The 72,089-nt window shown below is 35.5% G+C and overlaps 1 pseudogene; it reads right to left on the bottom strand.

Moving 5' to 3' along the window:
• Positions 1–38,858: 38,858 nt before the first annotated feature.
• Positions 38,859–39,821, bottom strand: LOC100464703 (annotated as a pseudogene).
• Positions 39,822–72,089: the final 32,268 nt, after the last annotated feature.

Genomic DNA, 72,089 nt, shown 5'->3' with positions numbered 1-72,089 from the left:
CGAATAAATAAATAAAGTCTTAAAAAAAAAAAAAAGAGAGAATGACCTGAACATCATAAAGCCTGAATCTCCTTGGACTCTGATTTGTTTATATTGATGTTCTTTCAAATCATGCTTTGTAGTGTGCTCTTAAAAATAAGTTGACTATTGGGGCGCCTGGGTGGCTCAGTTGGTTAAGCATCTGCCTTCAGCTCAGGTCATGATCCCAGGAACCTGGGGTGAAGCCCTACTATCAGGCTCCCTGCTCAGCGGGGAGTCTACTACTCCCTCCCCTCTCCCTGCTCATGCTTGTGTGTGAGCTCTCTTTCTCTTTCTCAAATAAATAAATAAATAAATAATCTTTAAAAAAATAAGTTGCCTTTTTTTAATATCAAATGTCAGAATTTCTGAGCTTCATCTCTTACCTCACACACAGGCAGGGAAAGACATAGATAACACTTGCCTCATAAGTCCTTTTTCTTTTGGACAACTTAAGTTTTCTGAAGGAAGAAGAATAAATAACCTAAGGGGCATCCCTTGTCTCTTTGTAACTAATTAGGGCCTGAAACATGAGAGCAAACATCTCTCTGACTTTCAAGTCTCAATTTTCTAACGTCTCCTTAGAATTGGGGTGCTCTCATAATGAGTAGTGATGCATCAGCAACACACTTAGATTTTTATATTTCTCAAGAACTTTCACTCAAAAATCCATATCAATCTCTTAAAAACACATGAAGGGCTTGACAAAAAAAAAAAAGCCTGCTATTTTGAATAGTAATTTTCAAAGTGCTTTTTTGTACACTGTTCCATTTGTTACTCAAACTTATAGAACTTCTCATGAATATAGATTAGAAAAGCTGTACTTTACAGAGAAAGAAATTGAAAAGTCAGAGAAAAGTGGTTTTCCAAAATAAATGAAGTGCTCTTAGAAATGTGCAGTTTTGACATTTGGATTGAAGACACTGCACCAGATACTTCACTAGGCCATGGTTACCAGAAATCCCAGTGAAACAGATACTGCTGGCCAATAATGGGAATTCCCTTTCCAGAGAATATTTTTGTCACTGGTGGAAACATTACCTTTCTCTTAAAATTCTGTAATTGGAAATAATCTCTCTTTTTCCCATTGCATTCTTTCATCATGGAGATTTTTGTCTTCTCTCCTAGGACATCAGAATTACTCATATACATATTTCCCCTAGACTGTGAAGTCTGGGACCAGGATTGATTTATCTGTCTTGCATAATATCCAACAAAGTGTTTTTCATATGGTAGTGCTTAAAATGTATTTGTTTATTTAATAAAACATGTCACTATACTTTTGAACATCTATAAGAAAGGAAAGTAATGTGAGGCTTTGGATAAAACAAACATAGTGTGATATTAGGGAACTATAGAAATTTATATAATTATTATTAAATAATAGTTTACCAATTTCTCCAACAAGTTAGGGAAATAAGTCGATTATCTAAACTGAAAGATGTTCGTGGGAGTCTAAGTTAAATCATTATAATGAGAAGCAATGAAAGGGTCTTTATTTAAGAACTTGCATACGTTCTTATTAAAGGCCAGATGGAAAATTTATTTTTAACTTGTGCAATGGACAATGTGAGGTGGAATATTTTGTGGAAGCTGGGCAACTTTATTTGGACTGTGTAAACTGCAGAGAAAAGAAATATTCCTGTAATATGTTCATTACATTAAGAATTTAGAGTGAAAAATGGTTCTACATTACATGCTGAAAGATTCTTAGGGCAAAACTACATGCTAGAACTAGTATGAAATCCTCCTAATTTAGGTACTTTTGGTAATGAGAGTTTGGAGTAAAGTAGCATATTGTTGCATTTACTTATGGCTTGTAAGAGGCTTTAAAAAATTCAGTACCTTTAAAGTAGAAATACTTTCTTGATTCATAAAATAATAAACAGGCAATCTTCTATCCTTGAGGATATTCCTGTCTATAGCAAGAAGATAAAAAGGCTGGTACTGCTGCTTCTCCCACAGTCATACATATTCCTAAGATTTCTTAATCATAACCCTATGGTTTATACAAATTACATATGTGAAAATGTTTCTGAACGTTTCACTTTCGCCCTGGATGACTACATAATGATTGAGTTACAGCATTACGTAGTAATCTCGTCTCATTTAAATCAAGTAAATCAGAGAAATTATCCATGTCTTATGCAAAGTCAAACATACCTCTAAAATTCTAAAATGATTTCAAGTTTAGCACTACAGATACACAGTGGTAATTCAAAATTTTTTCTAGTCCTTCAAAATACTTTCCTTTGTTCCAGTGATGCTGAATGGTTAGTATATTTGGGAAATTTTCAATAAAATCTAGGGATTTAAAAATACTTAGTGGAGTTAGAAAAAAACACTATCTTTTTATAGAAACTTTATAATATATTGTAGTTGAGGGATGTTAAACTTTACTGTTTATTTAATGTCAGAAACATGAGTATATCCAAGAGTTCATGTATTTATTATAATCAGAGAGATTAGGATCCCTTAAGTTCCTTTTTGCAGACATGTATCTCTCTCTCCCTCTCTCTCGTTCTCAATTTCAGGAGATTTTAATCTGTTTCATTATTCATATGACATTATTACAATGGTTCTTAAATATTCCAAAAAAGAATATTGATAACATTGAGCGGCATCTGGTCATAAACAGATGTATTTTAAGTAACTTGATTCATGGGCTGAGAATGTTTAGAGAAGGCCAACATGTGATTCATATTTAAAGGCTTTCCTAAATATCTAGTAGACACTGACATGAAGATTATCATTTGTATTAAACAAGTGTTTACTATTTTATTTATTTTTTTTTTTATTTTTTTTATTTTTTTTATTTTTTATTTTTATTTATTTGGCAGAGATAGAGACAGACAGCGAGAGAGGGAACACAAGCAGGGGGAGTGGGAGAGGAAGAAGCAGGCTCACAGCAGAGGAGCCTGATGTGGGGCTCGATCCCATAACGCCGGGATCACGCCCTGAGCCGAAGGCAGACGCTTAACCGCTGTGCCACCCAGGCGCCCCAAGTTTACTATTTTAAACATTATAGTTGATATGCTATTTAAAAAGCATGATAGAACAAAAGCATTTAAAACCTGTTAGTGTTTTATAAATATTTGGCATTAACTCAAGATAGTATTTTTAGTGGTTTGGTATTCATTCATGTCAGTTATTTCAAAATATGTTTAATTCATAGTTTACATAATTTAAACATAATTTAATTCATTTGAATTAATTTCCAATCCCTGGCATTAAGCAAAAATAGTATACATTGACTTAAATATATATTACTAATACAGTTATGTAGATACATATATATAATGATGATTTTAAATGTTTGATATGGGTTCTTCATCTGTTAAATTAATTTATTAATATTCAAAGTTATGAGTATGAAAAACAAAATTTTAAATAAGGCATGGGAAAAACATAGACTTTTGAACTTTCTGTGGGCGGGACTCTTAGTACAAAAAAGTAGTGCAGTTATCTTTTTATCACATCAGACTGCTACACAGATACCAGTCTTTGCCGGAATACCACCAAAGATAGAAAGCTCACTACCTCATAAGGCATTCCACTCCATTATCAAATGGCTCCAATATTAGAAAGATAATTTTTATGTTAAAATGAAATTGCAAAATATTTATATGTACAGTGACTTGGCTATAAAAATTAAAGTTGCATTCCTTCTTCTTGATATTATTACTCTGAAGTGCCAGGCACTACATCAAACAATTACCAAATAGGGCAAAGGGTATGGGCCTTTGACGATTTGCTGATTTCTGTACTGCAGGACCTAAAGTTCTAATGCATGTAAAATCTCCCCACAAGGAAAATGGCATGCAGCCTGTATTAGAATTTGTCTGACCCAAAACCACTGCCAAAAGATCTTCCACCAATTAGCTATTGCGGAAATACCAGGCAAGAAGGCTGCTCAGTTCCTAGAACCCTTGTTAATGTCCACTTGTTCCCCCAAGATTGGAGATGCATCAGTAGTGGTATGTATATGGAGCGTGGCTGTGTAGGCTATCAGCCAGCATCAGTCCCAACTGGCAGATGCCCATTCCGATTAGCTGTAATAAGAGGCCTTGTCATGCTTTACTGGTTTTAATATTTTCAGTACTTTGTGTGAATATCCTTAGTGTCTTAACCCATGTATTCAAGACAGAAGTAAGGAAGGATGTAAAAGGGATAGTTGGAAGATGACGAAAATACTCCTAATGGTTCTCTTCTTCTGTTGCCACATTCAGAAACAAATTAGCCATCTCTTTGTTTTAATAAGGAAAGAGCACATTCTCCTTAGAAAAGGTTTTATTGGTTGAATTAAGAGAAAAATGTAATAATACATAATATTAAAATAATGCTATAATTTTTTTTTTCTTGAATTGTTATGTGTAATTTCTAGGAAGAAAATATGAAGTGTTGGGGCGCCTGGGTGGCACAGCGGTTACGCGTCTGCCTTCGGCTCAGGGCGTGATCCCGGTGTTACGGGATCGAGCCCCACATCAGGCTCCTCCACTATGAGCCTGCTTCTTCCTCTCCCACTCCCCCTGCTTGTGTTCCCTCTCTCGCTGGCTGTCTCTATCTCTGTTGAATAAATAAATAAAATCTTTAAAAAAAAAAAAGAAAGAAAATATGAAGTGAACTAATTAGGTTTTACTCAGTATTCTACAACCCTTATAATTACTGTTTTTATTTACTTGCTAAGAATGATGCTTTACCAGATTTTATGATAAAATGCTTATTTCCTTTTAAAATAGAAGCTGAAGGCTGTCAGGATTATTATTTATCAAAGTAGATAAAAATGAACTGACCCTGAAGAGGTTTATTTTGTGAATTTGCATTTGTAATCATTTGGTTTAAAAAGTTCATCTCAGTAAGCAAAGTAGAGAGTTAATGGCTCCCATTTGTAAATAGGTGACATAACTTATTGTAATGCTCAATTATCTCTGGTCCATGAATTGTTCAATTATGCAAGCACTCATCTGCCCAAATAAATACTCATTAAGGTGAGCATCTATGCCAAAAATACAAATTTTCTGTATTTTTACCATGTGTGTATACAGTAAACTCCAGAGAAACGGATTAACAGCACCAATAAAAACCAGAGTCTAGATATAATTTGAAAAATTAGATGCCCATTAAAGAGCCATGAAACGGGTTTGTTTAAAGAATGCATAAAACTATCTTGTTAGATACATTCCCTGATTGGAGAGTAATGAATGAAACCTCACATTAACACCCCAACCCTATTTTTTTTAAAGGAAAACTGGTCAAGGGTGAAAGAAATAAGAATCTCACTCAAGTCATAAGTTAGAATAATAAATAGCACACACACTCGCCCTGTAAGGTCTTCAAACTGGTGAAAAAAGAAGAGTTCATGCATCTCATTCAAACTTCAAAGCTACTTTCTCCTTTTTATGTTTAAACCAAAGCTTTCAAGAATGGAGGCCAGGTTTCCTTTACAATTTAAAATTCAAAGAGCACCACTTTGAAATTTAATAGAGCAGTGTTTGCTAAAGTAAACATTTTAGTCACAGTGCCGGCAGATGCCTCCCTGCATCCGCAGCCCTTTCTGTAGGTATTAAAGCAGCGCTTCCAACTATTGGAATGTCTCTTCCCCAACAGCCATTGAAGAGATAGAGATTTCACGGAGCCAGCATCCTACTTCTCCAAACAAAATGCACTTTTGGCGTTAAAGCAATTTTGAGATTTAGAAACTTCTGATGGCACTTTAAAAGTTGTGCTTCAGAAAAATCAAACAGGAACATTGAAAATGAGGATTCCTGATTCCTGTTAAAGGTTTTTACCACCGCCACCCCCATCCACAACCACATGGGCCTGGAGAAAAAGGCCCCTGGAAGGAAGGAAGAGGAGTGGGTTAGACAAGCGGCTATGGTGATCAACACGTGGTGTGAGAAGCCTTTTGTATTATTATAAAATGGGTTACTAACACTGCTCAGTGAAGGTGCTGTTTCTTTTACAATGCATACCAAATCCAATTACGGAGAAAGAACAGGCGAAATTCTTTTCTTATTGAGAGCTAAACCAGCTTACTAAACCATGTAATTTTTTCCAGGAAGACTAGAACATAAACATGTATATGTATTAAAAGGACTTTTCTATGCATTGACTACTACATGTTATCAAACATCTTTTTTATTCTTGAATATTTTCCTGTTGTTTTAAAATTTCAATTCTATTTCATTTAGAATCCATTTAGATGGACCGAGAAATTGCAAAATTAATGGTAGAACAACATGTAAATCCAGCAGTCTCACAAATGCATTAGAAAAATGTTATTATTCTAACGTAAATTAGTTTATCTTTGTCTTTATCCATATATACATAAATCTACAAATCAATATGTTAATTTATAGAAGTGTTAATAGTCAGATTTTCCAAACAATAATTAGAATTCATTTCTCTTATTTTTAAGCCAAAATATATTTTGATCATGTTCTATAAAAATACTGTATTTAGAAATACATGTATTGTCATAGTATCAAATCCATATTTTTATTGAGAGTTAATAATAGGTGAACCTCTTTCAAATTTAAATTCAATTTTAATAAGAGAAATAAAAATAAGCTTCATGTTAGCTACATAATCTTAACTTCTCAATTATAAATACACATTGATCTCTAGGAATAACTCCTTACAGTCCATGGCATGTTTGAATACATTGTTTTTAATGACTCATATGAACTTTTTTCCAAATGAAATTCAATTAAAATAGGAAGAAAAAAAAAGAAAGGAGCTATATTTCTAAACATGCAAGAGGCAAATTCAAATGCATTCTTCTGTTTGTTGTGTTACGAGTTGAGTATGTTTCCCCTCTGGCACAATAATGGTAGCATTGCAGTTTTCTGGCAACAAATGGCTGCTGGGGGTCACCAAATGTCTCTGATTTGCTACAGCGTTTAATCTTCCACAAAAGCTGTTTACTGCTTCATATACACTGAATGCCGGGAACGTTTTCCTTTAAATCATGCCTAGCTGCTAATTAATGGATGTATAAATGTCTAACAGCCAAAGTCTTAAAGCGGAGCCACGAGTGACTACAGCAGACATTTTGCACAAAACTAAAATAGAATTCTGATAAACCGCAAACTGATTTCTCCACACGACTATTGTTATGCTGTGTGTCTAACCAGATTTAAGTGCATTTGAGAGATTTGCTTGAAAGCCATCTGAAACTGAAAATATATTAGCAGGGCTATCAGGGTTCAGCAGTGCATTATTAGGCTACAGGGCTACATTTCTTTCTTTCTTGTGTTTCTCTTGGATGTCTGTGTTTTGGAAGCAAAACAAAAAGGCTCAAGATTCTGAATTGAACGCCCAGATTTGACACCACAGTTCTTTAAACTTCCTTTTCTAAAACAAATAGAAATTACTTGCAAAATAGTTCTTTTGTGTCTATTTTCTTTATGTGGTCAGGCATCATTTGATAGAATACAACAATCTAACAGGATCCCCTAGGAAATCTTACTGTATTTTACACATACAGAGCATGTATTGGATGTCTGGTGCCATAGTAAGCTCTTCTTCACTCACAATATCTCACAGTCCTATTAACCATGCTCTCTACTATAAGAGGGGTATTCATATCTTTAGTATCCAGATGAGAATAAGTGGGTTAGAAACTGAGAAACTTGCTCTGGGTTTCACAGCTTGCTAAGAGCTGAGCAATCAGAACTGTAAATCTAACTGAATACTGGCTGACACCAAGTCCTTATGCCATTAACTACTATAATATGCTACTCTCCCGTTCGTTGTGACTTTATGGAGATAGCAAGTTTTTGTATCACAAGAAAATTTCTAGGGAATAAAGAAAAAAATAACTTCAGGATAGCAAAGGAAGGGACAAAATATGATTAAGCAGACAATAAGAGTGACAGAAGAAACCAGCTGAAGGGGATGACTCCTACTTTCCAAAGCAGTGCCAGAAATCTTGATCGCCCCTTTATTTTAGGAATTATCTTCACATTCAGACAATGCCTCAAACAAAATACAGGGTCACTCTCTATCCAAATGTGAGGGGAGAACAGACTCTGATCATGAGCACGGACTGAAATTCCACCTCTAACATTTCTTAATTCTTTATCTCTAGGAATGTTCATTCGTTTCTCAGAGCCTTAGTCTCCCGAATCTTCAAACAAAACTTATAAAATTATTATGGAAATCACCTAGCGTATATCTGCCGAATAAATGAAAATTATTGGTTTAGAATAAAACATTCTGATTTCAAATCTAGCTATACCATGGATTAGTGATATGATTTTAAGCAAGTTACTTAAGTGCCCTTTCTTTCTTCTCAACTATAGAAAGGCTTGATAATTCTCACTTTATGGGTGGCTGTAAGGATTCAGTGACATAAGGTTTACAAAATATTCCATAAAACAGAAAGAAAGGCCTTTAACCATTTTCTGTTACTTGATCTTTGATCTTCTCCCCCTCACCATCCCAAGTGTCTCCTGGTCTTCTAAGTTACCACACATCCCACAGCTGGCTTTCCACAAAACGCCCTGTTTTCCAAAATGATGTATCTTCCAATCTGATAATAATTCTCAGTCCCTTAATATAATGAGTGCAACTTAATCATGCAAGGAACTTTTGATTTTACCTCAAATTTATTTTTATTAAGCAATTCTTCAGGCAGGGGTTCAAATAACATGAGAACAAAATGAAGAAGACTGAGGGAAGACGGCCTCAAGGAAAGCAGGCCTGCAAAATGACTGAACGCACCAGCGTGTTAGGTCAGTGCGAAAGAAAAAGCCTCAGTCCCTCATGCGGTCCTCATCCATTCTCTGCCTCTCACTGTGCACAAACCAAGAAAGGAAATCTGACAAATGACAACGAGAAAGAATCCCACATCTGAAGATGGCAAGCGCAGCAGCACTTCTAGCTGTAACAACGTGTAAATTGGTGTGTGATGGCTGTGAGTCTGTGTGTGTTGTGAGTTTGTGTTATGTTGGAATAGGATTACCTCAATCTGTGTGAGCTCATTTGGCCAGACAGCAGTAGTCTTTTTACGTATACACAGTTGATAATGGGGTATTTTATTTGAAATGAGCACCTCTGAAATTTGAGCAAGAACCTTGAAAGTTTTTGAAAAATATGCAGCAAACAACAGCAAACAAATTTACATTCTTAAAATGTAAAGACAGAAAATCTTCCATGACAGGTGTGCTTAAAATCTCCAGGAATGAGGAATTTGTTATTCCATGACACAGTTTGTTCCAATGTACAAATTCAAGTGAAAATCATTTACTCTGAGCTAAGTTGTGTCTCCCCAGATATGAGTGTGATTCCAGTTATCTCTGAAACAACTCAGGGACGAAGTCCTCTCTTGTCCATGATAATGTTTCACACACTTCAGGACAGAGGCCACTCTCCATTTTTATCTTTCCTTTCTAAGTCGTTCTTTCAACAATTTATCAAGTGGCTGTTCCCAAACGATTTTCATTTTCTTTTACTAACGCTCTAGACAGAGTTCTAGTTTATAAACACCCGGTATGGTGGCACAGAAGCAACCTAACATTTACTATTCGGACTCATCAGTGCAGCGTACAGGTACCATTCTATCCTGTGATGGGGCACTGACTTCTGTGAATGTGGGCTAGAACTGCATTAGTTTCATCACCAGTTACACAACACTCGTGGGTTGTATTGGTTTTGTCCTCAGATAAAAACCTCTCTTGTTTTTCACATGAACTGTGACTTGATAGGACCCCCACATCTAGTTTTTGTGAAACTAGAACAAATAATACTAAAATATATATGGAACCACAAAGCTATCTTGAAAAAGAAGAAACAAAGAAAAAGAACAAGGCTGGAGGTATCACAATTCCCGATTTCAAAATGTTCTACAAAGCTATAATAATTAAAACAGTATGCTACTGGCACAAAAATAGACACATAGATCAACAGCACAGAATAGAGAACCCAGAAATAAAACCACACTCATAAGGTCAATTAATCTATGACAAAGGAGGCAAGAATATACGATGTGGGAAAACAAAGTCTCTTCAGTTAATGGTGCTGGAAAACTGGATGGCTACATGTAAAAGAATGAAATTGGACCACTTTCTTACACCATACACAAAAAGAAACTCAAAATGGATTAAAGATCTGAAAGTGAGACCGGAAGCCATAAAGCTCCTAGAAGAAAACATAGGCAATAATCTCTGAGACATTTGCCTTAGCAACATATTCATGAATATGTCTTCTCAGGCAAGGGAAACAAAAGTCAAAATAAACTACTGAGACTACAGCAAAATAAAAAGGTTTTGCACAGCAAAAGAAACCATCAACAAAATGAAAGGCAATCTACCAAATGGGATAAGATATTTGCAAAAAATATATCCAATGAGTTAATATAGTAGGATAATTTGTACTCTCCACTATAGGTCTTATAGTCTTATGGTCTTTGCTCTTATGGTTATGGTCTGTGATCTTTGATCAATAATGTGGAAGATGGAAAACCACTGCTTCTCTTAATATTTAAGTAATATTTCAGTTGCTTTTTAGTTCCCTAAAATATAAAAGAAAACCAAAGATATGTTACTTACAAATATAGACTGTGATAACTTTACAAAAATTTATAGTTCTCCCCATTCTTTGTCTCCATACATGGTAGGATTGTACCTTCCCCTTCCCTTGAAGTTAGGAAAAGTCATGTAATGGGCTCTGGCTGATAAATGATAATGGAAGTGACATATTTCCTTTCTTGTCAGTAGTTTTTAAGAGCCAATGTGCAATTCACCACATGCATTCCCCCACATTAGCATCCAGCAACGACCTAGATGTTGGATACATCAGCCTGGATAGTTGAGAAAAGTCCCCAGGCAAGCCATGATGGACATGTGTACAAATAAACCTTTATTATTTTTTGCCATATCGGTTTGGAAACTATTCATTACCTTAGCATGACCTAGCCTATTCTAATACAGAAATAATTATATCCTGAGTATTTTGGAGAAAAGACAAGGCTGGAGACATATTGGCCTTGTATTCTACATTGAATATATAACCATAAAAATGCAATAATTAATGTCCTGTTCTGTGAATGGTGACTGATATGTTTCTGGAAGGATGGATAGATGAGAAAGAGGAAAACAGATACACAGATAATTAATCAATTTGTCCAAACTAATTTTTTTTCTACTCATAATCCTTAATTTTTCATTCTCTTCTGTACATTGGTTAGTGCTTAGTGGCAATTATGAAATAAATTGCACTTAGACATTTGCCAGGCTTATAACTCTTTTAAAAATGAATATATATATGTGTGTACATATATATACATACACACATGTACATATATGCAATGCACATGTACAATATATACTATATATGTGTATTTATGGGTATATATATTGTACACATATATGTATACATATACATATATATGGCAAATACACCTTTTTTCCCCTAATCAACACTTTGGGTAACCAGTACAAGTACTTTCTATCCTTCACAACACATCTTCAGTGGCTACCCTGCACCTTTGATGGTTCTGTGCTCTGTCAGAACGGTGGGCATAATTATTTTAATTCCACACATGGTAATTATAAGAAAATCTCAACCTAACTATTTGTTGTATTGTTCATGTCTTACTAAGGTTGTTGTGTCACTCATAGCAGGATGCCAGAGCCTAGCCCAGTGGCTGGCACAAAGTAGGTTGATTACATCTGCTTCTACCGTAATTTTAGTGCACTTTCTTCACCTCTATCTTCTGCATGTTTGTTTACTCCTGAGACTTTGCCCTGTTTGAAATTTTGAGTTACTTCTGGTTCCTATGTGCTCCCTAGATCTGGGCAATTTTTTTGCACTTATCTTTAATTCACACAACAGGACATTAATTATTGCATTTGTGGGGCTTTTTAAAAATGCTTTACAAATAAAATTTTGGGTAAAGAAAATAATATAATTGATAAACATATCAGGCCTTCACATTTTACATTTTTTTTCTGACAATTTTAGGTTACTTAGTAATTTTGTTCTAATGCATATGTGTGTGTGTGTGTGTATATATATACATATATGTCTATATATGTTATTTTCCTAAGAATTTGTATAGATAAGCTTTCTTTAAAAGAGAGAAAATTTAAATGTAGGATATTGGTAGAAATGTCAGAACAATTTCCTGATGAGTAGCTGGGTTCTGACAAAGCAGGGCTTTCCACACATTGCAGAATCCTAGAAGTGTGAATGAGTTTGAGGTTTAAAACAGAGGTCATATATTATGTAACAAATTTATTTCATGAAAATACACATTACAATTATTTAACAAAATAATACTTTTAGTAATAGCATCATTTAATATAAATATAATGCTTTTAGTAATGGCATCATTTGATACAAAATCTCAAGCTATGATCTCAAAACTCTAATATACCAAGAAAAAAAAGGTGCATGCTCTAAAAAAGATAAATCATTTAAATTACTCTGTTAATATTATGGTATGATAATTACTAGAATTTATAGTAAAAGCATACTGTTAAATTAGTATATTCATACTTTGGTAGAATATAGAATATCTGTTAATATCTCTTGCAATAATTTAACTATTTTAACTTAGACTGATCAGTCTTTCCATTCTCTCTCTTCCTTCTCTCAAACACATGTACGTAATATCTGAAAACAGGTGAGAGAATATTCATGGATATTCAGTTTTTTACATACCAGAGAAATGAAATACAACTATTTTTCAGTACACTCAAAGGAGTGCATGCTAATAAACTTGTTAGAGAAATACATCTTCAGATGCAAATGACTTTAATTTGCTGAACATATTGAATCTGCTAATATTTTACAGTACAGAACCTTGATGAAACTCAGCCAAAGTTTTCCATTTTCATTGGTCTTTCTCATAGTGAAAAAAGATCATTAAAGTTAGGTTTCAGATTTTGTAAATCTTAACTGCTCCCTCAAATAGAGCTCCAATAAACTTACTCCGATTAATCTCCTGTTGTTATTTGATGAATAACAATGTGTATTTTTTATTTCTCCATGATTAATAGAATATTAGCAAACATCATCAATCTTACACTTTCTAGCATCTGTAAGATAAAGCTACAACAAAATATTATGGCCTTTAAAAATCAATTTGCCTCTTTGTTCTGGGTGTAGTTACTTTATGCAATTAAATCATAGAAAATTTATTATTAAAGGAAAGTCAATTTGTCAGTTATTTTCAGTCTGGGTTGTACTCTGTTATTTTGTATTTTTTATGTAATGATGGTAACTCATTTATTTTTCTCCTTTCTTATTATAAAAAATCTTATTGTGATTAAGAATCCTATTGAATACAACCTTCATGTATTCGATATGTCTGTATTTCTTCCCAGAAGAACACAATTTCACTAATATTTAAAGGCTGATTTCTTAAAGTTAGGCTCTGTTAAGAAGAAAAATATATTTAGGCATTGGGTACTGCTATTTATTTCTTTCACAATAGAATACACTTTTAAATAAGATCAAACTTCAGAATACTTCACGTTTCCCATAATCGATATGCTATTCTGTTAAGGATGGAAGGTCATTATATAATTATTTGCTGTTATTGTGTACATTTATGTGGATGTTCATATTTGACTTCAATATTGCCCTTCCTAAAGTAGGAGTAAGGGGTCTACTGTGATTGATAGGATTGTGGGTTGGAAACACACAGGAGTAAAATCAAGGGTTGGTCTAAGAGAAACATGTAATAGTAGATTAACTGAAGAAAGCTATCATGGTATGGGCAAAACCAAATTAGAAACCAATCCGTATTAGTTAGGTGGGTTTAGTTCTTTGCTGGAGTACAATATAGGCAGAAAGTTTAGTGTTTTTGTATTAGTCAAGTTGAGACTGCTTGAACTTTTGGAGGTCTTAGTAAAGAGTAACTCAGTAGATATAAAGCACGGGAAAAAATAACTTACGCTCAAAAAGAGAAGCAACACATAAAATACTAATGATAATATTCACTATTTACTGAGTATCTTCTCTGTGCCAGGCACCAATGGGCATGTTACATGCTATCTCTAATCTTCTTAACAACCTTGAAATAACAATTACTCTATTTTACAGATGAGAAGAATAAATTTAAAGATGCTAAATAACCGACTATGTGATAGAGTTGATGATGATTAGTAGTTAGGTCTATCTGATTCTAAATAATTTGTTCCTTTGACAATAGCAAGCTGGAGAATTACAGACACCTGCCCAGGCTGAAAACAGCAGCAGCATATGTCTCTATTCACTCACTATCATGACTATACCTCCTGGGATTACTGAAACAATATTAACTTATAACATTCCTCCATTAGTTTCATACATATTTGTTAAATCATGAATCTCAATTTTAGGTTTACAATATAATGGAAATCGAATGCTACCAATTCACTTTCTTTATTACCTGCTGAACTACATTGAATGGAAACAGATAATAATGCCTCAGGATCCCAGAAGACCTAAGAACACTCCTTTGATTACCAACTACAGCAGACTTAAAGTGTGCCACAAAAACCTTCTTCCCTCAGTAAGAGAATCCTGACATTTTAGCTCAAGAGACAGCCACACAGAATATACTCCCCTACAACTGGTAAGGCCACGTTCAGCCAATGGGATGTGGTAAAATATGATGAGTTCAACTTCTAAATTATATTCATTCAAGAAGGAGACTGGCCCTATTCAATTTCTGTTTCTCATTAGCTGGAAGGCAATTAGGGTGAGCCATCTCAGACCACATAGACCTAGGCAACATTTTAGCAATGCTGGTACAACATCAGTATCTTGCACTGTGGAAAATGGAGTTGGTAAGCAAAAGCAGTGTATTGGGTATTTTGAATAAATACAAAAGCATGCAGAGATAATGGTTGACCATGAAAATGAATTTATAAAGGGATGGAGTTATCTAGAGCTGAGTGTGTAAAGAAATTATAGGCAGTAACCTCTTCGACATCAGCCACAGCAACCTTTTTCATGACACATCTCCAAAGGCAAGAGAAACAAAAGATAAAATGAACTTGTGGGGACTTCATCAAGATAAAAAGCTTCTGCACAGCCAAGGAAACAGTCAAAAAAACGAAGAGGCAGCCCACGGAATGGGAGAATATATTTGCAAAGGACACCACAGATAAAGGACTGGTATCCAAGATCTACAAAGAACTTCTCAAACTCAATACACGAGAAACAAATAAACAAATCATAAAATGGGCAGAAGATATGAACAGACACTTTTCCAATGAAGACATACAAATGGCTAACAGACACATGAAAAAATGTTCAAAATCATTAGCCATCAGGGAAATTCAAATCAAAACCACACTGAGATACCACCTTACGCCAGTTAGAATGGCAAAGATAGACAAGGCAAGAAACAACAATTGTTGGAGAGGATGTGGAGAAAGGGGATCCCTCCTACATTGTTTGTGGGAATGCAAGCTGGTACAGCCACTCTGGAAAACAGTGTGGAGGTCCCTTAAAAAGTTAAAAATTGAGCTACCCTATGATCCAGCCATTGCACTACTGGGTATCTACCCCAAAGACACAGACGTAGTGAAGAGAAGGGCCATATGTACCCCAATGTTCATTGCAGCATTGTCCACAATAGCTAAATCGTGGAAGGAGCCGAGATGCCCTTCAACAGACGACTGGATTAAGAAGTTGTGGTCCATATATACAATGGAATATTACTCAGCTATCAAAAAGAACGATTTCTCAACATTTGTTGCAATATGGACAGCACTGGAGGAGATAATGCTGAGTGAAATAAGCAGAGAAAGGCAATTATCATATGGTTTCTCTCATCTATGTAACATAAGAATGAGGATGATCGGTAGGGGAAGAAAGGGATAAAGAAAGGGGGGGTAATCAGAAGGGGGAATGAAACACGAGAGACTATGGACTATGAGAAGCAAACTGAAGACTTCAGAGGGGAGGGGGTGGGGGAATGGGATAGACTGGTGATGGGTAGTAAGGATGGCACGTATTGCATGGTGCACTGGGTGTTATACGCAACTAATGAAGCATCGAACTTTGCATCGGAATCTGGGGATGTACTGTATGGGGACTAACATAATAAAAAATATATAAAAAAATAAATTATGAAGTGAAGTGTTGGATAGACACAATCATCTCATAGACTATTTGGTAGATTTAGAAAGAAGTATGAACCAAATGTAAAATACTAATGGTGATGACACAAAATGATCCATACCAGAAATGTAGAAGGGAAAAAATTATTTGGCTAAGAGTAGAAGCATCTCTTAGAAGTAGGGGCTTTTACTAAATGCTGGATATATAACAATACCCAAATGGCAGTGAAGAACTTAAAACATAACTATTCTATCTACCAATATTCTCAGATATATACTGTTGAAAATAACTATCTTTCCCTGATGAGAAAGGAGGTCAAATTGCAACAATATCAAGCCAGGAGAATTTTGCTGATGATATGATTTAAGAGCAAAAGATAAGGGGCGCCTGGGTGGCACAGTGGTTAAGCATCTGCCTTCGGCTCAGGGCGTGATCCCGGCATTATGGGATTGAGCCCCACATCAGGTTCCTCTGCTATGAGCCTGCTTCTTCCTCTCCCACTCCCCCTGCTTGCGTTCCCTCTCTCGCTGGCTGTCTCTATCTCTGTCGAATAAATAAATAAAAAATCTTAAAAAAAAAAAAAAAGATGAGAAGAGGAAGAATATGAGCGAAGTGTGGAATGTTAGAATAGTGGAAATATGCTCTGGTGGGCTAAAAGCAAATGGCAATTTCTTTTAGAAAAAGATAGTGCTGAAGTTCAGGATCAGAATTCATAGAAGACTAAAGGTTGTTATTTGAAGATATGCACTGGAATCTGCAGATTCAGGACATCAGCCATTTCCCCTTAGCATTCTGGACTGAATTGTGTCTCCCAAATTCATATATCGAAGTCCTAAACCCCCAATGTAATGGCATTTGGAGATGGAGGCTTTGGGAGAGAATTAGGTTCAGACGAGGTCTTGAGGTTGGGGCCCTCATGATGGGATTATTGCCCTTGTAAGAAGAGATGCCTGGGGGGCGCCTGGGTGGCACAGCGGTTAAGCGTCTGCCTTCGGCTCAGGGCATGATCCCAGCGTTATGGGATCGAGCCCCACATCAGGCTCTTCCTCTATGAGCGCTTCTTCCTCTCCCATTCCCCCTGCTTGTGTTCCCTCTCTCGCTGGCTGTCTCTATCTCTGTCGAATAAATAATAAAATCATAAAAAAAAAAAAGAAGAGATGCCTGGGAGTTTTTTATTCCCCCTCCACCATGCGAGGACAAAGCAAGAAGGTGGCCACCTATGAGCCAGGAAGAGAGCCCCCAGAAACTGGCCATGCTGGCACCTTGATCTTGTACTTCCAGCTTCCAGACATGTGAGAAATAAATTTTCTTGTTTAAGCCATTCAGTCTATGACATTTTGCTTCAGAAGCCCCAGCAGGCTGAGACATTTATTGTATAACTTTTCTATGCTATGTGACAAATGACCACAAACTTAACAGTGTAAAAACAACATGAATTTTTTATCTCACAGTGTCAATGGGTCAAATGTTTGCAGGGATTAACTGAGTCCTCTCCTCGGGGTCTTACCTGGCTGAAATTAAGGTGTCAGTCAAGGCTATAACCTTATCTGAGCCTCAAGGTACTTTTCCAAGGTCATCTAGGTTGTTGGCAGAATTCAATTTTGAACTTTCAGTTGTAGGATTGAGGTTCCCACTTTGTTGCTGGGGACACTTTTAACAAGTAGAGGCTACTCTCAGGTGTTGGCCATGTGGCCTCTCCCAGCACAGCAGTTTGTTTCTTCAAAGTTAACAGGAATCTCTCTCTAGCCAGCTACAACAAAATCGTAATATAACACAATATAATCACAGGAATAACTATCATATTAACTTGGCCTTATAATGCAACCTAATCAGGGAAGAGACTGTGCCATCTAATTCACAAGTCCCACCCACACGCAAGGAGAGGAGATTATTCAGGACATGTACACTGGTGGGCCAGGGTTTTTAGAGTGATTTTAGATTTCCACCTACCACACTGATTAAGTAGGTCTTAGTAAACTATGTTGCCAAAGATTAACCCAACAATCTTTGATCCCATGTGCTCTTTCTCAATATGATCTGCCCTTAAAAGAGGTAAAGTGTATTTCTTCTGTTTTTGAATCTGAGGAGAAATGAGGGCCCAGACAACAGCCTTGGCTGAATTTCCAACTAGCAGCCAGTACCAAATGCCAATCATGTTAGCAAAGCCATTTTGGACCCACCAGTCATCTCACTTCCCATCACTGATACGTATGAATTGGTATGTGAAGTAAAAGAATTGAGGGACAACTCATAGAATTATTTTTTAAAATAAAAAAAAAGTTGATATTTTAAGCCAGCTGTTGTTGTTTTGAATGTTTTGATATGTGGCAGGAGTAACAAAACAGGCAAAAGTAGGTAAGAAGAGTTTGGGTATAAGGAGAAAATAGCCTGATAGGGTAAGAAAGTGAGAATAAATATATATGAATAACCAGGGTGACCATATAATTTCATTGCGTAAAATGGGATACTTTTGGAAAAGGAAAGAAGCAGAAAAAATATTCTGTCAGGATGACCAGCAATAAGATGGCGTATGCTAAATGAAGGGGAAAAGGCAGAATCAGTGAGCCTGGTTTAATTATCTTATGATGAAAAGTAAGCTGACAAACAAATGCATTAGAGCAAGCAACAGTTACCACATACTGAAAAAAAGAAGTGTACTGCTGAAGAGCATATGATTATTTCATAGGGATTTGGAGGCTATTTAAATGCTGGTTAAAGTTTACCAGAATATTCCAAAACAAGAGCTATCACTAAAACACTGACTGTTAAAGAGTTTGGTAAATCTTTTGAGTCTGCATAGGAAAGGTTATAACTAGAAACACAGAAAACCTATTGCTTTCTTCCTGTATAACACAGTACCTCAGAATGGACCCCAGAGGACCACTTACAGCAAACCTTCAGCATGTTCCCTTTTCACTAATAGATAAGCACAGAGCTGAGCTTACTTTATGAGTCTTTTTTTTTTTTTTTAACTTATGGCTCTTTTTAACTTGTGTAAAAAAAGTTATAAATGAGAGTTAAAAGAAATGTCCTTGATCTGACCATAATGAAAGTAAATCATATGTATGAATTGGTATGTGTGTTAAAGATTTCAGAGTTTATAGGTAGAGATGGAACCTGTGGTTTTCAGAGGTTTTAAAGAAACTGATAATGTTTATTAGAGATGTTCTTGAATAATGCTTCATGCTGTTCTAAATCTCTCCCCTCTCAACTGGCTTCATAAATTATTTATTAATTATTAGAAGAATTATGGATTTAGTTGTTCAGTTGTCAGCTGTCCACCTTGATTATATTTATCTGGACACAGGATGTAAGTGAAAGATGACAAACAGCTGAAGTCTAGAGGATGGAATTCCAGAATCAGATCTTTTTTTTTTTTTTTTAAAGATTTTATTTTTTCATTCGACAGAGATAGAGACAGCCAGCGAGAGAGGGAACACAGCAGGGGGGAGTGGGAGAGGAAGAAACAGGCTCATAGCAGAGGAGCCTGATGTGGTGCTCGATCCCAAAACGCCGGGATCACGCCCTGAGCCGAAGGCAGATGCTTAACCGCTGTGCCACCCAGGCGCCCCCAGAATCAGATCTTTTACTATTAGTGTTCCCTTCTACTAGCATTTAAAACACAGACATACAGGTCCTATTGTTAGTAAGTTTAATGTTCAAATCGACAAAACAAAGACAAAAACGAAACTGAAGTTTTGGCATCACAGTTCAGGACTTCCTCAATTCTTGTGAACTTTACAAACACTCCATTTCAGAAATTCCTGCCAAAGCCACTATGAACCTTGACATCAACAGGGAATGCTCCACTTTGAAATCTTAAATTCCACTGCCAACCCTCTGACACCTCTTATCCTTCCAGGATTTTCAATTACGTACACTCTCAACGATTGTACATTTTATTAAAACCTCCAGTCCCTTGACTTGTCCTTCTTCACTCATTGCATAATCAGAGCCTTATTTCTTTTGACGCATTATCGTAGACTCCTTTCTCTCTACACTCATTTGCCTTTGCCAAGTCTCTACCAAACTTCAACTTCATCATCTTCACTGAAATTCTTTACTTCTATGGGAGACTTTCTGGTAAAAAGAATAAAACATGCCATGACATTCTTGCTATGTCAACCCTGTTCTCATCGTCCCTTCAATTTGGACCATAAATATCACTGAGAAAATTTTCACATCATATTTTTCCCCCAATTTCTTGATGGCAAATGAAAAATTTTACTTTCCTCCTTAAGTCTCCCGATTATTATAGGCTCTGAATTAGGAATACTTTTTAAAGCATTTTTGAGACTGATCCAAAATCATAATGATACCTCTTTTTTTTTTTGTATGTTCAGTTAGCCACTGTATAGTACATTAGTTTTTGATGTAGTGTTAAATTACTCATTAGTTGTGTATAACACCCAGTGCTCATCGCAACACCTGCCCTGCCCAATACCCATCACCCAGAACCCTATGATAATTATCTTTACAGATGTAGTGAAAAGAAGGAGCACATGCACCCCAATGTTCATAATAACAATGATATCTCCTTCTTTGGAATGGTTCCTTCCATTTCCAGAGGTGAAGCTTAAATGCACTGAGTCTTTACAAGGACCAGCAGAGACATCTGGTCTCAAATGGATCAAACAAATTCTGTCATCTGGGAACAGAATTTAATCTTTGTAGGTGTTTAAAATTATAAGGGAATTTAGAAACTATATTCTTTTGTTTGGACTAAGGAATAGAAAAAGCTGATTTATAATCAGCACGTATAGAAGAACAGGGGCATAGAAATAAAACAGTAACTCTGTGCTTGTATCTTTCCAGCTTTTGGTCCTGTGCTTGATGAGACTAGGTTGCACTTCTGTCAGTTGAATCCTGGCTCGTTTTCTTAGAAATATTCCTTTTTATATGTCTAAGTTAGCTGAAATTAGTTTCTAACATGCATAAATGAAAGGGTTTTTTAAAAATTTTTATTTGATTATTTTACTTTCTCAGCTTTACTGAGATGTAATTGACAAATAAAACTGTAAGATATTTAAAGTGTACAGCATGGTGATTTGATATATGTATATGTTGTTAAAGAATTTCTCCCATCAAATAAATAAAGATTCTTAAATAAAACACATGTGCCTCTTGAAAAAGCCAACATTTGAATATGTGCCATTCAGAGGGAATTAACAAGTTCTGTTACAGATAGATATCTTTTCAAATTAGTGTTTTTGTTTCTCTGGGTAAATATCCAATAGTGGAATTATTGGATTGTACGGTGATTTATTTATTTATTTATTTACTTACTTACTTATTAGCTCCATGTTATTTCCAACAGTGCTCACACAAATTTACATTCCTATAGCAGTGCACAGTGTATGCTTTTTTCCATGTCCTTGACAACACTTGTTATTTCTTGTCTTTTAAAAAAAAAATTCTTGTCTTTTTGATATTAGCCATCCTGACTAGTACGAGGTGAATCTCATTGTGGTTTTGATTTGCACTTCCCTGATGATTAGTGATGTTGAACATCTATTTTTTCATGTGTCTGTTGGATATCTGTAGGTATTCTTTGTCATTTATTTTTCAGCTCCTCTGTCCATTTTTAAATGTTTGTTTTGTTGGTGTTGATTTGTATAATTTGGATATTAGCCCATTATCGGATATATCATTTGCAAATATCTTCTTACATTGAGTAGGTTGCCTTTTGGTGGTTTCTTTCACCGTGCAAAAGCTTTTCATTTTGGTGTAGTCCCAATAGTTTATTTTTGCTTTTGTTTCCCTTGCCTAAGGAGACATAGCTATAAATGTTGCCAAGGTTGATATCAAAGAGATTACTGCCTATGTTTTCTTCTAGGAGTTTTATGGTTTCAGGTTTCACATATAGGTCTTCAATTTATTTTGAGTTAATTTTTGTGTTTGGTGTAAGAAAGTGGTCCAGTTTCACTTTTACATGTAGCTGTCCAGTTTTCCCAGCACCGTCTATTAATAAAGAGACTGTTTTTCCCTCATTGTATATTCTTGCCTCCTTTGTTGTAGATTAATCGACCATATAAGCGTGGGCTTATTTCTGGGCTCTCTCTTCTGTTCTATTGATCTACATATCCATTTTTGTGCTAGTAACATACTGTTTTGATTACGATAGCTTTGTAGTGTATTTTAAAATCTGGGATTGTGATACCTTCAGCTTAGCACTTCCTTCTCAAGTTTGTTTTATTTATTGGAGGTTTTTTGTGGTTCCATATAAATTGTAGGATTATTTGTTCTAGTTCTTTGAACAATGTTATTGATGTTTTGATAGGAATTGCACTGAATCTATAGATTGCTTTTGGTAGTATGGACATTTTAACAGTACTAATTCTTCTCATCCGCGAACTTGGAATATGTTTCCTTTTGTGTTGTCTTCAATTTCTTTCAGTCATATCCTATACTTTTCAGACTACAGGTCTCTCACCTCCTCAATAAAATTTATTTAAATTTTAAATAACTTTAAATTAAATTTATTCCTAGGCATTTTACTCTTTTTGATGTAATTGAAAATGGGATTGTTTTCTTAATTTCTCTTCCTGGTAGTTCATTATTAGTGTAGGAAAATGCAACAAACAGATTTCCGTGTATTAATTTTGGATCCTGCAACTCTATTGAACTTATTTCTAGTAGTTTTGTGGTGTAATCTTTAGGGTTTTCTATATACCGTATCATATCATTGGCAAATAATGGCAGTTTTACTTCTTCCTTATCAGTTTGGAGGTCTTTTACTTCTTTTCCTTGTCTAATTGCTGTGGCTAGGACTTCCAGTAGTATGTTCAATAAAAGTGTTGAGAGGGCATTTTTGTCTTGTTCCTAATCTTCGAGTAAAAGCTTTCAGTTTTTACCTTAAGTATGATGGAGGCTATAGGTTTGTATATATGGCCTTTATTATGCTGAAACATCTAAGATCACTTTTTTGAGAGTTATTAATCATGAATGGATGTTATATTTTGTCAATTGCCTTTTTTTGCATCTAAGAGATGATCATACAGTTTTTATTTTTCCTCTTCTTGATGTGATGTATCATATTGATTGATTTGTGAATATTAACCACTCTTGCATCCTTGGAATTAATCCCACTTGATTGTGGTAAATGAGGTTTTCATTGTATTGTTAAATTTAGTTTGCGGGGCTCCTGGGTGGCACAGCGGTTAAGCGTCTGCCTTCGGCTCAGGGCGTGATCCCGGCGTTGTGGGATCGAGCCCCACATCAGGCTCCTCTGCTATGAGCCTGCTTCTTCCTCTCCCACTCCCCCTGCTTGTGTTCCCTCTCTCGCTGGCTGTCTCTATCTCTGTTGAATAAATAAATAAAATCTTTAAAAAAAATTTAGTTTGCTAATATTTTGTTGAAGTTTTTTGCATCTATGTTCATCAGGGATATTGGCCCATAGTTTTATTTTTTTGAAGTGTCTTTATCCAGTTTTGGTATCAGGATAATGCTAGCCTTGTAAAATAAATTTGGAAGTTTTCCTTCATTCATCTTTTTATTTTGTGGATCCTTTGACTAATTTTTGTATATATAATAGATTTTTCTACTTTCGTGTTTAACCTCCATACTGGCTTTCTAAATGATTAATCTACTACCTTTACTACATGTTTGCTTTTACCAATGAAATTTGTTTTTCATAATTTTCTTACTTCTAGTTATGGCCTTTTCTTTCCACTTAAAGAATTCCCATTAACATTAGGGATGAACTCCTTTGACTTTTGTCTGGGAAACTATCTCTCCTTCAATTCTGAATGATAACCTTGCCAGGTAGAGTATTCTTGGCTGTAGGTTTTCTCCTTGAAGCACTATGAATGTATCATGCCACTCCCTTCTGCCTGTAAAGTTTCTGCTGAAAAATCAGCTGATAGTCTTATGGGGTTTCACTTATATTTTCTTTTCCACTAATTTTCTTGCTGCTTTTAAGATTATTCCTTTATCATTATTGTTTACTATTTTAATTATGTGTCTTGGTGTGGACCTCCTTGAGTTCATTTTCTTAGTGGCTCTCTGTACTTTCCTCAGATTAGGGAAGTTTTCACCTTTTATTTTTCAAATATGTTTTCTTTCTACCGCCCCCCCACCCACCACTCCACCAAAGCATTTCTGGGATCTCTATAATGATTATTATTAAGTTTGATGATATTGCAGAGTTCCCTTAAGCTATTCTCATTTCTTATTTTTTTCTTATGTTTGCTATTCAGTTAGGTTGCTTTCCATTACCCTGTCTTCCAGATCACTGATCTGTTCTTCATCCTCTAATCTGCTCCTGATTCCTTCTAGTATGTTTCAGTTATTATATTCTTTAGCTCTGACTGGTTCTTTTTTTATATATTTTTTCTATCTCTTTGTTGAAGTTCCCGATGACTTCATTCACTCTTTCTCAAGTGCAGTGAGTATCTTTATGACCATTACTTTGAACTCTTTATCCAGCACATTGCTTCTCTTCATTCATTTAGCTCTTTTGCTATGGTTTTTGTCTTATTCTTTCATTTGGGATACATTCCTCTATCTACTAATTTTGTCCAACTCTGTGTTTATTTCTAAGTGTTAGATAGGTCAGCTATATATCCTGGTCTTAAAAGTAGTGGCCTTGTGTTGAAGAGGTCCTGGGGTGCCTTATAGTGCAATCCCTCCTGGTTACCAGAATCAGGTTCTCCAGGTATGTCTTCTATGTCAGCTTGCATGCACCCTTCTATTATGGCTAGCCGTATTTGCTGTGGTCACACTGGTGGGTGGGGCTGGCCTTTAGTCTGCTTTACCTACTGTGGGCACACTGGTCATGGTTTGCTCCCCATGCTATTGAGAGGCCAGCCTGCAGCTGCTGTTGTCTTCTTGGTGGGTGAAACTGGCATTCAGACTAGCTCCTTTTAATTATCCTCTGCCATAGCTGCAGGTACACTGAATGGCAGTGTTTGCTGCCAATGTAGCCAACAAATAAGCCTGGCTGCAGGAACCATGGGTGTGCTCGTGTGTGAGGTTATCTTCCCCAGTCCCCAAGGCAGGAGTCACTTTGAATAGTGCCAGTCCTGGCCAGGCTGCCGGTGATGGGGCAGGAGCTGCTTGTGAGAGATTCCTGCTGAGGCAGGCAGGTTGGGTAGGGTGGGTCTGCCCATGAACACTAGCGTGGTCCTTGCAAGGTAGAAGGTGTTAGAACTGGTTTTTGCAACCATCCAGCTATCCAGCCTGAGGAGGGGCAAAAAAATGGTGCCTGCCAGCACTTGTGTTCCTGGAGAGAGCTTCTACAGATCCCTGACCCTCCAGCACATGTTCTAAGATGAGTCAATAAACTTCCTCAAGGTATACCTCAGGTGCTTTCAAATTGCTGCTTTTGTGCTGTGTCTCAGGCCAATTTATTTGGCATGCTGGCCCTTTAAGGGTGGGGATTCAGTTATCTATAACCCTCCAGTTCTCCTGGAGTTAAGCCTACAGATTTTTATTTTTATTTTATTTTTTAAGAAGATTTTATTTATTTATTTGACAGAGAGAGAGAGTACAAGCAGGGAAAGCAGCAGGGAGAGGGAGAAGCAGGCTCCCACTGAGCAGAGAGCTCTATGTGGGGCTCAATCCCAGGACCCTGGGATTATGACCTGAGCCAAAGGCAGATGCTTAACTGACTGAGCTACCCAGGCACCTCAAGCCTACTGATTTTTAAAAGTTAAGCCCTGGTGATTTTCCAAACCAGATATTATGGGGATTCATCTTCTCAGTGAAGGTCCCCAAGGCTTGGGATACCCAGTATGGGCTTAACCCCTTTACTCATCCATGCTTGTGTTGTCCTTCAGTTTGTGGTTAATCACACTGGGAGTCTGGCTCCCAACCATGTCTCTGCCCCTCCTACCTTTTTCAATGAAGGCTTTTCTCTAGGACCATCTGTGAAAGATCTGTTCTGCCAGTCTTCCAGTCATTTTCAGAGTTAGTTCTAATTGATGTAATTGTTGCCCCAGTGTGTCCCTGGGAAGAGGTAAGCTCAGGATCCTTCCATTCCTTCATCTTCCCCCTTTCTCAATTTTTTTTTCTATTTTAATTTGTATGTAAGAGTTTATGGCTTTGGGGGGTTTTTTTTTTTTTTTTTTTTTTTTTTTTTTTTTTATGCTTAGGAGACCTCTCACTTTTTAACGTAATAGTAAAGGAATTCTTATTTTTTTCCTAATACTTACCTAGATTATCTCCCTTTTAGATATATGTAAATAATATATTTAGGATATTTTAAATAAATGGTGTGATTGAGGAATCAATCTTAACAATACATTTTCAAATTATCCCAATGTCTTTTTTTCTTTTTTAAGTGAGAAAAAGAGCTAGAAGGGGAGGGGCAGAGGGACAGGGAGAGAGAGAAACTTAAGCAGGCTCTATGCCCAGCATGGAGCCTAACATGAGACCCAACGCAGGGCTTGATCACATGATCCTGAGATCTTGACCTGAGCCAAAATCAGGAGTCAGAAGACTGACAGCCACCCATGTGCCCCTATCTCAAAGTCATATTTAAATTGGATCGTCCTTTTATTACTAATTTGAAATGCCATTGCTCTCATGGATTAAACATTTCTATATACTGGAATTTGTTTCTTGATCTTATTTTGTTCCCTTCCGATCCTGTCTCAGTCCCTCAATGTCTTAATTGTTAAAGAATTTTTGGGTGCCTTGGTATCCAGTAGTACAAACTCCTCTATCTTTTTTCTTATTTTTTCAAAATTCTCTTGATTCCTATTGACCATTTCATTAAAAAAAAAATCTTGATAGTCCTTTAATTGAGACTGAATTGTACTTAAATATTTTGATATTATGCTCTTTGGTATATAAATATTCTAAATATTTATGTCATCTGGTTTATTTTTCTTTTTATTAAGAGAGAAATCATTTTCATTCCTAATAATATATTCTCACTTAAAGTTTATTGTGTAGGCTAAATGATAAGCATCCTAGCTCTTTAGACACATTTATATCCTATTATTACATAATGGTATCTGCACCTTCTTTATGACAGCGTATTTACAGATTTTGTTTTGCTATCCGTCTCACAATTATTGCCTTTTATTTGGCAAGTTGTTTCTCTATTTTACATTTATTATTGCTATGTTTGATTTAATCTCATTCATGATATTTTGAATGAGTGTGCTTCCAGTGTGGTTTCATACTTGCTTTTTGCCAAGAATTCCAGTGATATTACTGATCCTAATATATATATATATATATAATATATATATATAAATATATATTTCATATATATTTATATATATATAAAATATATATATTTCATATATTTTTATATATATATATATTTTTTTTTTTTTGAGAGAGGATAACTTTTAGTTTAGGCATTTCCCTACACTTAGGTATCAGAAATTCTAAACCCTAATGTTATGACATAAAATGAATTCCCAAGAAAATCTCTCTCCTTCCTTCCCTTCCTGGTAATTAGGCAGAGACATACATGAATACTTATTATTATTTGGTGCTTAAAGACACAGTTTGCCTTTTCTGCATTTCTACTGAAATAGTAATCCTTTCAGGGTGAAGCTTTACATATGAAGTCTCAATTCCAGCTGCCACATCATTGTGTTTAAAGGCATCACTCCTCATGTCCCTGTGGGAATTTCTTCTTTCCAAGCTCCAAATTGCTGAGACAAGCACCCTCTCACACCACACCCTAAGCAACTATGAATTCTCACTCCATTTTTTGACACATGAAGATCTCTCTTTCTTTTCAGTAAGCTCAGGTCCATGTTTTATGTTATTGTATCAAGAGGGATTTAGATTATCATGGTCTGATATTTCTAGAATTCAAAGGGTTTTTTTTTAATAATAAATAATAATTCAACTATCTTTCAAATGAATGGAGCTATCTAAACTTTTTTTTTTCCTATCTGAAATCTAAATATCTCATTGCTTCCATTCAACTATAAACTCCCTGATTCTGTGGTACAATATTATTTATCAAAACTACATTTGCTAGTAGAGAAATACTTGAAGCGACTGAATTTCTTTGGGTTTGAATTAGAGGACTTTTCCAGCAACACCAAAAATTTAATAAATGACATGGCAAAAATCACCATTTACTTTTCAGGTTAGAGGTACACCAAACAAAAACACAGATATTTCATTGTACTGCTGGACAAGCCACTCTCCATAGACTAGACATTTGCTCAGAGACCTTTAAAAATCTAGTGATAGCCACTGTTTAAAAAAATCCGAAATGATGTGCTTTCTTCAGCAATATTTCTATTCAGCAGGAATTTGTCACTCTTTACACTGTCAAATTTAAATGCAAAAGAATAGAAACTTTAATCCACTTCTTAATCCTTCAAAACTGCCCAAGGAAGAAAAAGAAGCCTTTTAAACTAAGATATAATAATTTTCACTCAATCCTGCAATAGGAATAGAACACAAATTAGACATAAAAAATCCCTTTCAACTTTTGAGTACAATTTTAAAGTAAAGTTTTATTCTGCATTTGAAATTTGCCAAGGTCTGTGGCTGAGTTTCAGATACCCACTTCCCTTCTTGGCAGTAGATAATTTGGAAATCAGAAGTCTGCACATTTGAGATATTTCCAGGCTTGGAGTGTCAAAAAGACAAGATGGCATATGGTGAAGTAAAAGGGATTTCTCACATTCAGGAACACATTTCAACTTCCAAAACATAAAAATAAATAAGTGCTTTTTCAAATTCATAAAAGAAATAATGAGAATTTTGCCCAAATATTATAGACATACCAATGTTAAGCAGCAAGATGTTTAAGTCTGTCACTTCCTGCAAGCTTTCCACTAAATGGATAAGTTCAAGTTTCAGGACTGTCATATTAACTTTGGCATAAAAATGCTTCCTTCTTTGGCAAAGCTGACAGTATTCCCCTTCAATGAAAAATTATAGTCTAATTAAAGTATACAATTTGATGTTTTTATACCAACGTTTCCCTGGGAAGTTTCTTCAATACTCCACTTGCTAATTTTAAGTTCAATGGTTCAGAGTACAGAGGGAATTGATGTGGTGAACACAAGGTCTATGAAGATGGTTTGCTCTGTTGTCCATTTATCTGCTCAGTTCTTTATCCTGTCTGGTTGTTATAAGACAGAAGTTGGTATATTCTAGAGTCTTAATTATAGTTCCTTTATTTATTGGTCTTGTGAGCATGTTGATATATGTTAGCACTTCAAGTGTTATAGAAGAAATAAGTACTTAAAAATTAAATCAATCAACTTTGTTATTTTTCTGATAAGCTATTAGCAGAAAAAACAAAAATACTCACTAAAGAAACACTGATCACACTTATAGATTTCCACTATTTACAACATTACTATGTATTATCAATTGTTTCATTAATGTGAATACTTAAAAAAATTTTCTCTTAACTGCAGAATAACTTATTTGAAAATAGCCAAATAATCAGTTGGGCTGATTTAAGGGGATTATGTGGAGAAATCCTGCAACTTTAACAAGAAAGTTTTATGAAGTTGCCCATATGACTCTGTTCATTATTTAGATTTATACGAGGGATATCTTTGTGCGACAGCTTCTTTAGAATATGAGTGCAAGGCTAAACACATTTGGAAAATGGCGTAAAGTTATCAAAGAAAGTAGCATATTGTAAAAAATTTTATAAAGCATTTTTCCAAACTGTCAGATTATAGAAAGCATTTGAACGTGGGTAGAGTAGGATTTTCTTCAACATTTATTTTAAGGTAATAAGAAATTAGCTGTTAACTTTTTAAATGTCTCATTTTTCTAAACTATACAATATGGAACTTGAGTCTCAAAGTGACTCCTGCTTGTAAGCCTCCAAACTTGAGGGAGAAAAAAGGTGTGGAACAAATGTGTAGGTCTGGATATTTAATCCATGTGAGCTTCATTTTTTATCCACAAAAATCATTTATTATTGCTCTCATAAGTTAATTTATACACAGAAAGCACCCTGAGCTTTCTAAAGAAGCGCAGTATCAAAGTAAGGTGCTTGCTGACACAAGTGGTAACTTCTTTTAGAATTAATATGGCATGAGTGTTAGATCATTTCATTTATAGAAATCACCTTAAGTCACCATTTCTCTCATCATAGAAAAAATATGTCTAACTTACATCTGAGATCATAATTTGGGCCATCAAGTAGACATAGAGAAAATCAAATCTACATTAATATGTGTAACATTAAGAATTACCAAATTTCTAATACTATTTTCCAAGTTTACTGTGCCCATCTATGATGATTTTTTATGACTAGCTTTTTTAAGTTTTCACAAGTAACAGATCAGACACATAATATGCTTCACTTTTATATTCAGATTATATGTTATCAATAGACTCTTCCTCACATGAGCCCACTCTTCCCTGATGGTATCTCAAAAAATAGACTGAGGTGTTTGAAAAGTTGCCCATCCCTGTGAATACTGAAGGTGTCTCAGTTTCAAGATAACTTAGCATTATATAAAACTCAGAGGTTTATACAGTGAAAATATCTGAGTTCAACCATGCACTGAGGTATCAGGATTTCAGCAAAGAAGAGATATATAGGAGATAAAAATGTAAGTCCTTCTGAGAGCAGCTTTGAGGATAACTGTATCATGAATCAGCTTAATATTAATGTAAAAGAGCATAAACTATGTTAAATACATCACGTTTAAAACTCAATAATTCTGTGTGATATTTTACCAATTTCTTCTTAGAAATGTGAGAATAGTAAGGCAGCTCTAAAACATCTGCATGTGTGAATGTCATTAAGTACTATTTGTAAACAAGGTTTTTTATTTAATTTTATAGCTTTACAAAAATCAATTCATAAAAAATATTTAAAATTTTTCTTACTCTTTTAGTAAAACTGACACCTTGTGATGATATCCTCATAGAAGAAGCAGAGTTTGCTTGTGTGATTATAACATTGGGATAAGTCCTCAAAAGTAGAATTTCTGATTCAAAGATCAAAACAGTTTTCAAACTCTCTCTAGATTTATTCCCTAGGTAATTGCACCCTCCTTACAGTTTAAAATACCATACATGCAAGACTCTCAACTGTGAAGCTCTAATCCAGGCATCTCTCCTAAACTCTGAAGTTATAGGTCCAACTAAATAGTGTCTCCAAACATAAAATGTATTTAAAGCTTAAAATGTGCAAAAAAGCAAAAAAAAAAAAATCTTCTTAACAAAAATTGTCCTCCAAATTTAATCGTCATTTTGATCAGTGACACCTCTGTTTTTCCGGTTGCTGAGCAAAATAAAAAACTCAAATCATTTTAGGATTCTCATATTCCCTGAAAATATACATTCATTGTAGTGACATATCCTATTTCTGTGAAGAAATGTGTCCAAAACCACACCCAATATTTGTGCTACTGCAACCATATTTTAGACCTGCATCATGTCTTATGTGGATTATACTACCCTTCCGCTCTTGCATTATCCACATGGCAACCAGAAGGATATGGTTAAAATTTAAGTTATGTCATGCTTTGTCCTGTTCAAAGTGTACGAACGACTGTTTGTTTCATTGAATAAAAGTCCTTACCATGTCTTCTAAAGCCCTACTTGATCAGGCTCTTCCACATCTCTGATCTTCCTCTTTCTCCCAACCCACTCACTGCCACCCACATTAGCCTCCTTGTTTTACCTCAAACATGTCAGCATGCTCCTTCCCTAAGTGCTTTTTAAACACTGTTCCATCTATCTGGATTGCTCTTCCCCGGTGTAGCGATATGGCCCATCCCCTCCCTTCTTTTAGCTCTCTACTCATGTGATACTCATCTGAGATGCCCTCAGTAAACACCATTTGCAACATGGCACTCTCTATCCTAATATTTGATTTTGCTTTGTCCTCTTTCATTTTTTTTCTTTATAGCTCTTGTTACCATTCAGGCTTTTAAGTTTTTAAATCATTGTTTGTTTGTTTGTTTGTTTTTCACACACAATGGTATGCCACTTGGAAAATGCCAGGGTTTTGTCACTTTTGTTTTTACCTATTTCATCACATCTAGGACACTTCTTGGTTGATGTTAGGTGTTCTTTAAATATTAATTGAACAAATTAATCAAGATTTTTGATGCATATTAGCAAAGAGCTTTCTGCAGGTTCAAGTCAGTTAACTCCATCACCAATGATGTTTGAAGGTACCTTTTCAATTGGGCCTTAATTAACATTTGGAAATGTAGCTCTGTGGTCCAACACACACACACACACACACACACACACACACACACATGCATTTTCACTCTCTCTCTCTACAAGGCTAATAGGAATAGAGTCAAGGAATAATGTAAGATTAGAGCATTTTCATTGTGAGTAGAGTACTCTGCATAAGTGGGGCCTTGAATAATTAGAGAGTTGCTGAGGACTGAAAGAAGAGAAAAACAGGGAGGGTGTAAAGATAAATGCAAAAGAGAAAGGTAGAGGACAATCGTGTACAACAATTGAAAACAGATTTGGGGAAGCTCTTTTAGCCAAGAACTGAGATGGACATTGGGTTTTTGCATATGCCCAAATCACTAATTACAGTTTTTCACCTTTTCTGAGAATGTGCTCTGAGATCCAGCACACCAAAAGGAAACTTAGTTTTCACTATATGTGTTTGGGAGCAGAGAAAACAGACAACCACAAATAGTACACCATGATTAAGTCTGGGTGGTGAGATAATGGATTATGGTTTTAAGTGAATTATCTCATTCAATTCTCACAAGAGCTCCTTGAATTAGCTTCTATTATTAGTTTGTAAGTATCTTGCCCTAGGTCCCAAAGCTAGAGCCTTAACTTCTCAGTTCTAAATTATTCTAAATTCATAAAACATTTTTAAAAATTTTCAGAATAAAAATATTCTCTCTCCTCTTCCTTTTTCTTTCTCTCCATCTCTTTCTAGCTCTATCTGTTTATCTATCCATCCACATATATACATCATAACTAGGTGATTCATGGACTAATAATGAGACTGTGCCATAAACCAAGAGTTATGATTAGTCTAATTCTGAGCATGTGAGCTTCATTTAATAAAATGTGATTTGTTTATAATGGATTTCATGATTGATACCCACTATTCATTCCCCCCTTACATGATTAGCCTAAATTCATTATGGTAGCCTAAATTCACCATCTTTACCAGTGACTAATTACCAATTTGATAGGCCTCGAACTATTTGGGCCAATAAGAAACCAGGGAAAATGTCCTCCAGGATTTTGGTAAAAATAAGCAAGTAGTTCTCATTCCTACTTGATGAAGATAAAGCAGAATCCTTTGGTTTCTATTGTTAAAAACTAACATTGGGTGAAGCCAACACTTGTCTGGCAAAGGAAATATACCAGAGATAAAGATATACAGATAGAGACGGAGATGACAGAAAGAAATGAGAAAGAGGGAGAGAGAGAGTGTGTGCTTAGAATTAACATTTAAAAATCACTAAAAAAAAAAGTAGTGTTTATTATTAAAGGTTAAACATAGTAAATGATAATCAGAATGATCAACTGGGTTAGAGAGTAGCCTCTACCCCCACTTCAGGTGTTTAGAAAAAAGGACATGGATCCCTGTGGAAGCAACTTTCAACTGAGAACAAAAACCATTACAAACTTCAACCTTTCATACTAGGTTGTAAACTAGAAGTGTTTCGATGATTACTGGGTTAAATTGGGAATATTATTATTGGCAAGTTACCTACTGTTCAGTGTTTTTAAGACTCAATAAAACAATGTTTGTAGCAATTACTATAATAAAATGAGATAAATATCCCATACCCTACAGAACTGAGTTGTGACTATTCAGCACATCTTGCAGCATTTAAAATATAAATCATTATTCATCTTTCTAATGATATATACCCTCAATTAGTTACCAGTTGACTTCCATATGTACAAAATTACTACTGGTTGTTAAATAAATTTATATTAAAGGATCAAAACCTAGGAACATTTTAGGGCAAAGGTTATTTAGTGCTGCATTTACAACATGTAAATTACTGTTAATTATTTATTGTTGAGTACTTTTTAATCAAAGAAGGAGTTATTACAAGTCATTTACCTGGTGCCACAATGGGAAAAAAATAGATGTAGGTGGTTTTTGATTAAGGTAATCATAGTTTCATTCTTCAAAAGTATATCAAGCAAAAAATTAAGTTCAGCATGGCATGCAAGGATCAATGGATTCTGGTTATTGCCCGAGCTCATGTATTTCCATCATAAATCCTTTGTTTTAAAAAGCACTATTTATTTATTTATTTATTTGTTTATTTATTTATTTATTTATTTATGAGAGTGGGCAAGAGAGAGAGAAAGAGCACGAGCGGAGGGAAGGGGCAGAGGCAGAGGGAGAAGCAGACTCCCACTGAGCAGGGAGCCTGATGGGGGACTTGGTCCAGGACCCTGGGATCAGGACCTGAGCTGAAGGCAGATGCTTAATGAACTGAGCCATCCAGGTGCCCTCAAAAAGCAAAATTTGAGAAATTTTGTTCTTTGTTTAGGTTACTTTTCTTCTTTTTAATTTTTTAAAAAAATTTTATTTGTTTATTTATTTATTTGAAAGAGCTGCAAGAGAGAGCATGCGTGAACAGGGAGGGGGTGGGGTGGAGCAGAGGGAGAGGGTCAAGCAGACTCGGTACTGAGCTTGAAGCCCAATGCAGGGCTCCATCTCATGACCTGGAGATCATGACCTGAGCTGAAACCAAGAGTCGGATGCTTAACAGACTGTGCCTCTCAGGCACCCCTCTAATTCTTTTATCACATCTTCTTATAAGCTTTTTCTTTATTCCTAGCCTTACAGGATGGCACTCATCTATGTCTCTATAGCATCCTGTACCTTCTGCTATAACAGATTTTATTATGATGTATCACACTCCTGTAGTTGTCCATCTCTCCCACTAAAATGGTATCTCCTTAATAACAGAATTCTTTTTTACTCTTCATCCCCTAATACACGTCACAGGGCCTAGCATATGGAACAAACTCAATAAATATTGCTGAATAAATCTGTTAACAAATAAAGTTAATGGGGACACCAGTAAATTCTGTGAGTGTCAATAGTGTAGGAGAACTTAAGTCATTATTTAAATTTTGGTTCCTGGGAGTGCCTGGCTGGCTCAGTTGTTAAAGCACACCCCTCTTAATCTCAGGGCTGTATATTCAAGCCCCATGTTGGGTGTAGAGATTACTTAAAACGAAAACCTTTTAAAATATAAATAAATTTTAGCTCCATTTAATGTATTTTGTTATTTTTAAATAAATAAGCTTCAAAAATATTATCTAGGCCAACTTCCTATATAGAATTAACACTACACTTAAGCAATTATAGAGTGCCGATTCCATTCCTAAAGTATATATTAAAAATAGCTCATAAAATACTATGTGAATACATAAAAATATAACAGCAGATATGATTCTCTAATTTCATGTTTTAAAAAATTGAGAAAAAGAAATCTTTGTCTAGTTAATCAAAGGAGTTAGCTGAGAAATGTATATGGGGAAGCAGACATCTATAAAGCAATATCTAAGCAGAACTTCTGTATATATTAAGAAATCAATCATTAGTTACTAAAACAAACAAAAAGTATTTGGTAGCTCCCCGGACAGAAGGAAGAAGGAAAGAATCAGGCCTATGGATAGAAACCATGGATATTAAATGCTGAAATGCATGCATCATCTCTCTTAGACATTTCCTTTGGATGATTCAACCCAAAATATCTCTGTGTCTGCGCTTGTGATTAAACTTTTTGGAAAAGGGAATCTGACTAGTCTACTTCTGAAATTAGGAGAAATGTGGTTCTGTGATGTAGCTAATTGTATATTTGGGGGTGAAGGAAGATAATTTCCCCAAAGGTCACAGATCAGATCAAAAATAAAGACAATGTCAGAACCTACCATAATCATTTAAGTTCATATACACACACACACACACACACACACACACACACACATATATATATCTTGTATATTAAATCTTGTAATGAAAGAAGAAAGTGATATAAACAGACAGTAGAGTTAACTGTGGATTGATATTTCAAAGTTATACTATGGATTAAAAACTTCCACTCATTTTTTTCAGTTAAAATTAGCAGATATCTGGGAAAATTAACTTTCTCTTATGATAGTCTACTAGAAGATTCAGGAAAATAGACTCACATTACTAATTCTTTTAACAGACAGAATTTGTTTTCATAGAAGATCGGGTAAACAGATGTTTGGAAGATTGAAAAAGAAAAAAAAAGTAATAATAAATATTGAAATAACAAAGTAGCAATAACTGCAGGAAGGAGATGCCACGCATGCAGAAGGAGAAACAAAGGGGATGTTAGAATCCAGAATCCTAGAGGGGGAGGGCCTCCTAGACACATCTCAGTGTCTAATCCTTTGGGAAGCAGGTTGTACTCGGCTGTGAGAGTTGACTGCAGTTGGTTTTGGAGCCCCCAGGGAAGCAGGAGACTGAAAGGAACAGCTGCAGGGGTAAAGAGGCATTCTTGTGCTAGGAGATCCAACAAGCAAAAGGACAAGAGAAAGTGCTTTCTCCTCTTTTCCTACCATAACTTCTTCGTATGTCTCTCTTGATAAGGGAGAATTGAAGCCCCAACTTACACAAAAAAGAGTGTGGAAGAGGGAGACACAAGAGTGTTGAAGCTGAGAAACAATAGCTTCATAACCACTACAAACAATTTATACTTTGACACATTGTTATTTTTCCAATTGTTATCTTCCCATTTCTTATTTTATTGGCATTTTAATTTGATGTCATTAATTACAAGTTATTTCCTGTAATACTGATTGTATATAGAATGCCAATAAAGTTTTGTGAATTTAATTTGTGTCTTGGTTAAAAAGATGGGGCGCCTGGGTGGCACAGGTGTTAAGCGTCTGCCTTCGGCTCAGGGCGTGATCCCAGCATTCTGGGATCGAGCCCCACATCAGGCTCCTCCGCTGGAAGCCTGCTTCTTCGTCTCCCACTCCCTCTGCTTGTGTTCCCTCTCTCACTGGCTGTCTCTCTGTCACATAAATAAATAAAATCTTTAAAAAAATAATAATAATAATAAATAAAATCTTAAAAAAAAAAGTTACCCAACTTTTACTAGGCAATTCTAGAATTCTAACTTTTGACTAGGTAATAGTTTTATAATAATTTATGTAATTCTTTGGCTCTAGTAAATAAAGCCAACTTTGTAATCCTGTCACCATTTTTTTGTCTCCCTTTAAGGCAGAGGATAATATCTATAAGCCTGCCATGCCAGACATAGTCCATTAGTCACAGGAAAAAACAGACAGTAGCGTGTGGAATGGATCAGCCCAAATTCATCATGACCACTAAAAAACAACACAAAACAAATATCTTATTAGTGATTTGCCAAGCACTTGATCATTTCGAGTGAAGGATGGCATGTTAATGAATACATATAAAGGCAGTTCTCAAATTCACATATTTCAAATTAACAGCAATCAGTCAATTACACGCATGAAATCGACTTGCTTCACATATTGCCCTTGAGTAGGCTGGAAACATATAAATGAAACTAAGTCAGATTTATGATGGATTTGGAGGAGATTCCTAATTCAAGTCATAGCAAATACTTTATCTTCCTGATACACAGAACCAAGCAGCTTTAATCAAAATAACCAACTCCAAAATAGGCACAAATAATGTCTAAGCAGTTATGGAGGGGAAACAAACAACATCTACAACAAAAACCCTAAACTGAATAGAGTGGGAAGGCATTGAACATGAAATCTTGGCCTTCGACCTGTTATTATATAATGGATTTTCTAAAGGAAGGTAATATATTTTCTGAATTCCATTATAAAACAGGATTCCAAAAATACATGGGTCAGTAGTAGCATTGCTGGAATAAATACAGACATAGGGACTCATACAACTCAACTGCAAAAACCAAAAACAACCTCCAAAAATGGCAAAGGGCCTAACCAAGTAATTTTCCAAAAACATACCAACATCCAACAGATACATGAAAAGGTGCTCCACATCGCTAATCATCAGGGTAATGCAAATCAAAACCACAATGAGATAGCAATTCACAGCTGTTAAGAAGTCTATTCTTTTTTTAAAAAAGATTTATTTATTTATTGGGGTTGGCAGAGGGAGCGGGAGAGAGAATCACAAAGCAGATTCCATGCTGAGTATGGAGCCTGATGGGATCCTACCACCCCAAGATCATGACCTGAGCCAAAACCAAGAGTCAGATGCTTAACTGACTACACCACCCAGGTGCCCCAAGAAGTCTATTATTATAAATGCTGGGTGTTGAAAAAAGCAAACCCTTGTACACTGTTGGTGGGATTGTAAACTGGAACAGTCATTATGGAAAACAGTATGAGTATACCTCAAGAAATTAAAAATAGAACTACCATATGACCAAGAAATCCCACTTTTGGGTATATATCCAAGGGAAACAAAACCATTATCTCAAAGACATAGTTTCACTCCCATGTTAATTGCAGCACTATTCACAATAATCCGGTTATGGAAATAACCTAAGTATCCATTGACAGATAAAGAAAGAAAATGTGATTTTACATATATGATTATACATGTATATTCAACTTTAATATAATATATAAGCTGAATATTATTCAACTTTAAAAAAGAGAGAAATTCTGCTATCCGTGGATGAATTTGGAAGCTGTTATACTAAGCAAAATTTATTTAAATGTGGAATCTAAATACATATATTCATTTTGGGGGGGTTACAGTATACGTTATTGATGGTAAATGACAAGATAAGGCTCCCTAAACCCCTCCCCTTCTTCAGGGAGTCCAGGATAGAAATGGTATAAAGTTGGGAGATTCTCAGTGTGTTGCAGGATGAGTTGGGGCAAGGAGTCCCCTAGCAACTGAGGGCCTCTCTCTTCCTCTTGCTCTTACTGGAGCTCCTTGGAGGCCACATGGACCATAAGGTCCACCACTTAGTTGCTACAGCTAGATTCATTGTCATATCAGCAAATGAGCTTGACAAGTGGTCATTGAGGGAATGCCAGCCCCAACATCAACAACATTAACCTTTAACACTGTAAAGTCACAGGAGACAACCTGGTCCTCAGTGGAGCTTAGGATGCCTATGAGGGGCCTCTTTGATGCCTGCTTCACCACCTTCTTGATGTCATTGTACTTCGTAGCTTTCTCCAGGAGGTGGGTCAGATTCACAACTGACATGTTGGGGCTAGGGACACAGAAGGCCATGCCAATGAGCTTCCTATTCAGCTCAGGGATGGCCTTGCCTGCAGCCTTGACAATGCCAGTAGAATCAGGCATGATATTCTTGGAAGCCCTTCAGTCATCATACCATAGCTTCCTAGAGGGGCTGTCCATGGTCTTCTGGGTGGCAGTGATGGCATGGACTGTGGTCATGAGTCCCTCCACAATGCCAAAATTGTCATGATGACCTTGGCCAGAGGGACCAAGCACTTGGTGGTTCAGGAGGCATTGCTGACAATCTTGAGGGAGTTGTCACATTTACCATGGTTCATGCCCATCACAAACATGGCATCAGCAGAAGGGGTAGAGATGATGACCCTCTTGGCCTCACACTTCACATGAGCCCCACCCTTCTCCATGGTGGTGAAGACGCCAGTGGACTCCACAACATACTCAGCTGGTGCTGAGTTCTCAGCCTTGACTGTGCCATTGAATTTGTCAAATGAATGGAATCCTACTGAAACATGTAGACCATGTCATTGAGGTCAATAAAGGGGTCATTGATGGCAACAATATCCACTTTGCCAGAGTTAAAATTAGCCCTGGTGATCAGGCGCCCAATGTGGTCAAATCCATTTACTCCCACCTTATCCATTGTGTCTAGGGGACTGCGGCTGGCTCTACACCAGAAGATGCAGCTGTTGGTCCAAAGGGGAGGAGCAGAGAGCCTAAATACATATATTCTTAATGCAATCATTTCAATAGAAAAGATCAATTTCAAACTATGTTTTATTTGGTAATAATTATAGTATTTTAAATATAGTCATGTGCTAATTGTAAAAATCCTTTTAAGTTCTTTAAAATTTTTGATAAAAGATCAAAACGATACTCTAGAGATCATTATGTCTACCACATATCTGCTTTGAGAATGAGGTCAGGCATAATTAATTAAATTAATGATGCCTTTAACTGTTAATATCATTTAGCAGTTGTAGTTTCACAGGGATGCATTGTGTAAATTTTGTTTTGTAAATCTATTCAGCAAAGTAGACATTTAAATTTGTCCACAATTATTTAAAATCTTTGAGATGTTTTGATTATGAAAAGCAAAATGGTGAACATTCAAGAGAGGAAATATCCAACTGAGTAAGCAAGATGTATTTCCTCAGGTGGTATATAATTTTTTATTGGGGGCTTTTTTATTCATCTGGGTTTATGTATGTCTATCAGTGGGAGACAGTGAGATTCCTTGAGTCTTAGATTGTTTGCTTCTTTTTTTTTTTTTAAAGATTTTATTTATTTATTTGACAGAGATAGAGACAGCCAGCGAGAGAGGGAACAGGGAGAGTGGGAGAGGAAGAAGCAGGCTCACAGCACAGGAGCCCGATGTGGGGCTCGATCCCACAACGCCGGGATCACGCCCTGAGCCGAAGGCAGATGCTTAACCGCTGTGCCACCCAGGCGCCCCTAGATTGTTTGCTTCTAATGGGACCATAGTGATATCTTTTTAATAGTATTATTTAGTCATAATTAGCATTTTAATATTAAATTTTAAAAATTAAATTAATTAAACATTATCTTTTTTGATTGTGTTCTCACATCTCGTGAGGAATGTGAATTTGGACTCTACCTCACCTCATGATATAGTTCTGTGATTTTGAATCCTCATCCCAATTCTCCCCTACAAGTATTGGTTCTGGGTGGACGGAAAGCCTCCTGGTAGCCTCTGTAGGCTGAAAATTGGAGATTTTCTAATCATCTTTTCATTTATCGGGCAGTTTTTCAATGAGCTGTATTTTGTATAGAAGCTCAATGACAGTATGCCACCTCTCATTTGATCCAAGGCTCTGCCTCTTGTCCCCATTTACATTAAAGACCTGGCCCCAACCACTAGATTTGCATTTGACACCCTTCACTCGAGGTTCCTGATAGATGGCAAGTGTTCTACCGTGATGTTCCCTGTGTTTTGTTACTTGGTGGTTTAATTTTTTTTCTTGTGTTTGTTTTTTGAAACTTAAGTATTTATTTTATCTGACATGTATATTTGACATTGTGAGTGGCAGGAGGTGAAGATGTGCCTTCTTACCAGCTTAGTCTACTGCACTGAGGAAGACACTGTACACTGAAGATACATATAGAGCAGAGGGTGCTGCTGCTAATGAAATGAAAACTCCCAAAGAGATGAGAAAACTCTATTCATTCCAAAGGCCCAGAACATCCAGTACTTTGCTTGCTAATATTAGGATGTGCTATTGGATATGTTGCCATTCTAAGGGAAGGAAAAACAAAACTAACCTAAACACATCTGTTGCTAATTTGCTATTTTAAAAAAAAAAGTTCTATAGCTCCATTTAAAAGTCATTAAATTCAGTGCACACAGTATTTTGGATGTCAAAAAAAATAGATACTATACTACTATAGTTTGAAATATGCAAAAATATAGTATATGCACATTGTTCTCATGAAGTTTAAGCTTTATCAAGGAAATATATCCAAGCACACTAGCTATACTACTGGCCATAATATGAAAGAAACTGAGGCACAAAGCTGAAACTATCAGTCTGATTGGGTAGTGGTCAAAACTTCTTTGGGAATAGGCAATTTCTGTCAATTGTCCATGTAATGAAATTTCAAACCTTTTTAGTGACCCTCTGATTTTTGAGTCTCTTTAGCTCTCCCTTTTATAGTGATCACAAGAAATGAGGAAAATGAAAGTGAAATTTATCCAGTGTAATTCCTTAGAAATTAATGTGTTTGGAAAGTTGGCTGGAGGGGAACAACAACACATAATCATAATAGTTAACATTTTCCTGAGTGTTCACTCTATGACAGGCAGTTCCCTAAAAAGCAAAGTTTTGTATTACTAGTGCATTTAAAATAAGCAATCTTATTTCCTGTGTCATGCTATGGGGTACATGTAATTGTGTTTTCACTATTTATAGATAAAAATATATCTTTCCATCTATCCTATCATAAATATGATTACTGGATTATTTAACCAAAGAAAGTTTCATTTAGTTTAAATAGATAAAAGGATCCTGGAAATACTGTGGGGGTACCCATTAACTTTCTGTTGTTGTTGTTGCTTTTAAGTTTTTATTTTAAATCCAGTTAGTTAACACAGAGTATTATATTAGTTTCAGGTGTGCCATATAGTGAATAGTGACTCAACAGTTCCATACATATACATTAACTTTCTCTTAACATGTGAGGATACTAAAAGCAATTAAGAATTTAAAATATGAAATGGAAAGATTATCTAAATATTAATAGAAATAAAAATACAAAAATTTCTAATCCAAATAAAACCTCAACCTTATTTGAACCCAACCTTTGAAATATAAAGCAGGCTAGGTATATATTAAGTTGCACAGAGTTTGGCTAATAGCCATGAAATTGTATAGTGGTACCATAACACAATTGGAAGGTACTTAGAATTCTGACACAATGAATGAAACATTCTGCTTGGGTTCAAAGAAAGTACATGCTTATTTAAGTTACTGCCGTAAAAGACTTTAGTTTTGTTTTATTTTGCTTTTTAAGTGAAGTTAAATATTTTCATTAAATGAGCAGTTCCCAGAGAAGGAAAAGGATAAATTGATGGTGCTTTGTTGTCGTCTTCTTTTTTATATCCCCTTAGCTGTGAGTCAATGGACTAAATTGCGATGATTTCTTAATTAGTTCAAAGGGGGTATAATATTTGTAATGTTGATAAGCTTTCCCATAAAGGAATATATTGTAATTACCTGACAAATAAAATACTGTGAATACTAAAAATTTCCCTTCATTTGTTGGGAGAAGCAGTCAGGATAATAATCTAAAAAGAAAATTCAGAGTTGGAAAAACTGGATTCCAGAGCTAGGACGGATACTTAACCTCACTGACCAATGATGTTTTCTTTTATCTAAAATATGGTGAGTTCAACCATATGATCTTTAAAATATGATCTTTAAATATTGATGTTTATTGCTTTTACAAATGTACTGTAGTATTGTTTGGGGAGTAGAGACAATAGATTCACCCTGACCTTGATTTTTTTTTTCTTTTTACTCCCTTTTTAGCTAGGGATGCACATTTAAGACATCAGTCTATTGGAGGAAAGAAATCAGTGAAACATGAAAATCATGAAACAACACATAGTAATAAGTAGTCCACTCTTGACTGAATATCTTACTATCAACAATTGGGTTTTTATTCAGAAACGATTTAATGGAATATTTTATTCTTCCTTAGACAGTCTCTATCCTTTAGATTTAATATCTCCAGGGGAAAAAAGCAAAATTAATAAAAGCTTTTATCTGTTTGTCAGTAGATGCAAAGGAACTGATTAAATGATGTGTATAATAGATATAGAACTCCAACCAACTCTCTGAGTAGAAACTACCCATTTGGGTCATATAAACATGTGAGAAAGTCCTTCCCCCTTTTTGCCACTGTCAGTATTTACCCATCATTTCAAACCATGCCCTCCTTCCTCTCTCCATGACTAGAATGAGAGAACCATGACTTAGTACACAGAGACTTGAGAAATCATCTTGTCCAACTTTCTAATTTAATGTCAGAATAGATAGTCTTGGGTTGTAAGTCAAAAGAACTTGATATTAGTTCTGCGTCATGGCTCTACTTATAGCCAGCTCAGCAATAGTGGTCATCTAGTAGATGACCAAATATATTTCCTCTTCTGTATAATGGAATTGATAACTCACTTCCTACCTGATTGGGCATTTCTCCCAATCAAAGTAAATATGAAATATAAAGTTACTCTCATTAGCCCACTTTTATGTTTATCTTCCTTAAAATTCTATAGTCCTAGTTCTCAACCATTATGAGGACCAGAATTCAGGAAGAAATTGAAGGGGTGGAGTGACAGAAAGTGAAAATGTGCATAAACATGCATACTGTCTTTCCCTAATCCCCACATGATGTGAGCACCATCACTGGTAGGATTTGTTATACTTGTGAATGACAACCAATGGCTGGGTCAGTTAGAAAGAAGCTGGAACTTCTTATAACATTGATTTTCATATCTTTAGGCCCCTGCAGATGAGCTATAGATTGATTTCAAACACAGTTCCTTATTTAGTTCTTACACTAAAATGATATAATTCCATAGATTTCATTTTATGAAAGTTTAAGGCTACTTCCTAGTAAACAGTGAGTATAAATTTTAGTACTTGAAAACTAAAATTGGTGCATTGTTAGAATTTCGGAAGTTTCCAATTCTGTAGAAATTCTACTTGCCAAGTACCATTATGCCATATTGTACGCTATGCTTTGAAATCCCAAATTTCCAAGAAAAAAACCTTTTAAGTATGTCATTAGTGTAGTCTTGAATAAGACAGGATTTTCAGCTGCTGCTCATTTCATTCTGTATCTCTGTGTATAAGCACCATTCATTTTTAAAATATTTTGTTAAAAAAGCAAATATACTTATGGTAGTAAAAATACAGATTTTAAAGTTGAAATAAAATGATACCATTTTTGTACATGGGTCATGCACATGGACAGCGGTATACAATTCTAGGTGAAAAATTAGCATGATATATAACTGCATACTAGAAGCATGCACCATTACCAAAAGGGTATTCCCACATTAGGAAATGTAATAACATGATCAATAACATTAGATATCCAAAGTTCCCTACTACTCTTTATGACACTGAGATGTCGAAATTTCACAGTAAGTGGATTAGGAGAAATTTCACCCTGGCAATGGCTCTCATATGATAGTTAGTCCTATTCATTAGGTCAGTTGAATCTGCACCTGGAGGCAAACTCACTTTTAGGTAAAAGGAAGAAACCTAGCTGGTCAGTATGCCCTATCTGCTGATTGACTGCTCAGTAGCCAAAAGAAATTTCTTTCTTTCGAGGACCTTACATTCCAACATGATATGGAAAATGGACAGCAAAAATAATAAGAAAAATGTGTTGTATGTTAGAAGGTAGATAAAAAGAAAAACATAGTAGAAGAGAACAGTGTCCTGCAGGCAGAAATGGAAAGAGAATACGATATTGTATTGTGAGGTCATGACAGACTCATGGAAAAGATGATAAAGAAGGATTTCAAGAATAGGAGGGAGGGAGACAGCCTAGGGAACATTTGGGAGATTAGTGTTCCAGATAAAGGAAACAGAAAGACGGGAACATTCTTCCTGGGTTTAAGAGAAACTAAGAATTCAATGTGACTGACATGGAGCGTGTGAGAATGTGAGAGAGAAGCAAGGTGGTCACAGAAGAGAATCAATTAAATTGGACTTTCACGACTTATTCAGGGTAAAATCTTGAGCTATCACAGGGCATGAAGTAGAGAAGTGACATTATCTGGCTTACATTTCAAACGGATCATTCTGGCTCCTGTACTGAGTATAGATTGTAGTAGAAAGGCCAGGGGCTGAAAGAAATGAATCAGTTATGAAATAATTGCAGTATTGCAGGTGAAATATGAGGGTGGCCCAAACTAGAGTGGTATTAAAGGATGTGGTGAAAATTGGTTGGATTGTACGTATTTTTTCAAGATAGAGCTGGCATGACTTCCTCATAGACTGTGTCGTGTAAGAGAAAAACAAAATGACGTTAAAATGTTTATTTTTAAAAATCATTATTCTCATCATTTGCCATTAACTGGGATGTGAAAATCAGTAAGTGGCACAGATTTGTCAAGGAAAATTGGGAATTTGTTTTTAGAGATTGTAAGTTTTTAAAGGATATCAGACATTTAAGTGGAGACGTTCAGTAGCCTGTGGAGTAGATAAATACACTGGTGTTTGGACAGAGCTCTGGGCTGGAGTTCTACAATTTCAGGTTGTCAGCATATCGACGGTATTTTAAAGACATGGGATTCAGTGAGATCACTCAGAGAACAAGGCAAGGGCACAGAATGGAGCCCTGCAGCACTCCAACATTGAGAGATTAATAGGTCAGGAGAGTTCCCAGGGTAGGTGATAGGGGATCAGAGAGAGAAAAAGGCAGAGGCTGATTTCTAGAAGCTGACACATGTTTTGCTAAAATAGCAGCAGTTTATTGTCATAGATCTATTTAACTACTGCCTTGTTGGCCTCCTTGAAGGATATTTATAGATTCTAGTGTTCATTCCTTTTCCTGTGTCTTCAGCAATGAATGTGGCAGAGGGGTAGAAATTGGGAGCCAGGCCGGTCAGGATGCTGAGAAAAAAAATGCTTACCTTCTCTATCATTGGTGCAAATCTGACAGAAGCAAGGGAAGTGGTGGAAAGGGCAAGGGCAGAGATGCCTAGAAGAGTTCTAATACACAAAAAGCTGAAGAACATTTGGTTTAGGTCTAGCAGCAAGAATAAATATCCAGTAATTCGCATTGTCTAATAATTTTAGGCATAAGTAATAGTAGCAAAGTGAGGTAATATGAACTTGTTGATTTTCATTGAAAAATAATTGTATTTATCATACAGTTGTTGTCGACATGAAAAGTAAAAACACTTTGCCCTAATTTAGCATGAACACTCTTCATGAGGCATTCATGGAGTCCTTGAAACATTGAGATACCATTTATTTAAAAATCTAATTCATCTTGTCTAATGCCATTCAATAAAATTGTCATTTGGTAAGGCCATCATTAATTACTCAACTGGCAGAAATAATTATTTTTAGATATTCTCCTTTTGGCAGCTCAGCAAAAAGAAAGCAAAAATTGCCTCTGCAGAATGAGCAACTGAAGGTTTCTTTGTAGTCAGCATTTAAAAGTGACTTCTGATCTGTTGTTAAGACATATTCCTCTGGAAAAAGAGCATATGGCACTTTCCCTCACCCTTTACTTACTTTATAATTCATTCATAGGAAAATTAGAAGCTCAACAACAGCATAATTCCATCCTTGATGCTTGCCTTTCTTCCTTCCTTTCCTTTTCCTTCCCTCTTTCCTTCCTTCTTTCCTTCCTTCTTCCTTTCCTTCCTTCTTAGAACTGCATCAAAAATGACACTAGTGGAACAGGATTTCACTTTCCCCTTACCGAGCAAAGATGTTGCTGGTTATACAGATCTGAAAATGAAAACACTGAGATAACAAATTTTAAGGATCCAGGACTTTAAAAAGAAAATATACACATAAATTGAAATGCTTTAGAATATGCTATAAAATATGAAAGTCCTAAACTCATATGTGGGGCTGAGTTTCAATTTATAGCTATTTTTTTCTTTTTATCACCAGCACTTGACTTATGTAGCACATACTTGCAAATGGAAGTTATAAAGGCACTGCTCTATGCATCCAAATATGAACTGTGTATTGATCAACCTGCTTTGATACCTTTGCTTATATAGCTCTAGAGGTACATAGAATTAAAAAATACCGGTACCCACATTCTCTGTAGCATGTGAGAAGTCTATATAATTTTTGGGGTGTCATGCTTCCATGTCAATGAAATTAAAAAATAATTACCTTAATTCTTATCTTAGACCATGTTACAATAAATACTTCCAAATGAGTTCAGTGTTCACAGTCTCTGTGACACCAAACCTATAAAATAACAAATGAATAAGGGCACCAATAAGGAAGGGTACTTAACATATATGTTCACATCAAGAAAACCATGGTGTAATAAAAAAAAGCAGTGGGAGAATCAAGCCATCTCCCGGACCTAGACAGTATCAGCTCATCAAAATCAAAGAACATATGATGAAGTAGTCAGCAGAATACATCTTGTGGAGCAATGTAATTTCAGAAGAAAACATCATCCATAGCATTAATCGTTATTCTATTTTAATTTTGTTGAATTTGTAGATTTAAAAATTAATTTATGGATTTTCAAGACTCACAGAAATTATTAAATAATAATTTTATACTATTTAGAAAATGTTATAATAGTTTGTTAAAAAATGGCAGAGTGAAACTGGTTTCCTGAAGTCCTAAAACTAAATCCAATAAAATACACACACAAATACACATACACAAATACTAAGGATACACACAACAAAATTCATCAACAGCAACCAAACAAGGAAGGAGTTCAAACTCATGCCATAAACTCTAAAAGCACGAAAACCAAAGAAAATATCATACCATTCTGGGATGCCTCAATGGAGTGTCTAACCCTGCTATCAAAATCCCAAATTGTAGAGGGGAACATGATGCATTAAAAAAATCCAATAAATTATTACTAATAAGCCACGGTTTAGGGAGAATGAATATGTAGATAGACAGTAGGAGGATTGAGGGAGAAAAAGAGACAGAGACAGAGAGAATGAACACCGAAGTCTTTTAATGTAAAACAGGATCTGAAGATCCAAGCAGAGGTGGGGAAAAACCACCAGGTTTTACATTTTCAATAGATCCACGGTAAAATTAGAAGTGAGGTGGAACTTGAATGTGTTGCTCTACCCCTTGGAAATAAGGCACAGTCACCTACCAATGAAGTGAAATCCTATATAGTTTTTTGGTTTGTTTGGTTCGTTGGTTGGTTAGTTGGTTTAGTTTGGTTTGGGTTTTTTTGTTTGTTTGTTTTTGTGTTTTTGTGGGGGTTTTTTTGTTTTTGTTTTTGTTTTTGTTTTAGAGAGGGATAGAGAGAGAGTGAGTGCACACACATGCACATATGTGCGAGGGCGGAGGGAAGCCTAAGCAGGCTCTACACGCAGAACAGAACCTGAGACAGGCTCAATCTCACCACCCTGAAATCATGACCTGAGCCAAAACCAGGATTCAAGATGCTCAACTGACTGGGACACCCAGGAAACCCCTCATACAGTTTTTTAAAAATCTAGCTAGCAAATATTTCAAGTTCTCTAACATAAATTATTCCCAGTCCAAGTTGTATTCATAATTGCATGACAACTATGAAAACACATTATGAAAGAAAAGGAAGGAAGGAAGAAGGAAGGAAGGAAGGAAGGAAGGAAGGAAGGAAGGAAGGAAGGAAGGAAGAATCTAACAGGCAAAAGACAAAGAAATAAAAAAATCATTATTTGTTTATAAACTCAAGTAAGGAAACAAACAAACAAACAAACAAACCTCCCTGGGAGTTTCTCCTACCTTAGAAGAATTTAGTAAAGACTTAATTCTGTAGAATAAGAATTGAAAGGTACATTAATAAAGAATGAGATTTTTGAGCTATGGAAACAAACTGAATAAATTAACACCGTTAACTGAACAAATTAATTAGGAAAAAAACAGGATCAGAAAAGTTGAAGATGAAACAACCGCCACAGAAGAAAGTCATGAGATTATTATTTTGAATGCAGAAGGAAAAAAAAGAGAAAGATACTGATATTGAAAGGACAGAAAGAATGTATCAGATCGTAAGTATAAGTGTTATTTTTGCAGTTAAATATTCCACAAATGGAATGTAAAAGTACACTTCCAGATAATAGTAGGAAAAGTCTAGCTGTGGAATAAAGAATTGATTGTGAAAATGTAAAAGGTCACCTCATGTTCTATGAAAAATTGATACAAAGTAGCACACATTGAGGCATGTTCTAGTTTAGTTATTGAATTTCAAAATGACTAAAGAAATTTTCATGCACACAGGCAAAGGAACAAGTGAATGAAAGGGGAAAAATCAAGTTTGCCTCAGACTTTGCACAATGAGATTTAGTATCAGAAGAAAATGAAGCAGTATCTACAAAATTCCAAGGAGAAAATATTCAGAGAAAGACCAATTTGTAATTCAAGTTCAAAGGTTATTTATATATAAAGGCAGTAGGCATTTATTACCAGACACAGGGAAAACCCCTAAGTTCCTCCTGAAAACCTACTTTCTGTCTCAATCCAGCAAACCAGGAGAGGAGTAAAAATGTAAAAATCAGCAATACAGTTCATAGTTGGAAAAATTAATAGGTAGGAAGTGAAACCCTAATATAGTTTCAGATATAAAACTGGGCTAAACAACTGAGAGCTGTATGCCTACAGAAAAGAATACAAGTGTTTTGGACTTTGAGAAATAAAAAGCAAAACAAGACCATTTTAAAGCAGAAGGGTGGAAAGAAAGAAAAATAATCTAGTGCTGAATTCTCATCCTTTCTAGTAAGGAGGCATTTTGATAACATAAGATTGAAATTTAGAGAGAAAAAAAATATAATGGCTCCAGCTTTATACTGTCCATTACAATATTTCCTTCTTAACTTAAAAGGAATATTTTAGGAATTAGAATCTGTTTTGTTTTTTTAAACAAGAAAGCATTTATCTGAAACTTGTTTTTTTCTGACTCCTTTTTATCCTAAAAATTCAAGAAATATTGAAAATAATATTTTTAATAAAATACATGAATATGACCTCATTTTAAGAAAATAAATTTTATTGATCTATACATTATTTTTCACTACACATATATAAAAAGAAACTGGAATGATGCTGTCCCATTTTCTCTCTTGATAATGAGATTCTAGCGGATTTTTTAAAAAATTATTCTTCTGTACTTTGTATTGCTTGACTAAAAACATGTGTGATTTCATATAAATCCTATAAAATCATTACCGAAAATGAAAAGAGGTCTATGTGATGCTTATCTTTATGTAACATGAATTTTTCTTCTGTGCCTCTGGTTGGTGAAACTGGTAAGCATTGGCCTGGGTAATAAGAGACTGAGGACTTTTTCTTCACAGAAGTTTTAGGCTCAGAAATCATGGGATTTGCTATCCCTACTTTAGTCTTACCTGTGAAAATGCCTAGTAAGGAGCTTTTTTCAGATTTTTAATGTAGGGTAAAAGCAGTCAATCTCTGTGTTTGGAAGCCATGGCCAGGAACATTTTGACACTGCCAAGATGTACAGTCCTTGCATCTTATTTCCTAAAAGTCTTCTATATTTATTAAAAATCCACATGGTGGATCAGTAGCAAGGGAAATCTTGGTATATCTCCTGGCTATCTAACTAGTACCAGTACTGAAGGGAGTTACTAATAACCTGATAGAAATCAAGAGGAAAAGGAAAGAAAGCAATGTTCATCTTTAAGAAATATATGTATATGGTAAAATAATGATTTTGAGATTGCAAACCTGCAAAGCAGGAAACATATTCAAATCCCCTTCATCCTAATGGAAAAATTCACTGACTGACAGTGAGATGTTGTATCTTGTCAGCGACAGCAGTGACCTTTAGACTTGAGGCTGACATCAATATACCACAACAAGCTATCTCTTAGAAGGCAAACACAGATCCATGTGAATTTCAAAAATCTTCAATGAAAATTGCACAAAGTCATTTACTCTATGATCCTTATATTTTGAAATGCCTAGAAATTGCACTTCTAAATACTTCAAATAACTAGTCTCTAATCTTTAAACACATTTATCTAATTTTTACTTTTTGTTTATGGTAGAAGAGTAATTCCTAAAGAGCGATGGGAGGACAGCTGCCTTCCTGGAACCTTACTGCATATTTTTTAAAAGCCTGCATTATTGTTTCTATTTAAAGTAAAACTCTCCAAAATAAATGGATGAAAAAGCGTAGTGGCATTCCTGCTTGTGTGACTTTGGCATCTTTGAAATTCAATTTCCACCTTTCATTCTTAAAAAATATAAATAAATGTATCAATTAAAATAATAGCTTAATTTTAGAACTGCTATGACATCCTTTTGCCTTGAAGAATTATTTCTCCTTCCCTTCTACCCTCCCTCCCTTTCTTTTCTTTTTCTAATTTGTTCTGCAAGCACTTATTGAACACTGTGCCCAGGCCTTGTACTCAGCACTGGGAATACAAAGAGAATGGACACAGTCTATACTCTTGACGATCTCAAATCCAGTTCTAGGTAAGTATTGGTAAGTCAAAGATTACAAGGCTTGGAGGACTGTGACTGTGTTTTTGAAGTAAAGCAACATCTTTTACAAATAATTGAAAAGAAGTGTTGGCATATACATATATACATACACAGATATTTTTTCAGATTTTAGTTTAAGCACCTTTGACTAACGTTAATTATTTCCATTTTGAGCACCTGCAATGTGTCATGAACATATTGTATTCACTCTCTCCTCTAAGGAACAAGCTTCAACCTTGTTCCTCTTCTCCGGAATGTACCTTCATTTCCTTCAAAGTGCTTCTCAATCATGAAAACTTCTTTAAATTCAGGTAGTCCCATTATGTTTTTTTCATTTACAAACAGATCTTGTATAGATAGTTGACATAATTTAGCAGTTAACCTATACCACACTCTTCACATGTTAGTCTGATGTTCCCCTGATTGGAATGTAGTCGGCTGGAAAGATCTTTGGGTTCTTATAGTACCAAAGAGAGTGGGGCCACGTGGTAGGAACATGAAAACTACTTAATTATTGAGGTATGTTTTTCCCTAAATATATCCATTAAGAGGTGCTGGGCGTAGAATTTTCACATCAGAAACAAAAATAGGACATTCAGTTAAATTTGAATTTCAGATAAAGATGATTTTTTTTGTATATAAGCATGTCCCAAATATTGCATGAGACATACTTACACTTAAAGAAATTATTTTCTGTTTATCTGAAATTCAAATTCAGCTGTGCATCCTGCATTTTATCTGGCAACCTTTATTGGAAGGAAACATCTTTAAAAATTGTGTTAGAGCTTCCATCAGTAGACTAGAAGCATACTGCATATACATATAATCATAATATTCAAAAAGGACAAATACAGAGAGTCATCTTTGTTTATTGGAGGGAGGGAATTTTTCATTTTAGCACATGTATACACGCTTGTGTGTATACGCGTGCACTCATGTGTATGTGTTCATGCACACGTATGCATGTATGCACATAGAAGAGCACCTAGCACTATTTTTCAGGTTCTACCGCACAGTCATAGAATGACAATAGGAAGAAACACCTTACTCACAAAGGCATATGAAAGCCACTCAGATATAATCAGATGTCAGAAGACTATTCCTGAAAAGTTAAGATCCATTATGTAGAAAAAGACACATAAGACTGTTCAGAAGCCACATTTCATTTAAAAAGATAACTATTTCAAATTTATTACAGTATACTTTCTTTTCTTTAATTACTATTTGCCTATTTTGCCAATTCAGGACTAAAGATGTGGACATTTTTTTTTTTTTTATAGCATTTGGACTTAGTCAAAAGTGTTGGGCTCAGGGAAAGATTTTCTGCCAAGTTCCTCTAGGTTCATGCCAAGTAATTTTCAATTGGTTTATAAGCCCATGTGTATTTTAAATGAAATGAATACATACATTTTAGATTCTTTTACCCTTAACTCACCCAGATGGTTCAGAAGACATTGAATAAACCTTTGATTCATGTTATAAGAAATAGATTGCTTAAAGGTTTTGGAAGTCAAGAAGCAAGTCACCTCATTTGCAAAGAGTAAGTGGACCCAAATGTTGTAACTCCATGTGTATGATGACAGTGAGTGTTGTAGTCTCGAGATTTAGTGCTTGGTTAAATGTTCAAACCTAATAATACTATGCTTTACTTTTAATATTTACATGTCTTGGATCATACTAACTTCATTAGCCTGATATATATTGCCTACTACTAGGCTCAAGCTCTTACTGCCAATACATGAAGATATTGAAAATGGTATTATATTCTTGTTTAATACTATTTTCATATATGAATTAGCTTCTATAGTGCATTGGAAGCCCGAGATACAGACGTAACTATAAAACGGAAATAACTACTTAACCTACTGTGCACATCTGAGTTGGGTTTTTCACAGAGCTTTTCATATCTAGAATATGATTGACAATATGTAAATATAAAACATTTTTGACTTTATTAATTATATTCTAGATATGAAGCCTTGTAAAAACTCAGGTGTGCATAAACTCATTCTCAGCCAAGACAACCTGTCTTTTCCTAGGGTTAGACTAAACATTTTGAGAATGAGGGGGCTTCCATAGTACCAAGGCTTTTTGGGAGGGGCTACTTACTCTTCTGCATTTGGGGAGATGTCCACTATCCGCTGCTTGGTTTTCAGCCCACAGAGGTGGCTACTTAGATATTTCTTTTTTTTTTTAGATTTATTTATTTATTTTAGAGAGACAGAGAGAGAGGTGGAGAGAGAGTGTAAGTGGGGGGAGGCCGGGCGGTGGGAGAGAGAGAATTCTCAGCCAGATTCTCCACTAAGCGTGAAGCCTGATGTGGGCCTTGATTCCAGAATCCTGAGACCAAGACCTGAGCAGAAACCAAAAGTCGGACACTCAATTGACTGAGCCACCCAGGCGCCCCTGAGATACTTCTTGTTTCTGTCCTCATGCCTCTTTAGTTCTAGTGGAGTTCTATGTTATGTCTACCACCCTGCTAATTTTCCCCCTCTTACTCTCCTTCTTTTTCTCCCTAGACTGAGGAAAGTGTGTGGATGTGTGAGTGCATGCATCATTCTAACTTGGATCATGATAATCTTTGTCAGAAGTTACAATCTAGAGCTCTCTTGATGTGCTATGAAATGCTTGTCTATGCCAGAGGATTTCTCTTCCTCTAAAGTCCAAGGTTTTTATAAATCAAAGCCAGGAAAAGTACAAACCCACTGACATAACACTTGAATTAGTCTGAGGACTACAGAGAGAGAAAAGAAGTATCATTCCATTTTTTTAAAGATTTTATTTATTTATTTGAGAGAGTGTGCTCATGATTGGGGGGGGCGGTGAGGGGCAGAGGGACGGGGACAAGCAGACTCCACACCAAGTGCAGAGCTGACCAGGGTCTTGATCTCAGGACCCCAGGATCATGACCTGAGCCAAAGGCAGATCCTTAACCAACTGAGCCCACCAGGCACTCCAAGAAGTGTTATTCTAAGTAAAATATCTCAGTAACTTTGTCACTTTTAGAAGGAATTTATTCCCATTATTTAGTAATCTATATAAACTATGTAGAGGATGCTTTAGCAGTAAAATAGTACAACCATGAACTTAAAACCTCTAAGCCCAAGGTCACAGAAGAAAAGATTTGAATCACTATTTTCCCATAAATGTAAAAAAAAAAAAAAAAGGCACTACTATAAAATAGAGGTACTTTTAAATTAGGCTAAGACCTAAGGAATGCTAGGGTGTGAGAGGCTGAACTGGTAGTGGGTGGGTAGGGGGAGCTGGGCTAGTTGTGTTCAAATTTACACTCCCTAGAAGGACTTCCAATTTGAGAAGGAAAATAAGTTACCCTAATGCCTGTTACATACACTGGAAATAATAAACTGGAGAGTAAAATAGAAGTTGTGACACATTCACGATTAAGAAAAGTAGGAAAGTACCTGTTCAAAATATAGTACATGGATTTAGTGGGCTTTCTGGCTTGGGGTCCTTTCAGTTGATAGGGATTTAGGACTATTTGTCTTTAGGTTCCAGTTGCACCCATTGGTGCAGTCTCCAGTACCTTCAGAATCCAGGCAAGTGATTCAAATGCAGACAGGGTGGCATTCTAATTCCACTGGAGTAATGGAAACCAGAAATGTACTTTTTGTCCTATGAAAAGATTCACTGTCCAGGCCGAATGTAAGACATCTGCACGCAACATGGGTGACTTTCAGGTCACTGCCAAAGCAACCACACATCTTGAAAATGATTTGGAAGAAATGGCAAATAAATTATGAAGTAATGGATTACTCTGTAAATTATAATATTGAGACATGAAATGTTGAGAAGGAAATTCCAAAATTATTAATTTCATTATTATTTGGAAAACTTTCATGCTTGTCTCCCTTTGAGAATCTACAGCTCTTCCTTACAGTTCTCCTTTTATCTTTTCAAAATAGGACAGTAGCAATAGCCTTCTTGTGAAGCAGGAGGAATCAATAATTTTAAAAAATGTGATTCTTACTGTATGAAACTGGTGACGTTAAGCTGGAAAGCTGACTTGAGGAGGTGGAGAAATGTATTTAAAAATATTTTAATAGATGGTGAGATACCGAGACACTTAGCAGGGTGGACATTACTTGGTTTTCTGTCAAATGTGGAAATACGGGTTTCCACAGTCCCCCTCCTCCCATAGATGTGTCATGTTTCCACCATACAGTAGAAATGTCATTGTACTGGATTATCTTTCTACCAAATATATTTTCAACTATTTTATTTTACTGGTCTTTTCCACATATTTGTGAAGGAGATATGATTTGTCTCATCCTACACGTGTGGGAAAGTGATATTTAGGAAGTTTAAGTTTTTACTAGAAATCAATGAGTCAGGCCAGACTCGACAGAAAATGGTTTCCTGGCTCCTGTTGGGAAGTTTCCTTATCTGTTCTAGTCTGAGCTTTGCAAGAAAGCAAGAGCTCTTCATTTAGCTTGATATAATTATTCTGAGTTCTTTCACCCATAGACTAAATGGATCTTTAGTTTATATGCTCTTTTCCTTACAGTTTATGGTTTTAATTACAGCTTTCATCACTTCCTTTGACTTTTAACCACCTGTCATTCCTTTGCAAGATTGTTCCTTTCTGATTGGTCACTGATGGCAATGTCGCAGATATTTAACTTCAGGCCTGTGCTTTTGTTCCATTTATGCTAATAATAAATCCTACCCTTCTAACATGATACTTAGGGTAGAATTCAGTGGAGTTAATTATATTCCCTTGCATAATGTAATTCTGAACTCCCTGGAATGAAAATAGCATTAGAATTTTCTATAATTTTATGTTTGCTCTTTCATTACTTCTGAGATTTAAACAGATTTAGTTTAGGTGACCTGAAGTTCAAGGTTTTCCTAAGTGAATTGAATGAATTATCTCTGCTTTCCACTTAGCAATGATGTTTATAAACTGACAATGAAATAGGATGACAGTCTCCTAAGCGTAGGGAGCCAGGCAAGATGCTTGTCAGCACCGTTACACATTCATTGGTTTGTTTTGTATTTTTTCACTGGCCCTTTGTTCATGAAAGTCAAATCACAAAATAATCCTAAAGGATCTTAAGGTCAACCAAGATTGCATTAACTGTTCTCATATTTCAAGTTTTTGATGAGAAAACATAAAAAGAAGGAAATACAATTATTTCTTCAGCAAAAATAGCCTTTTTCTTTATGTACTACCTGTGCATTCATATGGCATTGTAAATATTGAATTTTGCAAAAAGTGATGGAACTTTCTTCTAGGCTTCTCCATTGTTCCATGGTGTAACAGAACAAAGACATCAGAATTAGCTATAGATTTGCATAGCGGATATTCCCCAGACAAACTATCTAAACCCTTTTAGCTTCATGGGAGAAACTGGGACATTAATATCTATCTTACAGTGTCGTTATGAAGATCAAATGTAATAATGTGCATTAAAGTCCTTCAATAAAATTAGTGGTTATTCTTGATAAGTTTTGCATTTATATACTGGTGGTAGTTATTTAGACTAAGTTATCCAAAATTTGCGCAGGTCCCAAATATTCAAGAAGGGAAGTATTTTTAAAGAGTCTAAGTTATCTCACATTATTCTCACTCCTGGCCACTCTAGGCTGAAGACAGTGTGAGGTTGTGATAGCAACAGACCCCCTCTCTGAGTCTCTGGAACTGGGCCGTCTAAGTCCTTCCATTCAGGTTCAGATAGGTCAGCAGAGTTTTGCATGGCCTCCCCAAAGGTCACAATTTACATTTTCTTCTATCACAGCCCTGTCTTGTCTGCCACTTCTGGGTGACCTTTCATCACCACTGTGATATCCTCTGTCACTCCTGAGGTTGATCTCCAGACTTTCAAACAATCTGGCTATTCAGGTGAATTTCTCTTGTTTTTAATGTTGAAGAGGGTGCTTTTATATAGATATGTTCTGAGCTGATGTAGATCACAATCTCCCCATAAATCCTACCCCACAGAATTATGTTGCTGTCCATTAGCAGGCCACAAAATAGAACTGAATTTTTCTCTTATTTTCTTAAACTGACATATGGTAATAGAGTTCTTTCATTTCACCTATTTTTATTACAGCTCTTTTTCTCTGCAGGAACCCAGGGACAGGCCAAAAAAACAATCTGACATGCATCATTACTCAAATAAACATTCCCCTTTGTGCCAGCCCTCATAGTCTGTCCATACTTGTGAACCCCAACTGTATTTGTCCTCTGGCTAACATTCTTCTTTATGGGTTAATAATGTCTTAAAAATAAGCAGCCATTAGTCTCCAATCAAAATGCAGTCAGTGATCTCATGAATAGAAGAATGCTGAGTGGCCTCTTTCATAATCCATTCCCTGCCCCCCCCAACACATTTTCAGATTTGGATGAATTCTCCAAGGTATGGAGTTCTCTTTATGCTGCTGTGGCTACTTAAGGTTTGTGAAGATGGCAGTCTTTGTCATATAATTGTGGTCAAAGTTCATCAAAAGTACCAGAGCCCAATTTAGGTTTGCATTGTTGACTACAGTGATAAGCATACATTATGAGAGACCTATTATTAGTTCCAGGCGGGTTTTCGAAATTTTTTTTCTTGATGTTTTATGTTATACTCATCTGGTCTTGAATTACAAGTGAATCACATTTCCCAAACTACTAGATTCTTATTCAAAATATTTATCAGCTATCATCAGAAGAGATGGCAGATTAAGCTAATTTTAAATGTACCCTTTTACGTAGGCTGAAAGTATTTTCTACCTTCTGAGGCTCTAATTGGGGACATTGTTATATTTAAGTGTTCATACTACACCCTTGTAAGGATAGCTGTGGAATTTTAATGGTTGGGTCAGATCTACCTGCAGTCTAAGGATTTTGTATGGACCCATCATTCGTTACAGAACACCAAAGGGTTTCTAGGGAAGCAAAAGCATTTTCTTCCTAAATAGAATGGAATAGCTAATCTATTCAGGGAAATCTCTTTGCATTAAAGTAGTTATGTTACTTCCTAATCACCCATGAATTACTGAAAGCATCTTTGAAAGATTTGAAATGTGGAGTTCTTTACTATCATCTGGTGCGCTAATGTTGAAATTAAAGATGAGCTTAGATAAGAGATCTTATTTTCTTTTTAAATAAATGTGCCTTTTCCATTAGATTATTGTCTCTATGGTTGTCCCACTGAGCTGTAAATTATTCCCATTATTTTATCATGTGCTTCATTTCTGTCGTCCTGGTAACAAAGCATAATTGCCTTTTTAATATTTATGTATTTTATTCAAATGATTCTTTTTAACTAAAGGAAAAATGAACTCTAACAGTTGAAGGGCATGCCAACTCTAATCTATAAAACTTCCTTTTCTTTTTCTTTTGCCTTTTTCTTATATTAGTTCCATAATATGAGCTTCAGTATAGACATTAACATAATTCTTAAATATTTGTATAAAAATTCTATGTTCAACAGTAAAACTCTCCATATTTATTTACTAAATGTAAATGTGATAATCGAATATTCCAAATTATATTAAATGCCATTGCTAGTAAGTTGGCCATTCTCATTAAGGCATACAAATTATGATGAAGAAAGCTAATTCTGACCCTTATTATTATCTATTATCCTGCTGTGGTGCTCAAATAACGATCACATTTTTTATAATGGATAGCTCATTTAAGATTGGCTGTTTTAAAGAGGTTTGTCAGTCATTAAACCTGGGCAAAAAAAAATTATCAGTTTGTACAAATTTAAAATCAATTACATTAAAACATCACTTTTTCTTAACAACATTTTATTTCAATATCTAAATATAATTTGGGGAATTATATGTAAATATCCTGGGAATATTATAGTAAGTGGTGATATGGCACATTTTCATCTCATTCTACTGCCGTCATAATTAAAAAAAAAAACTGCAAGAAATCTTGTACTTAAATTAGAGATAAACAGATTGTGAAAACAGATTTTAGTTTTCAAGAAGAAGGAAACTTACATGAGCTAGAGACATAAAAAACTTTCTAAAATGTTATAAGGCAGCATAATCCTAACTTTCGATTACAAACTCAGTACATATCAATCACTTTGTTTTTTGAGTCAAAGAATATTTTTTTAAAAAATATGTGCAAACTAAAGCTGTATACAGAGAAAGAAAGAATAAAATTTTAAAAAATCCTGCCAAGCAAAAAAATTAAATAATTTGATATTTACAGATTCTTCTAAGTTTGGAAATGGTCATCTTTTATGGCTTACACATGAATTTTAGGGGAAACAGCGATAGAGTTATTCCTGTCTTTGATTTTAGCTTACTACATTGTACAGAAAGCTTGTAAACATTATCCAATATATCACAAAATTTATGTAATAAAATTTAAGCTTGGCAGTTATTTTTAAGGGGATTTTTGCAAGATTGAATTATTATTTCTTTTTTTTTTAAAATATTTTATTTATTCACTTGACAGAGATAGAGACAGCCAGTGAGAGAGGGAACACAAGCAGGGGGAGTGGGAGAGGAAGAAGCAGGGCTCGTAGCAGAGGAGCCTGACGTGGGGCTCGATCCCACAACGCCGGGATCACGCCCTGAGCCGAAGGCAGACGCTCAACCGCTGTGCCACCCAGGCGCCCCAGAATTATTATTTCTTTAAATTACATATTCAATTTTTAATCTAATCAGGTTATTTATAAGTGACTAGAATTTTTAATAGCTTTAAACTAATATGAATTACAAATTCTGGATCAACCCACAAGTTAAGCAGTGTCACTTTAAACCTAAGACTGAATTTTTTTTCTCTAATAGACTAATTTTTAGAGCAGTTTTAGATTCATAGAAAAATTGAGAGAAAGGTGTAAAGGTATAGAGATTTCCCATATACCCCCACACGCCCATAGCATATCTCATTATCAATATCCCTGATCAGGATGGTACATTTCCTATAGCTGATGAAACTACAATGGCACATGATTATCACCCAGAGTCCATAGTTTACGTTAGGGTTTGCTCCTGGTGTTGCACATTCTATGGGTTTGGACATACATATCATGACATGTAGCCACCATCATAGTATCATACAGAGTATTTTGGCTGTCCTAAAAATCCTCTGTGCTCCGCCTATCCATCCTGTCTTCCTAATCCCTGGCAACCACTAATCTTTTCACTGTCTCTATGATTTTACCTTTTCCAGTATATCATATAGTTGGAATCGCACAGTATGAAGTCTTTTCAATTGCCTTCTTTCATTTAGTAATATACATATGAGTTTCATCCATGTCTTTTCAAGGATTAATAACTCATTTCTTCCAAGCACTGAAAAATATTCTATTCTCTGGATGTAGCAGTTTATTATCTATTCACTACTGAAGGACATCTTGGTTGCTTCCAAGTTTTGGCAATCATTAATAAAGGTGCCACAAATATTTGTGTGCAGGTTTTATGTTTTGATATAAATTTTCAACTCCTCTGAGAAAACACTGAGGAGTGCAATTTCTGGATTGTATTATAAGAGTATGTGTAATTTTATAAGAAACCACTTTCAAAGGGGCTGTGCCATTTTGTATTCTAACCAGTAATGAATGAGGTCTCTTGCTCCATATCTTCACCAGCATTTGGTGTTGTCAGTGTCCTAGATTTTGGCCATTCTAATAGTTATATAATGGTATCTCATTGTTTTAATTTGCATTTCATTGAGGACATATGACTAGGGACATCTTTATAAATGCTTATTTGCCACGTCTGTATCTTCCTCCATAAGGTGTCTATTAAGGTCTTTGGCCAATTTTTTTCAATTGGATTGTTTGTGATTTTATTATCGAGTTTTAAGATACATTTTTGGGGTATATTTTGAATAACTCCTTTATCAGATACATATTTTGCAAATATTTTCTTTCAGTATGTAACTTGCCATTTTATTCTCTTGACATTGTCTTTCGCAGAACAGAGATTTTCAATTTTAATGAAGTCCAGCTTATCAATTCTTTCTTTCATGGAAGCTGTAGTTTGAAAAATGCCTGGGGTATAGAAGAGAGATTTGTTTACTAATCTCAGAGCTTATACTGGATGCAGCAGAGATCTTAGGGAGACTTCTCCAAGAGCAAAGAGCTGGCAGTTTCCATCTCCCTGTCCCACCCCCAGCCTAGATACATGGACACCTGCAAGAACCAGTGTAGTGCAAACTCTATCAACCTAGCTTCCTAACAGTGCACCCCAACCCTGTGGTCTTCTGAAGACCTGTCCCCCTCCAGCCTGGATGTGGCAGGAGTTTTCCAGGGAAGTTGAAGCTCCCCTCCCAAAGCAGACCTGTGCAAAACGTGCTAACATTGAATATACCACCCCCTGCAACCACCTCGGCAGGAGTACATCCAAAGGGGTGCTGAAAGTATGGCATTTTGCAGGCAGCCCTAACAAAGGACAGCATCACTCCCAAGTGACTGCTACCCCAGAGAGAGGGGAAAGATAACCACATACATCAGTCTAACTGCAGCCCCAGTAGTGGGCTAAGGGAAGACATCTAGTCTTACTACAGGGCTCAACCACCAATTAAACCTCCCAGGGGACAAAACAGGGAGACCACCCTGCTATTTGTGGCAACTGCAGCTCTGACAGATGCCTACTCTAACCCAACTCAAGTCCAATGTGGCCCCAGGCTGGCTCACTAACAACATAGTGAGCCTGCAACAGCCAAAGAGAACCACTGAAGATGACTGGACTAAAGGCAAACGCAGCTTTGCCACAACAGTAGGATGCATGCAACACACATACGAGATACTCTTAAAGCACCCGGTTGGTAAACAGGGACCATTGCACTACAGGGCAATACAGTACCTCTTCTACATAAGGCCACTATTTATAAGAACAGGAGGTGTAGCTGAGTTTCCTACACATAAAAACAGACACAGAGACTTGGACAAAATGACGAGACAGAGGAATATGTACCAAATGAAAAAAGATGACAAAATCAGAAGACAGCTAAATGAAACAAAGACAAGTAATATGCCTATCAGAGAATATAAATAAATAGTCATACAGAAACACTATGAACTTGAGAAAAGAGTGGAGGCTCACAGTGAGACCCTCAACAAACAGACAAAAAAAAATAACAGAGATTAAGAACTCAATAACTGAAATTTAAAATACTCTAGAGGGAATAAACAGTAGACTAAAGGAAACAGAATAACAGGTCAGTGAACTGAGGGACAGAGTAATGGAAAGCAATCAAGCTGAACAAGAGAGAGAAAAAAGAATGAAAATAGATTCAGGGAACTCAGTGACACCATCAAGGATTATAATAGAGATTGCCTCTGCATTATAGGGATTGCAGAAAAGAGAAGAAAAAGGGGGCAGAACACTTATTTGAAGAAATGATAGGTGAAAACTTCCCTAATCTGGGAAGGAAACAAATCTAGATCCAGGAGGTACAGAGAGCCCCCAATAAATTCAACCCAGGGATATCCACACCAAGACACACAATAATTAAAATGGCAAAACACAATGATAAAGATAATTTTAAAAGCAGCAAGAGAAAAGAAAACAGTTAAAAACAAGGGAAAATCCGTAAGATTATCAGCTGATTTTTCAACAGAAACTTTGCAGGCCAGAAGAAAGTGACATGCTATATTCAAAGTGCTGAAAGAAAAAAACCTGCAACCAAGAATATTCTATTCAGCAAGGCAGTCATTCAAAATAGAAGGAGAGATAAGGAGTTTCCCAGATAAGCAAAAACTAAAGAAGCTCATGACCACTAAACTAGACCTATAAGAAATGTTAAAGGGGATTCTTTCAGTGGAAAGGAAAGATCATAAGCATGGGTAAGCAAAGTAGGAAGCACAAAGGAGTAAAATTAAGTATATCTATAGAAATCAGTCAAGGGATTCACAAAATAAAAGGATGTAAAGTATGATATAATTCACCTAAAGTGGGTGGGGAGTAAAAATGTAGTACTTTTAGAATGGGTTCAAACCTAACTGACCATCAACTTAATATAGACTATTATATGCACAAGATGTTATATATGTATCTAATGGTAACCACAAATCAAAAACCAGTAATAGATATGCAAAAAAAAAATAAAAAAGAGAAAGGAATTCCAATTATATCACAAAAGAAAACCAGCAAACCATGTCAGAAGAGAGCAAGAGAAGAAAGGAACAGAGAAGAACTACAAATATATCCATAAAACAAGTGACAAAATGGCAACAAGTACATACCTACCAATAATCACTTAGAATGTAAATAGACTAAATGCTCCAATCAAAAGACTTGGGTGATAGTCTCTCTCTCTAAAATAAATAAATAAATCTTTTAAAAAATTTTTTATTTATTTTTATTTTTATTTTTTTTTAATGGGGCACCTGGGTGGCTCAATTGGTTAAGCATTTGACTCTTGGTTTTGGCTCAGGTCATGATCTCATGGGTCATGAAACAGCCCCACGTCAAGCTCCACACTCACCAGGGAGTCTGCTTGAAGATTCTTTCCATCTGCCCCTCTCCCTCCTCTCTCTCCAAGAAAAAAAAAAAAAAAAAAAAAAAAAAAAGACTTCGGTGACAGAGTGGATAGAAAAGCAAGACCCATCTATATGCTGTCCAAGGAGACTGATTTAAGAACTAAAGAAACATGCAGGTTGAAAGTGAAGGGATGGGAAAAACATTTATCATGCAAATGGAAGTGAAAAAAAAAAAAAAAGCCAGGATAGCAATACTTATATCAGACAATAGACTTTAAAACAATATCACAAGAGACAAACAAGGACACCACACAATCATAAAGGAAACATTCCAACAAGAAGATATAACAATTGAAAATATTTATGCACTCAACATGGGAGTACCCGAATACATAGAGCGCCTATCAACAAACATACAGGAATTAATCAATAGTGATACAATAATAAAAGGAGACTATAACACCTTACTTACATCAATAGGTAGATCATCTAAAGAGGAAATCAAGGAAACAGTGGCATTGAATGATAAATTGGAGCTAATATATCTAACACATACATTCAGAGCATTCCATTCTAAAGCAGCACAATATACATTCTTTTCAAATGCACATGGAAGACTCTCCAAAGTACATCACATGTTAGGCCACAAAATAAGGCTTAACAAATTAAAAAAGATCAAAGTCATGCCATGCATCTTTTCTGACTACAACACTATGAAACTGGAAATCAACTACAAGAAAAAATCTAGAAAGAACATAAATACATGGAGGTTAAATAACATGCTACTAAACAATGAATGGGTTGAACAAGAAATTAAAGAGGAAATTAAAAAATACATGGAGATAAATAAAATGATAACACAATGGTCCAAAATCTTTAGAATACAGCAGAAGAAAATTTATAGCAATACAGGCCTACCTCAAGAAGCAAGAAAAATGTCAAATAACAACTTAACCTTACAACTAAAAGAGTGAGAAAAAGAACAAACAAAACTCAAACCCAGCAAAGGGAAGGAAATAATAAAGATTAGAGCAGAAAGAAATGAATTGGAACTAAAAAACAAAAACAAGCAAACGAAAAAGCAGAACAAATCAATGAAGTCACAAACTGGTTCTTTGAAAAGACTGACAAAATTGATAAACCATTAACTGAACTCTTCAAGGGGAAAAAAAAAAGAAGACTCAAACAAAATCAGAAATGAAAGAGGAGAAATAACAACTAATGTTTCAGAAATACAAAGGATTATAAGAGAATATTATGAAAAATTCTATGCCAACAAATTAGACAATGTAGAAGAAATGGATAAATTCCTAGATACATAAAACCTTCAAAAACTAAATCAGAAAGAAATAAAAAATCTGAACAGATTGATTATCAGCAATGCAATTGAATCAGTAATCAAAAAATTCCCATTAAAAAAATTCTAGGAGACATGTCTCCATAAGCAAATACTACCAAACATTTAAAGAGTTAATACCTATCCTTCTCAAACTATTCTTAAAAAAAGAGAAGAAAAGAAAAGAAAACTTCCAAATCTATTCTATGAGGTCAGGGTCACGCTGATACTAAAACCCAATTAAGATGCTACAAAAAAAGAGAATATCGGCCAATATATCTGAAGAACATAGATGCAAAAATCCTCAACAAAATAACAGCAAATTGAACCAACAATACATTAAAAATCATTCAACATGATCAAGTGGGATTTATTCCCAGGATGTAAGGGTGGTTTGACATTTGCAAATAGATCAATGCAATACATCACTTCAACAAGAGAAAGGATAAAAACTCTATAATCATTTTAATAGTTTGTACAGAAAAGCATTTGACAAAGTACAATATCCATTCATGACAAAAACCTTCAACAAATAGGTTTAGAGGGAACATATCTCAACATTATAAAGGCCATATAAGAAAAACCCACAGCTAACGTATGCAATGGTGAAAAACTGAAAGCTTTTCACCTAAGATCAGAAACAAGACGGGGATGTCCACGGTCACCACTTTTATTTAACATAGTGCTGGAACTCCTAGCCACAGCCATGAGACAAGGAAGAAATAAAAGGCATAAAATTTGGTGAGAAGTAAGATTTTCAGTATCTCCAGACGACATGACACTATATATCAAAAAGCCAAAGATCTCCACCAAAAAACTACTAGATTTCATAAATGAATTCAGTAAAGTCACAGGATACAAAATCAATGTGCAGAAATCTATTGTATTTCTTACACTAAAATGAAGCAGAAGAAAGAGAAATTAAGAAAACAATCCTATTTACAATTACACCAAAAATAATAAAATACCAAAAAATAGACTAACCAAGGAGGTGAAAGACCTGTACTCTGAAAACTATAAAACATCAAGGAAAGAAATTGAAAATGACACAAACAAATGGAAAGATATTCCATGCTCATGGATTGAGGGAATAAATATTGTTAAAATGCCCACACTACCTAAAGCAATCTACACATTTAATGCTATAACTATCAAAATACCAACAGTATTTTTCACAGAACTGGAACAAGTAATCCTCAAATTTATATGGAACCACAAATGACCCAGACTAGCTAAAGTTATCTTGAAAAAGAAGAACAAAACAGGAGGTATCAGAATCCCAGATTTCAAGATATACTACAAAGCTGGAGCAATCGAAATAGGATAGCACTGGCATATAGATCAATAGAATAGAAAACCCAGAAATAAACCCATACCCTGTGGTCAATTAATCTATGACGAAGGAGGCAAGAATATGCAATGGGAAAAAAACAGTCTCTTCGACTAATTGTGTTTGGAAAAGAATGATTCTGGACCAGTTTTTTACACTATACTCAAAAACAAACTCAAAATGGATTAAAGACCTAAATGTGAGATCTGAAACCATAAATATCATAGAAGAGAGCACAGGCAATAATTTTTCTAATCAGCCATTGCAACATTTGTCTAAATATAAATCCTAGGAAATCAAAAGCAAAAATAAACTATTGGGACTATATCAAAATAAAAAGCTTCTGCACAGCAAAGGAAATAATCAACAAAACAGAAAAATAACCTACTGAATGGAAGAAGATATTTGCAAATGATATATCTGATTAGGACTTAGTATCCCTAATATATAGACATCTTCTAAAACTCAATACAAAAAACAAACAAACAAACAAAACAAAACAATGATCAATCCGATTTAAAAATGGGCAGGAGACATGAACAGACTTTTCTCCAAAGAAGACATACAGATACAAGAAAAAATGCTCAACATCACTAGTCATCAGAGAAATGCAAATCAAAATCACAATGAGATATCATCCTACATCTGCAGGATGGCTCAACTCAAAATACAAGAAACCACAAGTGTTGACAAGGATGTGGAGGAAAAGTAATACTCATGCCCTATTGGTGGGAATGTAAGCTTGGGCAGCCACTGTGGAAAACAGAATGGAGGTTCATCAAAAATTAAAAATAGAATTACCATATGATCCAGTAATTCCATTACTGGATATTTACTCAAAGAATACAAAAACACTAATTTGAAAAGATACATGCACCCCTATGTTTACTGCAGAATTATTTACAATAACCAAAATATGGAAGCAACCCAAGAATCCATCAATAGAACAATTGATAAAGAAGGTGTGGGGTGTGTGAATGTGTCTGTGTAATGGAATATTACTCAGCCTTAAAAAAGAATGAAATCTTGCATTGTCCAACAACATGGACTGACCTAGAGGATATAATGCTAAGTGTTAAGTCAGTCATAGAAAGACAAATACTATATGATCTCACTCACATGTGGATTTTAAGAAACAAAACAAAGAAAAAAAAGAGACAAACTAAAAAACCACCGACTCTTAAATATAGAGAACTGATGGTTACCAGAGGGGAGGTGTGTTGGGGGGGGAAGGGTGAAATTGTTGGAGAGGATTAAAGATATACTTATCATTATGAGCCCTAAATCATAATGTATAGAATTGTTGAGTTGCTATATTGTACACCTGAAACTAATAAAGCACTGTATTTAACTATACTGGAATTAAAACAAAACAAAACAAAACAAATATACATATTTTTAAAAACTCAAGGTCATTTAGATTTTCTCCTATATTATCTTCTAGGAGTTTTATATTTTTTTTAATCTTTTATTTATCCATTTCGAGTTAATTTCTGTGAAGGGTGTAAGATTTGTGTCCAGATTTATTTTTGCATGTAAATGTCCAGTTCTAGCACCATTTGTTGAAGAGCCTCTTTTCTTCATTGTATTGCCTTTGCTCCTCTGTAGATTACAATTCTTCAGAATAATTTTCTAATATATCCATGTGGCAGAGGTAATGCTATGTGTTCACCAAACTTGAACATAGGAGAACATGTATTTGCTTCTCTTCATAGGAATGTGGGCAGAAGTTGTGTCTGCTACTCATAATCTCCCATAATCTTTCATTCCCTGTCTTTGCCAGTTCATTCATTTTAGCAGAAAGCCCACTAGACAGATAGAATCTGGATTCCTGGTTAACACTGGGGAGGTTGTCTAGGGCACCTGTCTGACCTGCCTTAGAATATGATAAGAATGAAACCTATGTTTCTACTGCGTTAAATCATCAAACATGGCAACTAGTATTACTTACCCTTAAGACTATGGTGCAATGTAATACAGAAATAATTTTTTAAGAATCTCCTATTTTTCAGGTTAAGTGCATTTTTATTGATTTTCTGCCTCATTGAACTATCAATTACTGGAAGAGTGGTGTTGAAGTATCTAATCATAGTAGTGGATTTGTCTATTTCTCCTCACAGTGCTATCAGTGTTTGCCACACATATTTTGACACCCTGTTTTGGTGTAAACGTGTTTAGGATTGTTAGATCTTCTTGGAGAACTGAGTCCTTTATCATTCATTATATAATGTTTTTTTTTTTTTTGTTTATGGCCGATTGTNTTTTGGTGTAAACGTGTTTAGGATTGTTAGATCTTCTTGGAGAACTGAGTCCTTTATCATTCATTATATAATTTTTTTTTTTTTGTTTATGGCCGATTGTTTTTCTTTTTTTTTCTTTTTTTTTTTTAAAGATTTTATTATTTATTCGACAGAGATAGACAGCCAGCGAGAGAGGGAACACAAGCAGGGGGAGTGGGAGAGGAAGAAGCAGGCTCACAGCAGAGGAGCCTGACGCAGGGCTCGATCCCATAACGCCGGGATCACGCCCTGAGCCGGAGGCAGACGCTCAACCGCTGTGCCGCCCAGGCGCCCCCGATTGTTTTTCTTATTCTGAAGTCTCCTTTGTCTGAAATTAATACAGCTACTCCAGTTTTCTGTTGTTAAGTGTTAGTATCACATACACTTTTCTATCCCTTTACTTTTTTTTTTTAAACCAACAGGAGAAAGAGAGAGTGGGAGGGTGGGTGGGGGAGGGAGAGAATCCCAAGCAGTATCCACACCCATCTCAGAGCTCACAGGGGCTCATTCCCACAACCCTGAGATCATGACCTGAGCTGAAATCAGGAGTTGGATGTTTAACCTACTGAGCCACCTGGGTGCCCCTCTACACCTTTACTTTCAATCTATCTCAGTCCTTACATTTAAAATGACTTTCTTGGGTGCCTGGGTGGCTCAGTCAGTTAAATGTCTGCCTTTGGCTAGCGTCATGATCCCAGGGTCCTGGCACTGAGTTCTGCATTGGGCTCCCTGCTCAGCAGGGAGTCTGCTTCTCCCTCTCCCTCTGCTCCTCCCCCTCCCCCAACTTGTGTTCTTGTACTCTGCTCTCTCTCTCTAATTAAATAAAAAATCTTACAAAAAAATAAAATGACTTTCTTGTAGACAACATAGGTAGCTCTTATTTTGTTATCCACTCTGACAATCTGTCATTTAATTAGTATATTCATTCATATTTTAAGTAATTATTTATATAGTTGGATTAATATCTATGTTTTTATAACAATTTCTATTTGTTATATTTATTCTGTTTCCCTTCTTTCTTTGTCTCCTTTAGTTTTAATTGGGCATTTCATATATTTCGCTTTTCTCTGAGCAAACCAGTTATACTTTAAAACATTTTTAATGGTTGCCCTAGAGTTGCTAATATATATTTTTAACTAATCCAAGTCAGTGTTCAAATAACACTATACCATTTTACAAGTAGGCTGCATTTATAATACATCTTCTCCAATTCCTCCCTCTTGTCCCTTGGGATATTGCTATTAATGTTACCAATTGTCCAGCTATTATGGTCAGTAAATACATAAAGACATTGTTACTTATTATTACTTTAAGTGGTGACATTAAAGATCATTAAAGAATAAGAAGAGTGAAAGATTTTATTTTGCCCTCACATATTCCTTATCCCATGCTCTTCTTTACATAAATCCTAGCTGCTGACCTGTATTATTTTCTTTCTCTTTGAATACTGTATTTTAACATTTCTTGTAGGCATGAATCATGTTGATGATTTCTCTCAGTTTCTGTTTGTCTGAGAAAGTCTTCTGCTTTACTTTTGAAGCATAATTTCACTGATTACAGAATTCTAAGTTGTTTTTTCTTTCAGTTCTTTAAATATTTCACTTCACTCTGTTCTTGCTTCTATTCTGTCAATCCCTGATATAATTATTATCCTTGTTCCTCTGTAGGGATAGCGATGTTCCCTCCACGCTTCTTTCCAAGATTTTCTGTCTTTGATTTCCTGCATTTTAAATAAGATATTCCTAGTTGTTGTTTTGTTTGTTTGATAAGTATTTAACCTGGTTGGTGTTCTCCAGGCCTCCTGGATCTGTGGTTTGTTGTCTACTGTTAATTTGGAAAATTATCAGCATTTTAATTTCAAGTATTTTTGGTGCTTAATTTTTATATTATTACTACAATTATGTTTATGATGTAACTTTTGAAATTGTCCAAGGTTTCTTGGGTGATCTTTTTAGTTTTATTATTTTTTTCTCTGCATTTCAATTTGGAAAGTTTATGTTTGCATATTTTCAAGTTCACTGATTATTTCCTCAACCATGGCTAGTCTGCTGATGAGTCCACTGAAGGAACTCTCCTTCATTTCTGTTAGTGTTTTTGATTGAGCATTTCTGTTTGATACTTTCTTAGAGTTTACATCTCTTTGCTTACATTAACCATCTGTTCTTCCATGTTGTCTACCTTTTTCCATGACAGCCCTTCACATATTAGTAATAATTATTTTAATTTCCCTGTTAATTCCAATATTAGTATCAGATGTGAGTCTGGTTCTGATGTTTTCCTTTTCTCTTTGGAGCATTTCTTTTGGCCTTTTGGCATGCTTCGTAAATTTTATTGAAAGGTGTATCATATTGGGTGAGAGGTCTTATGTTAATCTTGCTATGAATTGGACTGTGTCTAATATTTTCTGTAATTGCAGGTTCTAGAGGCTTCAGTCCCTCTATTGACCCTGTTTTTGACCCTCTGCTGACTCCTCCTTAAATAGAATCTGTGTCTTGCCACTCTTTCTGTTTGAATTCATTTTTATTATACTAGAGAGCTATTGGTATGATGGTTAGATTTGAGGGAAGGTATGTTTCTTATAATCTTATGATTTAATCTCAGTCTTTTAGTGGTCCTGTGTCCCCAGTCTATGAACTTCACAATGTTGTTCCAGTGGTATCACTTTTTGTCCCCTTAGGTGAAACAGAAAGGGTATAGGGGGCTGGACTGGGAAAAACGACATCCTTCAAGTTGAAATAGGTTCTGGTAAGTCTTTGCCCTTGCAGAGTAGGCTTTTATAGATGTTCTGGGCATATTTCACAAGGATATCTCTCCCTCTTCACTGCTAGATATAGAACTCTATTGTGTGAAAGGACAAG

The sequence above is a fragment of the Ailuropoda melanoleuca genome, chromosome 10 (genome assembly GCF_002007445.2).
Source record: "Ailuropoda melanoleuca isolate Jingjing chromosome 10, ASM200744v2, whole genome shotgun sequence".
Classification (NCBI taxonomy): Eukaryota; Metazoa; Chordata; class Mammalia; order Carnivora; family Ursidae; genus Ailuropoda; species Ailuropoda melanoleuca.
The sequence above is the reverse complement of the archived record's forward strand: the minus strand, read 5'-3'. Positions and strand labels throughout refer to the sequence as shown.